Source organism: Myotis lucifugus, unplaced genomic scaffold, assembly GCF_000147115.1.
Source record: "Myotis lucifugus unplaced genomic scaffold, Myoluc2.0 scaffold_138, whole genome shotgun sequence".
Lineage (NCBI taxonomy): Eukaryota > Metazoa > Chordata > Mammalia > Chiroptera > Vespertilionidae > Myotis > Myotis lucifugus.
Window position 1 is genome coordinate 2205380 of NW_005871186.1, and position 56713 is coordinate 2262092.

The 56713-nt window shown below is 36.8% G+C and overlaps 5 protein-coding genes and 1 pseudogene across 5 annotated transcripts; 3 read left to right on the forward strand and 3 right to left on the reverse strand.

Annotated features, from left to right (window-relative positions):
* Positions 1 to 3107: 3107 nt before the first annotated feature.
* Positions 3108 to 4049, reverse strand: LOC102429418 (olfactory receptor 52E2-like). Its single transcript, XM_014460694.2, has one exon. It carries the CDS (start codon positions 4041 to 4043, stop codon positions 3108 to 3110), a length of 936 nt encoding a protein of 311 aa, XP_014316180.1. The 5' UTR covers positions 4044 to 4049.
* An 11792-nt stretch (positions 4050 to 15841) lies between these two features.
* On the forward strand, positions 15842 to 16783 carry LOC102429717 (olfactory receptor 52E2). Its single transcript, XM_014460695.2, has one exon. It carries the CDS (start codon positions 15848 to 15850, stop codon positions 16781 to 16783), a length of 936 nt encoding a protein of 311 aa, XP_014316181.1. The 5' UTR covers positions 15842 to 15847.
* Positions 16784 to 27325: 10542 nt separating this feature from the next.
* Positions 27326 to 28270, forward strand: LOC102430023 (olfactory receptor 52E2-like). The gene has a single exon (XM_014460696.2). The coding sequence runs from the start codon at positions 27332 to 27334 to the stop codon at positions 28268 to 28270; it is 939 nt and encodes a 312-aa protein (XP_014316182.1). The 5' UTR covers positions 27326 to 27331.
* A 5094-nt stretch (positions 28271 to 33364) lies between these two features.
* Positions 33365 to 35084, forward strand: LOC102430331 (annotated as a pseudogene).
* Positions 35085 to 41053: 5969 nt separating this feature from the next.
* Positions 41054 to 42001, reverse strand: LOC102430638 (olfactory receptor 52E4). The gene has a single exon (XM_006094605.1). It carries the CDS (start codon positions 41999 to 42001, stop codon positions 41054 to 41056), a length of 948 nt encoding a protein of 315 aa, XP_006094667.1.
* A 7770-nt stretch (positions 42002 to 49771) lies between these two features.
* On the reverse strand, positions 49772 to 50716 carry LOC102430961 (olfactory receptor 52J3-like). The gene has a single exon (XM_006094606.1). The coding sequence runs from the start codon at positions 50714 to 50716 to the stop codon at positions 49772 to 49774; it is 945 nt and encodes a 314-aa protein (XP_006094668.1).
* Positions 50717 to 56713: the final 5997 nt, after the last annotated feature.

Here is a 56713-nt window from a genome sequence, read left to right on the forward strand (position 1 = left end):
CTTAAAAATAATTTTTAATTGCCTGGTCTTGTTTATACACGTTGGTTGTAAAAGTAATTTGCTTTACAAAAATCAACTGTGTGTTTGTTAAGAAAACATAGAATTTCTGCAATGAAATATGTTGAGAGTAGAACGTATAGATCTACAAAATACTATCAAATTGCTCAATAGGAAGAGCCTATTTCTATTCGGGGAGTGAATACATGCTCAGATAGCATGTATAAATTAACTATTGTTATGGACTCCCAGAACTACTTTTTTATTAGGTACACAAAGGATTTCCAGAACAGAAAACAACATGAAGATGATCAGAAAAATTTGATAAAACCTTATTTTTGCAGATCTATATATAAGGTGGAGCAGTAGTGTTAATACAGAGATTGAAAGGACCAAACAAGTAGGGTAAGATTTACATCAGATCATGTACCACCTGTTTTCTATGTTAAAGAATTTGATGTTTGACTTATAATTACTAGATTTATAACATGAGAGGTTCTCTCATGTATAAGCGAGGGGCAAATTATATTGTTATGAGGAAAAGAGAGAATCTGGACACATAACATGGACTTAAATTGTAAGAGAATATTATTATTTTATTGTTTCACAGATAACTGCTATGTTTGGACCTTATTGAACATTATTGCTTTCACATTATTCTTACATTTAATTATAAATTTTTAAATTAAAACTATAAGTAGATCTTCTAATATACTCAAAGTACAGTGATACACTTTGAACATTATTGGTTAATGGATTTTATTCTAAGATATACATGTATGGATTATAAGACTAAGAAAGAGGTGCCCACAAATTTAGGTACGGGAATCCAACCATAGTATATTTGAAATCAGTACTAGTATGACCTTAAATTTAAAGTAAAAATACACAAATAGATTATTTAAAATCATAAAACAGGTAATACTTCTAAAGCTCTTATTGTGTATTAGGCATAGTTTTATATACTTTATATATATAGTTTGATTTCATTCTAACAGCAATCCCTGGTATAGGTGCCATTTCTGTGCTGTAACAGGTGAGGAAAATGAGAAGTGCAGACTTAGTTTGACCAATGTCACGCAACAGTGAGACATGGAGCCTGGATTCCAAACCAGCCAGTGTGATTCCAGTTCAATTTTTACAACTATACTACAATGTAATGATATGTATAATTTTAATGAAATACTTCTTTTCACAGTGGAACTTTTCATGATTCAGTATTAAGTGAAAAGTTGAAAGTTATAAAATTGTATACAGTATGTGCTGGGGTCCAGCCCCAGCGGGTCCAGGGGTTCCCAAAGGTGTGGAAGGAGTCGGCGAAGAATGAAGAATGAATGACACGGAGGCAGTGTTCAGGTGATCCTCATAGCCAGGTTCCTCTTTTTATTGTCATCTAACATCTGTATATATACTATTTGGTCCCAATCCTATCCATTCTATACAAAAGGCCAAGGGGCTTTCCATCTCCATTCAAAGGTTACTCTATTGTTCCACCAAGCTACAAGGAAGCAACTGAAGGAGGTCACTGCAAGCAAAGATTAAAGCGACCAACCACCCCTCTGACACTCAGTTAAAGGGTTTACTGATAAAAATCCTCACCTGGGGAGACAACCTTTCTTTTCCTAGCCAGGTTCCTCCCCCTCTTGTCCTCTTACACCTGCATTTATCCTATTTGATCTTAATCCCATCTATTCCATCCCAAAGGCTAGGACATTTCTCATCTCCATTTCAAGGTTACTTGAAACATCCCTGCAGAGACTGCCTCAAGCAGCCAGGGTGGATTGGCTTCCAGCAAGTATGCAGAATTTCAAAAAATGTAATTTTTACATATAAATTTATCAGATCTTAAGCAATTTATGCCTAGGCAGTGAGATTTCTTTTTTTGGAAGTTTTGTTAATTACGGAAATGTTTAATGTTGGACATATGTAATTTTATCATCATAAGATACCATGAAACCATGGAAGAAATAAAAGATGATTAAAAGAGAGTAACATTTGGTATCTACTATTTAATCATTTCTTCTATTTCACATTTTTGGTTTACTTTTTAACCTAACTTAAAAATGAAAGCTTTTGCCAATGTTCCTAAATACACATAACACTCCTGTATTTCACATCTTAATTATTGACCATCAGTATCCCATTTCCAACATCTTAAGGAAAATAAAACATGGATTTATCCTTGACACATCTTTCTCTCACAATCCACATACGAATTTTGAGTCAACTGCATTGACTCTGCCTTCAAATTATATGCAAAATCTGAGCATTTGTTGAGATAAAGCCAAGTTGTTAATTTAATTACTAAAATTCAAAATATAAGATCTCTAAAAGAAATAAGATATATATTTGAGATCTTGGGGCAGGAAAATATATCTTAAAAAGGACACAGAAAAGAAGATACCTTGGATTTTATCAACATTAAAATATTTTATTGTTTAAGGAAATAAAAGATGAAAGGGCAAACCACAGACAGGGAGAAAATATTCATAATACATAGTTCTAACAAAGGTTATGTAACCAGACCTCTAGTATTCTATAAGTCCATTATTACGAGATAAAAATATAAGAGTGGGCAAAGAACTTGGACATGTACTCATAAAAAAGATAAGTAATATCAAATTAATACAAGAAAAATGCTTAGAAATTTTAATCATAAAGAAAAATACAAGTTTTCTCTTTAATAAAATGCCCTTTCATGACTCAGTAGATGCAGACAAATGATTGACAACATGAAGTGGTGACAATACAAAATGACAATACAAATAGGGAACAATTATAAATCTCATAAATTGATGGTGGAGGGTGAAAAGTATTATAATGTTAAATGTACATTCTGCTACACCCCTCCTATGATCTAAAAATTTCACTTTGTAAAGCATACAAAAAGGAGAAAATAATACAACCTGCTAAATAAAATTATAAGGGACAGAGAATGCAGCAATGGATATTGAGAACTGGTCTGAAAAGAAGATGGAAATAAGATACTTTCAGAGGAGAGCCAACATAAATACATATTTTGACATAGTTATTGTAAGAAAGTATTTTTCTAACTTAATTTTCATAAAATTTCACAATGAAAATCAGTAGTGTCATTATGTTTCCATTCCTTATTTCTGTAATAATATTTTCTTCACACAATCATAGATCTGCTTAGTTCTGACTCCATATATGACAGGGTTGAGCATTGGTGGCACTATGACATAAAGATTGGCCAGGAGTATGTGGATATAGCGAGGGACATTTCGGCCAAAGCGATGTGTCATGAAGGAAAAGAGGGCTGGTGTGTATAAGGCAAGAATTACACAAACATGAGAACCACATGTGCTGAGGGACTTGAGCCGGGCTTCATTGGAAGGAAGACGGAAAACAGCACGGAGTATCTGAACATAAGAAAGGGCAATGGCTATAATGTCAAACACTAGATTACAAATTGCACATAAACCAGAAATAATATTGATCTTGATGCTGGCACAAGATAGGCGAGCAAGACCCATGTGCTCACAGTAGGTATGAGGAATGACACGATTCCCACAAAAGGGCAATCGCAAAATGAGAAATACAAATGGAGTCACAACAATAAGTGACCGCACTACCACTCCAAGACCAATCACAGACACAATCTTGTCGGTGAGGATGGTGTTATATTGGAGTGGGTTGCATATGGCCACATAACGGTCATAAGCCATTACCAAGAGGACTGATGATTCCATCAGTGTAAAATTGTGAATAAAAAACATCTGGGTGAGGCAGGCATCAAAGATGATCTCCCTGAGATTGAACCAGAAGATCCCAAGCATCTTAGGGATAGTAGCTGTGGAGAGACCCAAGTCAATGGTGGCCAACATGGCCAGGAAGTAGAACATCGGCTGGTGGAGGCTGCTCTCAGCCTGGATCACAAACAGAATAATGAGGTTCCCTATGAGTGCAATCATGTACACAGCACAGAAGGGTAAGCCAATCCAAATGTGTAGCGTCTCCAGTCCTGGAACTCCCAGCAACAAGAAGGAGGAGGGGTGAAACTGAGTGTCATTGGGAAGAGACATCCTGATAGGTAATGCATAAGTCTTCAGAAATTTATGTTCATCCAATATACGAGCCACCAGGGAGTGTTCTGTAGCTTTGAAGACCTAAATATAATTTAAGAACACTTAAGCCAACTTCTCTCATTATTGTTATTATCACCAATGGAGTTATTATCACCAATAGAATCTCCCCTTCAAGTTTGACTAATGTAGGATTCTGCCAGCTTATAAATATAGTGATGACAATTAGTTCCAGTTAATTAAATGACAACACACAGGGATAATAACTATCAACAAAAGAAGGAAGTCATCAACATTTATGACAAAATATAAAATGTACTTTAAAGGGTTAAAATTGGTCCATCTGATAGTATGGAGCCATGTCTTTATTGATTTTTTTTTTAGAGAGAGAGGTTTTTTGATTACCTTGTGAGTCCCTATTAACCTTTTGTTAACTTGATTTGTGTTAGAGCACACAAAGATTGATGGAACACATCCTCTCAGCATCCTGTATCATCATTTAGGGGAACAGTATAATTTTGTGTTCAAGAACAAGGGCTCTAGAGTCAGAACACTTCTATTGTTGCTAAAAACTTCTAAAAGTGACATTAGAAAAGTTATTTTGGCCACTGTGGCTAACTGGTTGAGCGTTGACCAGGAGTTCATGGTTCAATTTGCAGTCAGGGCACATGCCTGGGTTTCGGGCTCAATTCCCAGGAGGTATGCAGGAGGCAGCTGATTGATGATTCTTTCATCATTGATGTTTCTATCTCTCTCTTTCTCTCCCTTCCTCTCTATAAAATCAATTAAAAAATAAAGAAATAAAAGTTATTTGCATTTGTGCATATATATAAGTAAAAGGATGGGAATTGTTCTGTATGTATCTAAATTTAGAAAATACTAACACCATTAACTACATTATGGATAATTATTTTTAAATCTCTTCTGTTTTTAAAGTCCATAAAGGGAACTGTACAAATCTAAGCTTTTCTCTGTCTAATTAACCCTCTCTCTCAATGCACTGCCTTTCAAAATATGAGAAAAGATGAGAGTTATCTTGCACATAACTCAGGGAAAATTAACATTTGTCATCAAATAAAAGCTCTCACAATCTTACAGTATCCTACCCTTAGGTTTATGTATATATACATTGAGCTAAAGCATTTTTTTCATGCTTTCCCTTTTTTTGATCTTAATATAAACCTCTCTTTATTCTATTTTTTTATTTTTAATATATTTTATTGATTTTTTTACAGAGAGGAAGGGAGAGAGATAGAGAGTCAGAAACATCGATGAGAGAGAAACATCGATCAGCTGCCTCCTGCACACTCCCTACTGGGGATGTGCCCGCAACCAAGGTACATGCCCTTGACCGAAATCGAACCCGGGACCCTTCAGTCCGCAGGCAGACGTTCTATCCACTGAGCCAAACCGGCCAGGGCAAACCTCTCTTTATATATTTTATTTATATTTGTGATTCCATAACCATTCTCATAATTCACATAAACTATAATCTTCACTTCTACTTGTTCTATCTTATTACACAATTTAAACACATTTTATCAATAGAAAATTTGTGGACAAATTATGTAGTGAAAACATTCACACTGAAATAAATGTAAAGGTCCAATCACATAAGATAAATCTTGTCCTTATTTGCAATCAGAAATTAAAAATTAAAAATGATTATAATTCATACATTATATTTTTAAACAGAATATGAAGTTTTATGATAATGAGTTAGTCTGTGTTAAAGAGTGACTATTTGCACAACTGATTGGAGAAAATTAACCTAACATTTAGTGAAGATTGTTTAGTAACCATTATTATTAAAGGCAAAAATTTGGGCAGAGCAATTTAACTACTTGCCATAATAGGGACTAATATTCACATATACACATGGATGTACTAGTATATATAGTGACTCTTATTGTAAAAGTGCCTGTAATAAAGTAGAAGTTGAAACATTGAAAGTGTCCATTAATAAAGCAATATTAAACTTAAAAATCTGTGGCATTTTTTAATGTAGTACACAGAAGCACTTAGAATAAAGTATATTTATATAAACTGACAGAAAAACATCTAAATGAAAAAACAAAGTAGAAATTTGATTTTTTTCATTAACATTAAAACACAATAAAAGCAAACTATGCATGTGTATTTATGAATGTGGTCATATAAATATACACATTTATATATAATTATGTATACTATTATATAATTATGTATACTATTACATAATACTTTATATATATGTATATATAACCAAATACACACACATATAAGTATATATATACACTTATAAATACAGAAAAGATCTAAAAAGGATCATATTTAAGTTAGGAGATGTCTAAAATGTGGGATGGTTGGAAAGGTATACAGACAGCATAATTTAGTTGTATTACTATGATTTGATTTTTTTAAGTGCCAATGTATTCTGTATATTCATATATTACCTGTGTATTTTGAAGTAAGTAGATTAATAATGCAGATTTACAATTGTATTCATCAGACAAAAAGGAAATGACAAATAAGATTTAGCCTTCCATGTCGTCTAAAATATTAAGAATTTTTCTAAACTCTTGAAATACAGTTTCCCTTATTTCTCCACATAGAGAACTGTTCACCTATTTAATTCATGGAAGTGATGACATGTGTTTGTTCTTCATGATATATCTTCACACACAAAATCTCTCAGTAACTTGGTTAGAATCGAAGACTACTCACATGTCAGCTCCTTGAGTTTATTTTTCTAGAAACTTTTATCCATCAATCATACCCGTCTTTAGTGTCCCTATGGTCCGTGCTCTTACCTGTCTCCTATCTTGTCACTTTTGTTTTATATTTCTGCATATTTTTCCTTTATTATATTACAAGTTCTTACTTGGCAGAGGACATGCATTTTCACACATTTGCTGTTCCAATGAATGAATAAAGAAAAAGAGAAAGGGAGAAAATAAGAGATTTCTATTCATTTTCTGGTAAATAATTTCAATATAAATTTAAGACAGTGAAATCACAGTGAATCTATTTTAGTCCATACTATTTCTAAACACTGTCCATTAACAGTTTCCTTGATTATAATATTAAATCTTTCAAACACACCCAGGATTATTCTCCAACAAAACTGAATTCTGTCTGCATTTTGTCCCTTGTCTAAATACAGGAGAGAGAAAAAGAGAGAATGGAGTGAAACTCATGTTTGCTTTTGGGGAGGAATAAAGTAAAGTATAATATCTTCTACATAAATTCTATACTGTATTCCTATCCATCTCTTAATAAAAGTAAAATAAGTCTGGGTGAGTTGATTTATACTATGTATTGTATTATTTATACTGAAGACATTACCATTTAAACCTTAAGGGAATTTCTGGTTAATCACAACACAGATTAAAAACAAGCTAAGAAGATTCATTTAAGTTTCCTTAAAATATTCTACAATAAATTCAAGGAGTTGGAATTTGAACCCAAGTATAATTATAATATTTGTAATCTTCACATTATCCCTTAAGAGATGAGTACTCCATAGGATTTTGTAAATGTAAAACAACAATGCATGTAAGGCTGCTTTGAGCAGCATGAAACATTGCTCAAGTATCATAGATTTGCTCAGAATGTATGATTGATGCATCTACACTCCCAGCCTTGCTTCATCAGCCTTCCTCTGATGTACTGAACTAAGCAGAGAAACCCATGCCTGGATTTATTCTCAAAGAAAGTTGGAGTCTAATCCCAATCCATAGCAGAGTGAAACAGAGGCAGTTACTCAGGCGTCACAAACCCAAATGGGTTCAGTTTTCCTAAGAAAACTTACACAAGCCTGTTTCTCACTAGAGTGCTGAAACCACGACACAGTGAGAGTGACTGCACATTGTCATACCTCACCAGGGGTTCTGTGAGGATCAGGATGAGCACCTACCTGGTCTGAGGAAGACATTAGTTCTCACAAGACTTGCAACTTTTCCGAATGGCTCAGTTATAGACTTGTCTCCTAATTTATGAGACTCCCATGGGTATAGAGTGGAGATGGCCTCCCCATGGTGTCAAGGAAAGAAACCATTGGGAGTTGGAGATGTGAGTTCACAACTCAGGTTCTAAGTCTTTAGAGTTCACTTTTTAAAAAAACTTTATTTTTTAGTTGCAATTGACGTACAATGTTATATTAGTTTCAGGTGTAAAATCCAGTTATTAGATATTTTATGACTTACTAATTGCATTTTAGAACTTAATAACTTATCATCCCATTTAATCTAGTACCCAGCTGACACCGTACACAGTTACTAGAATATTATTGACTATACTCCCTATGCTGTACTGTACATCCCCGTGACTGTTCCGTAACTACCAATTTGTACTTGTTATTCCCTTCACCTTTTTCACACATCCCCCTCCATCTGGCAACCATCAAAATGTTTCCTGTATCTGTGAGTTTATTTCTGTTTTGTTTGTTCATTTATTGTTCTTTTAAAGATTAAATTTTTGATAGATATGCATTTATTGCCATTTATTGCCGGGACCCGGTCCATCCTTGCTGCTTGACACAGTCGCTGCAGAGAAGAAACGTCTGCACAGCATATGTTTCAAGGGACCTGGCATATATAGCATACTGTTCTTACTATGTTTGCTCCCCTTAGCACCATGTGTTTTAACCAAGGTCACCTCTCTGAGAAAGGTTGTTTCCCCAGGTAGGGATTTTTCCCTGAAGTTAGGGAGGGGATAAAACCCCTTAACTAAGTGCCAGGGGGTAGTTAATCACTTTAACTACAAACAATCACGCTTAAGCTACATAATCTTTACTTCCTGGAATGGAGATAAGAAACGCCCTAACCTTTGCAATAGAAATTGACAGGATTAAAATCAACTGGTATAAATACAGATGTAACAAGACAATAAACACTAGAACTGGGCCAGAACTTTGCTGGAGATCCTGACCAGAACTTGGCTAGAGATCCTAGCCAGAACTTCGCTGGAGATCCAGACCAGAACTTGGCTGGAGATCCTAGCTTGAGATCCTGGCTAGGCTGCTGATCAACTGAAGGCTGTCTCCGTGTCATTCCTTCTTCACCGACTCCGTCCACACCTTTGGGGACCCCTGGACCTGCTGGGGTTGGACCCCAGCACCACCCAATCTGCTTCCAGTGGCTTTTCTATATGAATGGCCTGTCTTGGCTCATGCTTCACACTTGCTTAAAATTTCTCAAACAAGTATCATCTGGCCTCAGTATGCTCTGTACCTCTCACTAAGTCACACTGTACCTCTCACAAAGCCGCTCTGTACCTCTCACTAAGCTTGACCTCTCCTGGGCACCTCCAAGCCCTGCACTAGTAGCAGCCATCTACAGATCATTTTATAGCTGATGGCTAGTCCCCAGGTAGAATACAGATGGTGGTTGACCTTGGCCTGCATCTTCTAGGAGGTTCCAAAGTCAGTGCATCTAGTGGACAGCTTCAGACCACATTGAAGCACCAACCAACCACCTCCACAATCAATACACTCAAGAAGGAAACTCAATGAGCACCAGAGATCAGCTGCAGTATTCCTGCTCCATGAAGTGCGCCCCTGCACAGCTGATCCTCCATGGTTATAGAAGCTAGTCCTTGCAGTCAATCATCCTGGGGTTAAATCCCTCATATTGACATGCCAACAGCAATCAAAGCTCAACTACAACAGGTGGGTGTACAGAATTCATACAGAGGGTGCACCTGGAGTGTCCAGCTTGGGTAATCAAGAAGCCTGTGCCACTGGACCCTACAGGACACTATTATATAAGGCAACTTTACCAAGCCCAGGAGATGTAGCAGCTCTACCTAATACATGGAAACAAACAGGGAGACTGTCAAAATAAGGAAACAAAGAAACATGCCCCAAACAAAAGAACAGAACAAAACTCCAGAAAAAGAACTAAACAAAATGGAGACAAGCAATCTACCAGATGTAGAATTCAAAATACTGGTTATAAGGATGCTCAATGAACTTGGGGAAGAGTAGTTGAACTTAGAGAGAACTTCAACAGCATAAAAAAGAACCAATCAGAAATGAAGGATATACTAACTGAAAGGAATACATTATAGGAAATCAACAGGAAAGTAGGTGAAGCAGAGGATCAAATTGGAGATTTGGAAGATAAGGAAGCAGAAAACACCCCATCAGAATAGCAAAAAGAAAAAGGAATTTTAAAAAATTAGGATTGTATAAGGAATCTCTAGAACAACTTTAAGCATACCAACATGGGCATCATATAGGTGCCAGGAGGGAGAGCAAGGAATTGAAAAGCTATGTGAAATAATAATAATGAAAAATTTCCTTAACCTGGTGAAAGAAATAGACATACAAGTTCAGGAAGCACAGAAAGTGATGAACTCAAAGAGGCCCTCACCAAGACACATCATAATTATAATGCCAAAGGTTAAAGACAAAGACAGAATCCTAAAAGCAGGCAGAGAAAAGCAGTTAGTTACCTACAAGGGGTCTCCCAGCCTATTTCTCAACAGAAACTTTGCAGACCAGAAAAGGTTGGCTCAAAATATTCAGTGTGATAAAAAGCAAGAATCTACAACCAAGATTACCTAGCAAAACTTTCATTTAGAATCAAAGGACAGATAGAGCTTCCCAGACAAGAAAAGCTGAAGTAGTTCATTACCACCAGACCAGTATTACATAAAATGTTAAAGGATCTTCTTTAAGGAAAAGAAAAATATATAAAAATATGAATAATAAATTGCTGGGGTCCAACCCCAGCAGGTCCAGGGGTCCCCAAAAATGTGGACAGAGTCAGCAAAGAAGGAATGACACGGAGACAGCCTTCAGTTGATCAGCAGCCTAGCCAGGATCTCAAGCTAGGATCTCCAGCCAAGTTCTGGTCTGGATCTCCAGCGAAGTTCTGGCTAGGATCTCTAGCCAAGTTCTGGTCAGGATCTCCAGCAAAGTTCTGGCCAAGTTCTAGTGTTTATTGTCTTGTTACATCTGTATTTATACCAGTTGATTTTAATCCTGTCAATTTCTATTGCAAAGGTTAGGGCGTTTCTTATCTCCATTCCAGGGAGTAAAGATTATGTAGCTTAAGCATGATTGTTTGTAGTTAAAGTGATTAACTACCCCCTGGCACTTAGTTAAGGGGTTTTATCCCCTCCCTAACTTCAGGGAAAAATCCCTACCTGGGGAAACAACCTTTCTCGGAGAGGTGACCTTGGTTAAAACACATGGCGCTAAGGGGAGCAAACATAGTAAGAACAGTATGCTATATATGCCAGGTCCCTTGAAACATATGCTGTGCAGACGTTTCTTCTCTGCAGCGACTGTGTCAAGCAGCAAGGATGGACCGGGTCCCGGCAATAAATGGCAATAAATGCATATCTATCAAAAATTTAATCTTTAAAAGAACAATAAATGAACAAACAAAACAGAAATAAACTCACAGATACAGGAAACATTTTGATGGTTGCCAGATGGAGGGGGATGTGTGAAAAAGGTGAAGGGAATAACAAGTACAAATTGGTAGTTACGGAACAGTCACGGGATGTACAGTACAGCATAGGGAGTATAGTCAATAATATTCTAGTAACTGTGTACGGTGTCAGCTGGGTACTAGATTAAATGGGATGATAAGTTATTAAGTTCTAAAATGCAATTAGTAAGTCATAAAATATCTAATAACTGGATTTTACACCTGAAACTAATATAACATTGTACGTCAATTGCAACTAAAAAATAAAGTTTTTTTAAAAAGTGAACTCTAAAGACTTAGAACCTGAGTTGTGAACTCACATCTCCAACTCCCAATGGTTTCTTTCCTTGACACCATGGGGAGGCCATCTCCACTCTATACCCATGGGAGTCTCATAAATTAGGAGACAAGTCTATAACTGAGCCATTCGGAAAAGTTGCAAGTCTTGTGAGAACTAATGTCTTCCTCAGACCAGGTAGGTGCTCATCCTGATCCTCACAGAACCCCTGGTGAGGTATGACAATGTGCAGTCACTCTCACTGTGTCGTGGTTTCAGCACTCTAGTGAGAAACAGGCTTGTGTAAGTTTTCTTAGGAAAACTGAACCCATTTGGGTTTGTGACGCCTGAGTAACTGCCTCTGTTTTACTCTGCTATGGATTGGGATTAGACTCCAACTTTCTTTGAGAATAAATCCAGGCATGGGTTTCTCTGCTTAGTTCAGTACATCAGAGGAAGGCTGATGAAGCAAGGCTGGGAGTGTAGATGCATCAATCATACATTCTGAGCAAATCTATGATACTTGAGCAATGTTTCATGCTGCTCAAAGCAGCCTTACATGCATTGTTGTTTTACATTTACAAAATCCTATGGAGTACTCATCTCTTAAGGGATAATGTGAAGATTACAAATATTATAATTATACTTGGGTTCAAATTCCAACTCCTTGAATTTATTGTAGAATATTTTAAGGAAACTTAAATGAATCTTCTTAGCTTGTTTTTAATCTGTGTTGTGATTAACCAGAAATTCCCTTAAGGTTTAAATGGTAATGTCTTCAATATAAATAATACAATACATAGTATAAATCAACTCACCCAGACTTATTTTACTTTTATTAAGAGATGGATAGGAATACAATATAGAATTTATGTAGAAGATATTATACTTTACTTTATTCCTCCCCAAAAGCAAACATGAGTTTCACTCCATTCTCTCTTTTTCTCTATCCTGTATTTAGACAAGGGACAAAATGCAGACAGAATTCAGTTTTGTTGGAGAATGATCCTGGGTGTGTTTGAAAGATTTAATATTATAATCAAGGAAACTGTTAATGGACAGTGTTTAGAAATAGTATGGACTAAAATAGATTCACTGTGATTTCACTGTCTTAAATTTATATTGAAATTATTTACCAGAAAATGAATAGAAATCTCTTATTTTCTCCCTTTCTCTTTTTCTTTATTCATTCATTGGAACAGCAAATGTGTGAAAATGCATGTCCTCTGCCAAGTAAGAACTTGTAATATAGTAAAGGAAAAATATGCAGAAATATAAAACAAAAGTGACAAGATAGGAGACAGGTAAGAGCACGGACCATAGGGACACTAAAGACGGGCATGATTGATGGATAAAAGTTTCTAGAAAAGTAAACTCAAGGAGCTGACATGTGAGTAGTCTTCGATTCTAACCAAGTTACTGAGAGGTTTTGTGTGTGAAGATATATCATGAAGAACAAACACATGTCATCACTTCCATGAATTAAATAGGTGAACAGTTCTCTATGTGGAGAAATAAGGGAAACTGTATTTCAAGAGTTTAGAAAAATTCTTAATATTTTAGACAACATGGAAGGCTAAATCTTATTTGTAATTTCCTTTTTGTCTGATGAATACAGTTGTAACTCTGCATTATTAATCTACTTACTTCAAAATACACAGGTAATATATGAATATATAGAATACATTGGCACTGTTAAAAAAATCAAATCATAGTAATACAACTAAATTATGCTGTCTGTATACCTTTCCATCCATCCCACATTTTAGACATCTCCTAACTTAAATATGATCCTTTTTAGATCGTTTCTGTATTTATAAGTGTATATATATATTTATATGTGTGTGTATTTGGTTATATATACATATATATAAAGTATTATGTAATAGTATACATAATTATATAATAGTATACATAATTATATATAAATGTGTATATTTATATGACCACATTCATAAATACACATGCATATGTTTGCTTTTATTGTGTTTTAATGTTAATGAAAAAAATCAAATTTCTACTTTGTTTTTTCAGTTAGATGTTTTTCTGTCAGTTTATATAAATATACTTTATTCTAAGTGCTTCTGCGTACTACATTAAAAAATGCCACAGATTTTTAAGTTTAATATTGCTTTATTAATGGACACTTTCAATGTTGCAACTTCTATTTTATTACAGGCACTTTTACAATAAGAGTCACTATATATACTAGTACATCCATGTGTATATGTGAATATTAGTTCCTATTATGGCAAGTAGTTAAATTGCTCTGCCCAAATTTTTGCCTTTAATAATAATGGTTACTAAACAATCTTCACTAAATGTTAGGTTAATTTTCTCCAATCAGTTGTGCAAGTAGTCACTCTTTAACACAGACTAACTCATTATCATAAATCTTCATATTCTGTTTAAAAATATAATGTATGAATTATAATCATTTTTAATTTTTAATTTCTGATTGCAAATAAGGACAAGATTTATCTTATGTGATTGGACCTTTACATTTATTTCAGTGTGAATGTTTTCACTACATAATTTGTCCACAAATTTTCTATTGATAAAATGTGTTTAAATTGTGTAATAAGATAGAACAAGTAGAAGTGAAGATTATAGTTTATGTGAATTATGAGAATGATTATGGAATCACAAATATAAATAAAATATATAAAGAGAGGTTTGCCCTGGCCCGTTTGGCTCAGTGGATAGAACGTCTGCCTGAGGACTGAAGGGTCCCGGGTTTGATTTCGGTCAAGGGCATGTACCTTGGTTGCGGGCACATCCCCAGTAGGGAGTGTGCAGGAGGCAGCTGATCGATGTTTCTCTCTCATCGATGTTTCTGACTCTCTATCTCTCTCCCTTCCTCTCTGTAAAAAAATCAATAAAATATATTAAAAATAAAAAAATAGAATAAAGAAAGGTTTATAGTAAGATCAAAAAAAGGGAAAGCATGAAAAAAATGCTTTAGCTCAATGTATATATACATAAACCTAAGGGTAGAATACTGTAAGATTGCGAGAGCTTTTATTTGATGACAAATGTTAATTTTCCCTGAGTTATGTGCAAGATAACTCTCATCTTTTCTCATATTTTGAAAGGCAGTGCATTGAGAGAGAGGGTTAATTAGACAGAGAAAAGCTTAGATTTGTACAGTTCCCTTTATGGACTTTAAAAACAGAAGAGATTTAAAAATAATTATCCATAATGTAGTTAATGGTGTTAGTATTTTCTAAATTTAGATACATACAGAACAATTCCCATCCTTTTACTTATATATATGCACAAATGCAAATAACTTTTATTTCTTTATTTTTAATTGATTTTATAGAGAGGAAGGGAGAGAAAGAGAGAGATAGAAACATCAATGATGAAAGAGAATCATCAATCAGCTGCCTCCTGCATACCTCCTGGGAATTGAGCCCGAAACCCAGGCATGTGCCCTGACTGCAAAGTGAACCATGAACTCCTGGTCAACGCTCAACCAGTTAGCCACAGTGGCTGGGCCAAATAACTTTTCTAATGTCACTTTTAGAAGTTTTTAGCAACAATAGAAGTGTTCTGACTCTAGAGCCCTTGTTCTTGAACACAAAATTATACTGTTCCCCTAAATGATGATACAGGATGCTGAGAGGATGTGTTCCATCAATCTTTGTGTGCTCTAACACAAATCAAGTTAACAAAAGGTTAATAGGGACTCACAAGGTAATCAAAAAACCTCTCTCTCTAAAAAAAAATCAATAAAAACATGGCTCCATACTATCAGATGGACCAATTTTAACCCTTTAAAGTACATTTTATATTTTGTCATAAATGTTGATGACTTCCTTCTTTTGTTGATAGTTATTATCCTTGTGTGTTGTCATTTAATTAATTGGAACTAATTGTCATCACTATATTTATAAGCTGGCAGAATCTTACATTAGTCAAACTTGAAGGGGAGATTCTATTGGTGATAATAACTCCATTGGTGATAATAACAATAATGAGAGAAGTTGGCTTAAGTGTTCTTAAATTATATTTAGGTCTTCAAAGCTACAGAACACTCCCTGGTGACTCGTATATTGGATGAACATAAATTTCTGAAGACTTATGCATTACCTATCAGGATGTCTCTTCCCAATGACACTCAGTTTCACCCCTCCTCCTTCTTGTTGCTGGGAGTTCCAGGACTGGAGACGCTCCACATTTGGATTGGCTTACCCTTCTGTGCTGTGTACATGATTGCACTCATAGGGAACCTCATTATTCTGTTTGTGATTCAGGCTGAGAGCAGCCTCCACCAGCCGATGTTCTACTTCCTGGCCATGTTGGCCACCATTGACTTGGGTCTCTCCACAGCTACTATCCCTAAGATGCTTGGGATCTTCTGGTTCAATTTCAGGGAGATCATCTTTGATGCCTGCCTCACCCAGATGTTTTTTATTCACAAGTTTACACTGATGGAATCATCAGTCCTCTTGGCCATGGCTTATGACCGTTATGTGGCCATCTGCAATCCACTCCAATATAGTACCATCCTCACCAACAAGATTGTGTCTGTGATTGGTCTTGGAGTGGTAGTGCGGTCCCTTATTTTTGTGATTCCATTTGTCTTTCTCATTTTTCGATTGCCCTTTTGTGGGAATCGTGTCATTCCTCATACCTACTGTGAGCACATGGGTCTTGCTCGCCTATCTTGTGCCAGCATCAAAATCAATATTATTTATGGTTTATGTGCAATTTGTAATCTAGTGTTTGACATTATATCCATTGCCCTTTCTTATGTTCAGATACTCCGTGCTGTTTTCCGTCTTCCTTCCAATGAAGCCCGCCTCAAGTCTCTTAGCACATGTGGTTCTCATGTTTGTGTAATTCTTGCCTTCTATACACCCGCCCTCTTTTCCTTCATGACACATCGCTTTGGCCGAAATGTCCCTCGCTATATCCACATACTCCTGGCCAATCTTTATGTCATAGTGCCACCAATGCTCAACCCTGTCATATATGGAGTCAGAACTAAGCAGATCTATGATTGTGTGAAGAAAATATTATTACAGAAATAAGGAATGGAAACATAATGACACTACTGATTTTCATTGTGAAATTTTATGAAATTTAAGTTAGAAAAATACTTTCTTACAATAACTATGTCAAAATATGTATTTATGTTGGCTCTCCTCTGAAAGTATCTTATTTCCATCTTCTTTTCAGACCACTTCTCAATATCCATTGCTGCATTCTCTGTCTCTTATAATTTTATTTAGCAGGTTGTATTATTTTCTCCTTTTTGTATGCTTTACAAAGTGAAGTTTTTAGGTCATAGGAGGGGTGTAGCAGAATGAACATTTAACATTATAATACTTTTCACCCTCCACCATCAATTTATGAGATTTATAATTGTTCCTTATTTGTATTGTCATTTTGTATTGTCACCACTTCATGTTGTCAATCATTTGTCTGCATCTACTGAGTCATGAAAGGGCATTTTATTAAAGAGAAAACTTGTATTTTTCTTTATGATTAAAGTTTCTAGGCATTTTTCTTGTATTAATTTGATATTACTTATCTTTTTTATGAGTGCATGTCCAAGTTCTTTGCCCACTCTTATATTTTTACCTCTTAATATTGGACTTATAGAATACTAGAGGCCCGGTGCACAAAAATTTGTGCACTGGGGGGGAGGGGAAGAAGGTCCCTCAGCCCGGCCTGTGCCCTCTCACAGTCTGGGACCCCTCGGGGGATGACCATCTGCTGGCTGAGGCCTGCTCCCCAGGGGATTGGGCCTAAGCTGGCAATCAGACATCCCTCTGGCAGCCTGGCAGCCCTCAGGGGATGTCCACTTGCCAGCGGGGAGCAGACCTAAGCTGCAGTCAGACATTCCTTAGCACTGCTGAGGAGGCAGGAGAGGCTCCCACCACAAATGCTGTACTGGCAGCCATCAGCCTGGCTTGTGGCTGAGCAGAGCTCCTCCATGTGGGAGCGCACTGACCACCAGAGGGCAGCTCCTTCATTGAGCGTCTGCCCCCTGGTGTTCAGTGTGTGTCATAGTGACCAGATATTCCCAGTCTTTCTGCTGTTAGGGTCAGTTTACATATTACCCTTTTACTATATAGGATAGAGGCCTGGTGCACGGGTGGGGGCCGGTTGGTTTGCCTGAATGGTGTCCCGGATCAGGGTGGGGGTCCTGCTTGGGTGCCTGGTCAGCCTGGATGAGGGGCTGATGGCTGTTTTCCGGCTGCCCGCACCCCCTTCAGGGTGGGGGTCCCCACTGGGGTGCCTGGCCAGCCTGGATGAGGGGCTGAGGGCTGTTTTCAGGCGGGCCAAGCCTGCAACTGAAGCTCCCAGTGTCTCCTTTTTTTCTTTTTCTTTTTTTTTTATTCTGGGATTTATTTACCTTTTGTAATTGAAACTTTGTTGCGGCTCCAGCTCTGAGGCCGGTTGGCTGAAAACAGGTTTCTGGGTTTGTTTAGCTTCTATAATTGCAACACTGTTGCTTAGAGTGCAGCTCAGAGCTGGGCTGCGGCAGGCTGGGAACCTTGGCTTCCTCCATCACTGTAGCAAGCAGCCTCCTGTTCGCTTCAGCTGTGTGGCTGCTGGCCACCATCTTGGTTGGCAGTTAATTTGCATATCCTGCTGATTAGCCAATGGGAAGAGTAGCGGAGGTATGGTTAATTACCATGTTTGTCCATTATTAGATAGGATCTTTATGTGTCTGGTTATATAACCTTTGTTAGAACTATGTATTATAAATATTTTCTCCCTGTCTGTGGTTTGCCCTTTCATCTTTTGTTTCCTTAAACAATAAAATATTTTAATGTTGATAAAATCCAAGGTATCTTCTGTGTCCTTTTTAAGATATATTTTCCTGCCCCACAATCTCAAATATATATCTTATGTAGATTATGTAGCTTAAGCGTGATTGTTTGTAGTTAAAGTGATTAACTACCTGCCTGGCACTTAGTTAAGGGGTTTTATCCCCTCCCTAACCTCAGGGAAAAATCCCTACCTGGGGAAACAACCTTTCTCGGAGAGGTGACCTTGGTTAAAACACATAGCGCTAAGGGGAGCAAACATATTAAGAACAGTATGCCATATACGCCAGGTCCCTTGAAACATATGTTGTGCAGATGTTTCTTTCCTGCAGCTACTGTGTCAAGCAGCAAGGATGGACCGGCTCCCAGCAGGGTGGGCCCACAATTTAGGTGGGCTGGGGTCTTAGGGAATTATCAGGGCAGAGCTCCTGCCTGCTCTTTGGGGGAAAGGCTCAGAAAAGGAACAATGGCCTCTGCCAGCCATTCTGTCTGGGAGAAAGCTGCCCCTAAAGATCTCATCTTGATACTTTAGTTCCTCCCCTTAGTTCCCTGGTTCCTTTCGATCTGTTGTTCTAGCACTAGAGCTCAGAGTGATGAGTCCAAGAAAGTGTGTGTATGGGCCCTTTAAGAGAAATGGCTGGGACTCCATCAGTCCTCTGTCTCACTCAGCTACAATCCTTACTGGTTTTTACAGCCAGGAATTATGGGGACCTCTCTTTCTGGCACTGGGACTCAGGGTGTTCTGGTGGCGGGGGGGGGGGGGGCGGTGCTGGGACTCCTCTCTCCTCAAGGGGGACCTCTGCAACTGAGATACCCTCCCTATTATTTATTTATTTATCCTCACCCTAGGATATGTTTCCACTGATTTTAGAGTGAGTGGAAAGAGAGAGAGAGATTGGTATGATAGAGAAACATCGATCAGTTGCCTCCTGTATGCACCTTAACAGGTGATTGAACCTGCAGACTAGTAAGTGCCCTGATCAGGAACTGAGCCCACAACCTTTTGTTATACAGGACTTTGCTCCAACCAACTGAGCCACCTGGCCAGGGCCCTCCTATCTTTTATCTGCCACATGTGAGTGTGGGACCAGCCTATTCCACACTTCTACTTCTCCTACCAGTCTCCAAGTGGCTTGTTATTTATATCTTTAGTTGTAGGACATCTCTTCAATTAGCTTTCAGTCAGTTCTGAATGATGGTTGTTCTGTAGTTAGTTGCAATATTTTTAAAAAATATTTTTTATTGATTTTTTACAGAGAGGAAGGGAGAGGGATAGAGTTAGAAACATTGATGAGAGAGAAACATTGATCAGCTGCCTTCTGCACACCTCCTGCTGGATATGTGCCTGCAACCAAGGTACATGCACTTGACCGGAATCGAACCTGGGACCTTTCAGTCCGCAGGCTGATGCTATATCACTGAGCCAAACAGGTTAGGGCATTAGTTGTAATTCTGATGTAGTTGTAAGAAGATTCAAGTACTGCATTTATATATGCTGCCATCTTGACCAGAAGCCCTAGAGTTAACATCTTCATACCAGGGGAATCCAAGAAGGGTTGGGGGAGAGAAGGTGAGTCTTTCTTTATATTTCTCTGAAATCATATGTATGTATCAAGGAAGGAAATCTAGTGTATAATCCCTTCATTTAAAATAATGCCTTTTTATTTCTATTATAGAAAGACAGAAAGGAAAACGAACATTAACCATAATGTAATCTTGATATTCCATTTAACATTATTCCATGATTTTCATATTTATATGATTTTGAATATTTCAATCATGTTCGACTTTAAATTTTTATATTGTGTTGTGATATACATCTTAATTCTTTTCATAGTTCATCAGAATAAATTAAAGTAAAATATTTAATTTTATTATATCATGTTGTGATATACATCTTAATTCTTTTCATAGTTCATCAGAATAAATTTCAAGTAAAATATTTAATTATATGAAATAAAATTGAATTTTGATGAACATTTAATTGCACCTACACATCAATGTGGAAAATTTGGTATCTTTAAGCATGCAATCCTCTCAGCAATCTAGATTTAGTGTGCTTTCACATGTACTCCAAGCTCCTTTAAGATATCTGAACAATTAACATTTCTCTAACTCCTGTGAAAATCTGTTTTTCTCTTTCTGCCATTTCGGCATTTCTCTATCTTCTGTGAAAGTTTGTTTCCCCCCCACCCCCCAACCCCCCATACCCTTGGCTTTTCCTTATCTTCCTTGTCTTCCTCTCCCCTTATCCTGTGGCACCACTTTTTTTTTCTGTGAATGTATGCCTTCTGGTGGCTCCAAGCCCTCACCTATGCATTCCTCCCCCATGCATTCCTCCTCCTTATTCCTAAAACTCTCTAAACCTGCTTATTTAAGCCCTAATCGGTTTGGCTCAGTGGATAGAGCGTCAGCCTGCGGACTCAAGGGTCCCAGGTTCGATTCCGGTCAAGGGCATGTACCTTGGTTGTGGGCACATCCCCAGTAGGGAATTTGCAGGAGGCAGCTGATCGATGTTTATCTCTCATTGATGTTTCTAACTCTCTATCCCTCTCCCTTCCTCTCTGTAAAAAATCAATAAAATATATTAAAAAATAAATAAAAATAAATTAAAAAAAAGATATCTGAACAATTTTTTTAAAATGTTATTAAATTTATTGGGATGGCATTGGTTTATAAAATTACATAAGTTTGAAGCTTACAGTTCTGTAATATATCATCTGTATATTGAATTATGTATGACCACATAAATTCAAATCTCTTTCTGTCACCATATATTTGATCCCCTGTACTCTCCACTATCTACCCCTCCCACCCTCCTTCTCCTCTATTAACCACCATAGTATTGTCTGTAGAGTTTTTGTTTGTCTTATTTGAACAATTTTTAAGTCTTTTTTTAATGTCAATGCTACCAAATTTTAAAATGCAGAACTTGAAATTATATCATTTTATTTTTACACTTAATTGTATTCTTTATGTATATCTTAAGTATGAGACTTCTATAAATCACAATGCAAATTTGCCTACTCCCTAAAATTTATGTGTAAACCTAAATAAATACCTGTGTCACTTTAACAGTTATTTGAAGATATGCAAAGAGGTGGGAAAAATTTTTTTTAAATATATTTTATTGATTTTTTACAGAGAGGAAGGGAGAGGGATAGAGAGTTAGAAACATCGATGAGAGAGAAACATTGATCAGCTGCCTCCTGCACATCTCCCAGTGGGGATGTGCCCGCAACCCAGGTACATGCCCTTGATCGGAATCGAACCTGGGACCCTTCAGTCCGCAGGCCGACGCTCTATCCACCGAGCCAAACTGGTTTCGGCAAGGTGGGAAAAATTTTGAGTTGCCTGACAAGCACATCCCCAGCTGAGTTTGAACAAGGTGAGAGTCTAGCTTCTGATTTTTAGCTGTAAACAAGTGTCATTTTTGTATTCTATTCAGTGCCATGTTTTTTAATGTTTTTTTGACAACTCCACTGTTTAAAATGGCCTCAAGGACAGCTCTGAAGTGTAATGGACTAAATATTTTATTTATTTATTTATTTATGAAATGCACTGGAATAAAATAATACTTTTCTAGTGTTCTTAAGTGCAAGAAGGTTGTAATGTACTTTATGGAGAAAATACCTGTGTTATATAGGCTTCTTTCAAGTATGAGTTATAACACTGTTGGTTGTGAGTTCAAAGTTAATGAATGAAAAATATGGTACACCCAGGCAAAGGGAGAGGGAATTTTTCTATCTGTATATGAAGCCATGCTGGAATGTACTAAAGAAAATTCTGTTGTGTGTGGTAAAGGGATGAAAAAGAGGCTAAATTTGTGGGTTCATGAGATAACAACTTATTTTAAAAAAAGGTGAAGTGGACGGTACTGTTACAAGGTCAAAGATATCACCATCATCCAGAATCAGAAAAACGTCACGTTCTTATTGACTGTGCTGGCTAGCTAGCACATTTCAAAAGGCATCAAGGCATGAAAAGCAATCAACCTACTGCTGAGGCAGGTTCTGCTTATCAGGAGGCCAGAGGAAAAATTTAAAATGTCTGCTAAGTGTACAGGAGAAGGATTCTGTGAAAGAGCAGGTTTTCAACACTGATGAGACTGGCTTGTTGTGTAAGATGTTGTGAATGAAAGTATATAATACAAGTGGATGCCTAAGCTCCTGGCTTTTAACCATTTAAAGACTATGCAATTAATAATTTGTAAGAACTATGTATTAAATGAGGTGTCTTTAAGGAGAAACACACTTAAAACAAGATTGCATATTTATTGATTGACAAAATGTGACAAGAGGCTACAGGAAGCTAATTCTGCATTTCCCTTAGGAGCAATAGTTCTATTTTTTAAATTTAGTGTTCAGAATGACTTTATAGAACACTAAATGGGAATAATGAGAATCGACTATGTGTTCCTGTGAATACATATATATGTGTGAACACACACATCCGCACATACACACTGTCCGGGGGTGGGCTTGCTCTCTTTCCCCCATGGGAGAACTCATGGGCTGAGGGAATCTCTCCTGAGCAGAGCAGTGCTAGGTGGGAGGAGGGGTGATGTTGGTAAAGTAAAACTTTACTTCATATTCTTTCAATCTGTCTTTTCTCCTTCTATGCTCCACCGGGGTCATATAACCTCTCCTCTGGATTCTGGAACTCTCACAAAGGTCTTTTCATAGATTTATGGTTGTTATCTTGGTGTTTCCATGGGGGGTGGCTGGAGGGGAGGGGAAGAGGGATACTACCTCCTATTCTGTCATCATATTACCCTAAATTTCACTTTTCTGCCTTCATTTTCTTAGAAGCCAGAGCTCCTTATTTCTCTCTCTTATTGAGTTAAAGCCAGATTAGACACTAGATCCTCAGAGACCTGTGTCCTTTACAAAATGCCTCTAGGGGATTTTTTCCATTGGAAGCTCCTCCCAGGCAAAGAGCAGTGCTCTCATAAAAACTGAGCAGGTTGAGACAAGATAGAGACAGGATTCCTGGTGCTCAGCCGGGTGAGTCTTCCCCATGTCGCAGCTCTCAGAGCATCCTTACTTCACAGTGATGGATGAAGGAAGAATGAAGCGTAGGAGAGGAAGAGAAGAGACACAGGATACGCTTTGGGGAAAGAAGACTAAGGCTGAAACTTAGGAAACGAATAGGATCATATTTTAAAAGGGCCACATAACACTAGATTTCAGCCTGAATCCTTTTGTTGTGCGTTTTAGAGAAATCAATTTCTTGATATCTAAAGAATGACAGATAACATAGTATTTTTTGGAATAGGTTCAAAAATATTTTAAATGAATTACTTGTTTAAAACTATGAACACATTTATCTTATCTGTATTTTATAGGTAAAAATGCTCGTTGTTTGCTTTCTTTTCATTACAGAGTGAATGTTTTAAAGTTAGTTTCAACGCAATTAGTCTGATGGTGGAGCTCATGCTTTTAAGCATTGCAAAGTTCTGTGCTATAATAAACCCTCGGAATGAAGAGGATTCAAACCAGCTCTATCAGCATAGAACAAATGTACTGATTTTAAAGATATTGAAGAAGTAGAATCAGTTGTGTTTTTAAATGCTTGGGAAGGGAGGAAGATGCTATTCAGATTTTTTGATCTAGCCAGTTCACGGAATAATAATGATGCAGGACAAACAAGTACAAAAGTTCATTTTTCTGTATGTCTTCAAATTATTGCTACACTGTCTTTTTACTTAACCAGCTAATAAGGCTCTTTTGCAGAATACAATTATCTGAGTTGAGAGATATAATTTCCTCATTATTTTATTTTTGTCCACAGAATATAATACCATCCTTCCTTCTAAAAACAACTAAAAAAACCTCACAAAACTCAGAAAGGCAGCTTATTCTCTTCTTTAATTATGAGTTCTGCCCCTACTAGCTAAAGTAGTTCTTATTTCTTGAGAATCTAGTGCACATAGGAATGATGAAAAAAGGAAAACATTGTTTTCTTACTTTTCTGAGACTATTTGCCTACATTTCTGATCTTCTGAGATGTTATTTATGAATAAAAGGGCTTTATTTAATACAATAAATTGCCATTGGAACTTACACTGATAAATCACAGAAAATTTTGCTTTCATAATTGGATCCTACTTTCATTCCTTATGTTGTCCATGTCACACCTTTTCGCTGTTCCATGGCCAGGCCAGAACATCATAGTAGGAAGACTTTATTCCTTTGGACATTTCACGGAGTGTCTCACTCAAATGACATCTAATGCTCTTAGATCCCTTTCCAATATTTAACATTTACTCCTAGGACAGGGGTGGGCAACCCCTGGCACGTGTGCCAAACATGGCAAGCCAGTAACTTTTGCTGGCACGCGAAACCCTCTCTTATAATCTTCCATTTACAATTTTTTTCTTAATATCGACTTTTTTATTTTTCAGATAAATTCAGTGTAGGTGCATCTTAGATAAATAAATAATTTTACATAACAAGTTATCTTAAAGACCATAGACATGGCTGACTTTGAAATGCAGTTGATTGAATTTCAGAGTAGCTCAATTTGGAAGCAGAAATTTATTGACCGTAGAGTTGACTTGGAAAACATTGAAAAAAAAGCGATTAGAGACAGGAGTACCAGAGAGAAGTGTTGAAAACGAACTATTGAGGACTTGGAATGCCATTCCAGAAAATTTTTTCTGTTTAAAAAACTTTGCAACAGCGTTACTCTCCATGTTTTCATCCACATACGCTTGTGAATCTTTGTTCTCGGTGATGAATTTTGTTAAGTCTCGTAATAGGAGTAGCCTGATGGATGAAAGTAGTAGCTCGTGCATATCTCTGAAGGTCACGAAATATAAACCTGATGTAAAATCTCTGTCATCAGTGATGCAGCAGCAAAAGTCCCACTGATAATGTCAAACGGAGTCATAAAGTTTTTTGTTGGACTATCAGTGTACATGTATACATTAAAAATAAATGTATTTTTCATCATCATATACTGTGTTTTTGTCGCTCGAAGGAATTTTATTATTATTTTTTTTTTAAATATATTTTTTATTGATTTTTTACAGAGAGGAAGGGAGAGTGATAGAGAGTTAGAAACATCGATGAGAGAGAAACATCGATTAGTTGCTTCCTGCACACCCCCTACTGGGGATGTGCCTGCAACCAAGGTACATGCCCTTGACTGGAATCGAACCCTGGACCCCTCAGTCCGCAGGCCGACGCTCTATCCACTGAGCCAAACCGGTCAGGGTGAATTTTATTATTTCTTCAAGGTTCTTCACATACGTACACCTTAAGAGATATCAAGTAGGTGTAACATGTTCTCAAAAAATTAGGGTTGGCACACAGAAGAATTTTGAGTCAGAGTATTTGCTGGGTTTGGCATGTACTCACAAAAAGGTTGCCCACCCCTGTCCTAGGAGTTCTTTGTTTCCTCACCCATATTGTACTTTCCTTTTATTACGTATTTATCATGAACAGGAAGGGCACTCTTCTTGGCTTTGTTTCCCAGGTATCAGTGTCTTCATAATATCACAATTGTCTTAATGAAACTGTCATCATAATTAGTATTGTTCTTTGGAATCCTCCAGTGATGCTAAATCATGAAAAGGCACTTTTTACTATAAAACAGTTACACATAATGAATGGTCAAATGCTTTGAAAATACACATTCTAAGGTACATGAAATTACATAAGAACAGTGTAAGTATCATTGAAAATGATTGATTCAATTTGTTCAGAATATGTTTTCTATCTAGTTTCTTCTTCAAAATATTTGCCATGTATCTTAAACACTTAAAGTACAATTGCTTCAGATTTATAGTGAGGATACTGATATCTCTTTTTTAGACATATGTGAGCTTAAAAGAGACTGTGTTTGAGTAACTGTGTGTGAAAGAGGGGGCTGTGTATATATGACTGTGAGGCATGGATTATATTTTTCTTATGTCCATTATCTTTCCATTTCAACTGAATTATATTCTCTCCACTTGCTACTTACTTTTTATACACCTTTATTAATTATAAGCATTTTAAACATTTGGCAAGTCATTTAAGCTATTTCAGGTTCAAATCCATATGTAAAAATTCAAGTTAAGTGTGTTTATAAAGATTAAGGTTGATATTTGCAAAGGTTCTGACAGCATTGAAAGTGGTAGGCAATACCTCAATAAATGGTCATTGATAATGTTGTTTTCACTACATTTACTTCATATTTTGTAATAATAAGAAGTAAATATTAACAAATGGGTTGATTTTAACCTTTTAGATTTATTTTTAGTATTTGAGAACACATCTTAACGAATCTGGGTGTTTATCAGCACTTACTGCCCATCTTGTATGTTAACTTGAGTGTTACTATTCAACCAACCAAATGGAATTAATAGAAATAACCATTTATAGAGGCTGATAGAGCCCTTTGAATGTTAAAATTGAAAGTAAATTATGTTGGTGATGATAAGAAAAGGTAATTAATGAAGCATGTATTAAAGCAAAATCTTAGCATATTACCAATGAGGTAACCATTGCAAAGGAGACCATTCTTCTAACAGAGAGAAAACGGTGCCAAGAAGGATGAATATATTATGTAGTATTTTTTATTACAATCTACATGTAACTTCTTTCAAAGCCTTCTTATTGATAATTCACATCTTCACTTTGCTTTTTACATAGTACATTTCTAATTGTGTGAATTAACTAAAAAAGAGAATATTCACAACTGTCATTTTTCTTTAGGTTTAAAACATTGCAGAGTTTTACCTGGTAACCTGCATATAGGTTGGCAGAAGCACATTTGGAAGGAACATGGACTTATGCATTACCTATCAGGATGTCCCTTCTCAATGACACTCAGTATCATCCTGCCTCCTTCCTGTTGCTGGGAGTTCCAGGACTGGAGACGCTCCACATTTGGATTGGCTTTCCCTTCTGTGCTGTGTACATGATTGCACTCATAGGGAACCTCACTATTCTGTTTGTGATCCAGGCTGAGAGCAGCCTCCACCAGCCGATGTTCTACTTCCTAGCCATGTTGGCCACCATTGACTTGGGTCTCTCCACAGCTACTATCCCTAAGATGCTTGGGATCTTCTGGTTCAATCTCAGGGAGATCATCTTTGATGCCTGCCTCACCCAGATGTTTTTCATTCACAACTTCACTGGCATGGAATCTGCAGTCCTCTTGGCCATGGCTTATGACCGTTATGTGGCCATCTGCAACCCACTCAGATATAGCACCATCCTCACCAATAAGGTCGTTTCAATGATTGGTCTTGGTGTGGTGGTGCGGTCATTTCTTTCTGTGATTCCATTTGTATTTCTCATTTTGCGATTGCCCTTCTGTGGGAATCATGTCATTCCTCATACCTACTGTGAGCACATGGGTCTTGCTCGTCTGTCTTGTGCCAGCATCAAGATCAATATCATCTATGGCTTGGGTGCTATTTCAATCCTAGTGTTTGACATTGTAGCCATTGCCCTTTCTTACGTTCAGATACTCCGTGCTGTTTTCCGCCTTCCTTCCCGTGAAGCCCGGCTCAAGTCCCTCAGCACATGTGGTTCTCATGTTTGTGTAATTCTTGCCTTCTATACACCCGCCCTCTTTTCCTTCATGACACATCGCTTTGGCCGAAATGTCCCTCGCTATATCCACATACTTCTAGCGAATCTTTACGTTATAGTACCACCAATGCTCAACCCTGTCATATATGGAGTCAGAACCAAGCAGATATATAACCATGTGAAAAAAATATTATTTAAAAATAAGTAATTAAAAAGAAATAGTGCCTAATATATATGAGATGAGATGCCTTGTTATATTAAATTCAGTAAATTTAAATGTGCTTGACATAAATGTTTCTTTATTTTGGCTCCTTTCTGTAAGCATTTTAATGAGTTCAGACAGTCAAAAGTCTAAGCTTTGTTGTCCAATTCATATGGCAGAATATGGCTCATCAGTCTTTATATGTAATTATTTTTATCAATGGTATCAGTAAATATTAAGTAGGATTTACAGAATGTGCCTTATTTCTGTGCACTAGCTACTCTATATCATTCTTATGGAATATATATAAATATATATATATATATATATATATATGATTTCAGAGAGGAAGGGAGAGGGAGAGAAAGGTAGAAACATCGATGATGAGAGAGAATCATTGATCAACTGCCTCCTGCTCGCCCCCTACTGGGGATCAAACCCACAACCTGGGCATGTGCCCTGACTGGTAATTGAACCTGTGACCTCTTGGTTCATAGGTTGAGGCTCAACCACTGAGCCACAATAGCCGGGTACAGTATTCTAGCTTTATTCCAGCTGTGATTGATAAAATTTAAATGTATTAATCTGTAAATAGTTATGTTTTCTATTAAAATTTTAAAGGCTACCTTATATGCCCCTTTTTAACAGTGTTTTATATGTCTCTGAGCATTAACTTTTCTTTATATTTTCATGGCCTAAAAGATAAGTTGAAATCAGCGGCAAAAGCACTGAAACTATCTTTAAGTCCAGTTTCTCCTCAGATATATTTATAATATAATGCCCATAAATATAGATATATGTAAATTTCCATATAAAGAAACTTATAGTTCTAAATACCTAAATGTCTCTATATTAATTAATGAATTGCATCACTAATTAGTAACCTTCTGGCCAAAATCAGGTTTTGATGGTTTCACCAGTGAATTCAACCAAATATTAAAGGAAAAGAAAATTACAGCAATTACCTAAAATCACATCCAGAAAAAAATCACTTCATTTTATGAAGCTGGAAATACCCCGACACCAAAGCCACCTAAAGATATTATCCAAAAAATAAACAATTTTTAAAATGCTGACTATGTCTCAAAAATATTTCTCATGAACAGATGCAAAGATATTTGATAAAATATTAGGAAATTGAAGCTAATAATTTATAAAAATAACTATATAGCACAACCAAGTGGTGTTTATTCCTGATTTGCAAAGCTGGTTCAACATTCAAAAAACAATCAACAAAAACAACCTAGAACATCATCTTAAAGGAGAAAAATTCTATTCATCATATGAATGATTAAAGAAAAATTTTTAAAATATGTTTTTATTGATTTCAAGAGAGTGTTTGAGAGAGGGATAGAGAGATAGAAACAGCGATGAGAGAGAAACATTCATCAGCTGCCTCTTACACGCCCACCACTGGGGATCAAGCCTGAAACCTGGTCATATGCCCTGACTGGGAATCAAACCAGTGATTTCTTGGTTCATGGGTGTATGCTCAACCACTGACCTATCCTGGTTGGGCAAGAAACATCTTTAAAGAAAACGCGGCACATATTTATAACAATACTTGCAAACAAGGAATAGAGAACTTTCTCAAGTTGATTTAAAAATAATCAAATCTACAACTAAATATCTATATATATAAAAGCCTAAGCAACCGTTTGACCATTCGACCAGTAGCTATGACACACACTGACCACTGGGGGGAGGGACTCAACTCACAGGCATGAAAACATGGAACAGACTGATTAATCTCAGAGGGAAGCGGGAAGGGGGAGGGCAGGAAGAGAGTAACCAAAGATGTTATATGCATACTAGAGGCCCGGTGCATGGATTCGTACACCAGTGGGGCCCCTAGGCCTGGCCTGCAGGGATGGGGCTGAAACCAGCTCTCCGACATCCCCCGAGAGGTCCTGGATTGCTAGAGGGAGCAGGCCAGGCCAAGGGACCCCACCAGTGCACGAATCTGTGCACTGAGCCTCTAGTATGCATAATAAAAATAACCCAATTAAAATTTGAGCAAAATATTTGTCTATACACCTCATAAATATAAAGATAGAAAATAAACAGATAAAAAGATACTCAACATATATTTCTATAAAGAATTGCAAATTTTAAAAGTGCAGTAAGATTTCACTACCTACCACTAAAAATGGTGAAAATTAAAAAGAAGTAAAGCAATACCAAGAATAGGTGAGTATGTAAAGCAATAGAACCTTTCATCATTTTTGGTGGGAATGTAAAATGGCACAGCAACTTTGGAATAAAGTTTGGAAGTCTCCTACAAAGCTAAAGATAGTCTTGCCATAAAATCCAGCAATCACACTCCAAGGAATTTACCCAACTAGTTTGAAAACTACATTCACACAAAAACTTGCACATATACATTAATAGTATTTTTTCATAATTGCCAAGAATTAGATGCAGTGAAGATGCCCTTCAACAGATAAATGATAAAAGACTATTCAAATTGTGCTATACCAATTGTATATAACACATTGGTTACTATTCTGCATCAACAATAAATGAGATATCATGCTATATAAAGATGTAAGTGAATTTCAAATGCACATTGCTGAGTGATTTAATTTAGAAAAAGCTAATCTGAAGAAGATTCATATTATATTATTCTAGTGATATTATATTCTGAAAAGAGCAAAATTAAAGAGACAGTAAACATATTCATGTTTACCAGAGGAAAAGGAGTGAGGGTTGTTAAATACGGGGGGAACATGGGAATTTTTAAGTTGGTGAAATATTCTGTATGATACTATAAGGGTGGGTGCATGATACTATACATTTGACAAAACCCATAGAATTATACAACTTAATGTATGTAATTTTAAATACACCATTTACTAGTAGGAGGATCCCAAAATGAAATGCAGATTTTGACAAGTACAGTGCATTGTAAATATAGGGGGGAAAGAACAACCTAATTAAAGTGGATGGGGGAAAATGTATTAACCTAAGTAACTTTGGGAATGAGTGGAATCTGAGAGACAAAAGGCAAAAAATAACCATGCATAAGCACTGTACTCCAGTGAATAAGTTTTTCCCATGGGGATTATAGGTTTACACTGCTAATACATATGCATACTGTTATTAAACAGTTATGCAAATGGATGGCATATAGTGGTGGCCGGATTTATTTTTTGGGAGGTGGGGGAGGGTAAGATTAAATCTTTTTACAATTGCCAAAACTGGTTTGGCTCAGTGGATAGAGCATCGGCTTGCGGACTGAAAGGTCCCGGGTTCGATTCCGGTCAAGGGCATGTACCTGGGTTGCGGGCACATCCCCGGCGGGAGATGTGCAGGAGGCAGCTGATCGATGTTTCTCTCTCATCGATGTTTCTAACTCTCTATCTCTCTCCCTTCCTCTCTGTAAAAAATCAATAAAATATATTTTTAAAAAATCTTTATACAATTAAAAAATTCTTAAAGAGATTTATTTTTACAATCTTTTGGAGATTTTCAGATCAGTGCCAACTAGAAATTAGGAAAAATCTCCATATATGTCAAAAAGACCAAATATAATTTTTTAAAAAATATATTTCTATTGAATTCAGAGAGGAATGGAGAGAGAGATAGAAACAACAATGATGAGAGAGAATCATGGATTGGCTGCCTTCTGCATGCCCACTACTAAGGACTGAGCCCAAAACCCAGGCATGTGCCCTGACCGGGAATCGAACCGTGGCCTCCTGGTTCATAAGTCAATGCTCAACTATGAGCCATGCTGGCTGGGCCGAGTATAAATTTTAGTAGTTAATTTAAAATGCAATTAAACTGCATTTCATAGATTCTGTGCAAGATGTGGTTAAGCTTAATTTATACTGAAACGCTTCTCTTCTATAATTATGAAACTTTCTCTAATTTTAACTAAAACTGAAGCCAAAAGGTAGAAATACTTGGTTCCCATCCTGGAAGCATTTGTAAGTTAGAAATATTTGAAGCATGCCCTTGGGATGATCATCATTGATCCCGGGTATCTACATTGTTATAAAACAACTCAGAGATTCAGCTCTGTTCCAATCAAGGAAGTCTCTGAAGGTTATTTCAAATTTAGACTCAACAAAGGTAAATGAGCAATTGACCCTGAACTTATGTTCAATTATACCCGATATCATTGTTAGAAATGGCTTTTCTATCTTCATTGAATTGCTGCATTGGTCACTTTATGTAATTGAATTTAGGACATGAAATGTGCCTAATTCTGTCTTTTTTTCTATTATGCTCTACTTATCTATCACTATGCAATTGCCACACTCTCTTAATTACTATAGTTTTATAAATTTGAAGTTCTTTATTTTAAGTCCCACAGTTTTGATATTCTTTTTCCAATGAATTTAGGATATTTCTATAGTTATTTTAGAATAAGCTTACATTTTTTGGTATTGATTGAAGCTGTTTTAAATTTATTGATAAATTTAGGAAGAATTGACATCTTAACATATTTGTCATCCAAACCATGAATGTTATATAATTTTTATAAATTGTCTCCTTAAATTCTTTCATGTTTTATAATTTAAATGTTTATTACTAAGTACCCCATGTTTTCATGCCATTGTAAGTGGTATTTCAAAATTTTACAAAATTATAATTTAAAATTTTAATTTGTAATTGTTTGCTAATAATATTGATGCTTATACCTGAGCAATTAATAACTGAAATGATTGCTTCTAATTTTTTTTATTTCTCTGTAACTGTTCAGGTAATTTCTAAATAGGAACATTTACTTTTTCATTTCAGTATTACTTTTTTTTTCTTGACATATTTAGCTTGTTAGACCCTCTAGCAAAATTGATGCTAGTTGATGTTTTTGCCTTTTTTAAACCCAAGGGACAAACCTTCCAGTGTTTCACCATTCAAAATGATATTAGCTATAGGTTTTTCATGGATTCCTTTCACCAAATGAGTAACATTTATTTTTTTGCCTAATTGGTTAAAAGGGTTTTGTTTTTTACTCTCATATATGAATGCTGAATTTAATAACTACTTTTTCTAATTCTATTATGATAATCTTTTTTTACATTATTTGTTTATATAATGAATTACAACTTTTTGACTAAAAATTCTAATAATCGCTTCTTCAATCACAGCATGGAAGCACCCATTTCATCAAAAGATGGCTATAACCACAGTCTTATTAAAGTAAAAAAGGGGAAAAGTAACACCTACAGAATGGGACTATGCTGCACAGATGAGCTTCATAAGTGGATATCCTCTTGACCATCATATCTAAAGTTTCTTACATTTCAATTTCTTGCCCTTTATTAAAATAACATTTTGAGGGTTTCTCTTATGTACCTGATCAACTCAGGTACCAAGGTAACTTGAAAATGTTACACAAGTTATGGTTACTGGGAGGGTAACCAGATGATCATTTCACAAAAGAGCGAGCTAAAGATGACCATGAACCACTTTACCAGCAGAATAAATTGTTTCTAACTTCCACAATCCCCATGGAATATTAAATGGGATAGGGAATAATTTTAATATCTCTGGTAGTTAATTAGCCTCAAATTTCTTTCATTATGTTGTTAAGAGTTTTACTGGTATGCTATTATACATAGTGGTATTCAGCAATCCCTTATATTTCCCCAGAAATACCAAAGAAGACAGTAGAGCATTTTCCAAGAGTTCTCAGGAAGATGTCCTGTCAATGACACTGCCTCACATCCCTCTGCCTTCCTTCTGGGGGGATACAAAGTCTAGAAGATTTCCATATTTGGATTGCCTTCCCTTTCTTTGTTGTTTATTTGATAGCACTTGTGGGAAATATCACAATCCTACTTGTGATCAAGACTGAGCAGAGTTTTCATCAACCCATGTTCTACTACCTGGCTCTTATTTCCTTTATTGATCTAGGCCAGTGATAGCGAACCTATGACACGCGTGTCAGAGGTGACACGCAAACTCATTTTTTTGGTTGATTTTTCTTTGATAAATGGCATTTAAATATATAAAATAAATATCAAAAATATAAGTCTTTGTTTTACTATGGTTGCAAATATCAAAAAATTTCTATATGTGACATGGCACCAGAGTTAAGTTAGGGTTTTTCAAAATGCTGACACGCCGAGCTCAAAAGGTTCGCCATCACTGCTCTAGGCCTTTCCACTTCAACCATCCCCAAGATGTTGGCCATCTTCTGGTTTAAGAAGATAGGCTTTAAAGGTTGCCTCATCCATATCTTCTTTATCCATACCTGCACTGGTATGGAATCTGTTGTACTCTTGGCCATGGCAATTAACCACTTTGTCACCATCTGTGATCCACTGAGATGTACTACTATTCTCACCAACAAAATGATAGTCACCATGGCCTCATTTGTAGTGAGGAGGTCAGTACTGTACTCCTTGTCATTCCCCTCTACCCTCCTCTTAAATGATTATCCTTCTGTAGGTACTATGTTATCCCTCATACCTACTGTGAACATGTGGGAATTGCCTGTGTTAATGTAAGAGTCTACATCATCTATGGCTCATTTTCCATTGCTGCCCTCATCTTTAACTTAATCCTTTTTGTCCTCTACTATGTTCAGATCCTATGAGCTGTTTTCTGTCTTCCTTCCAGAGATGCCTGACACAAAGCACTTGGTACATGTGGTTCACATGTATGTATCATTTTAGCCTTTTACACTCCAGCATTTTTCTCCTTTATGACTCACTGGTTTGGTAGAAATGTCCCTAGCTATATTCACATACTCCTGGCCAGTCTATGTGTGGTTGTTCCTCCTTGTTTCAATCCAGTCATTTATGGGGTCAGGACAAAGCAAATTTAGAACAGAGTTGTAAGAATATTTGTAAAGAATGTGTGACCCAAATGTATTTGGAAATTGATATTCTTTCCAGGTAATATTTAGCTTATACATCTCTCAGGGTACCCCAAAATGAGACTATGTAAAAGTCACTCAGGCATTACATCAGCCTTTATTAGAATCTCTTAAACTCAGACTCAATGATTCCTTTATATAATTTGACTTTCAAATGATTATACAGCTTTTTCTCACTGAAAATGACTGAGGGCAGTAAGGCTAAGTAAAATATGTAATGAGATTCTTTTTTAAAAAAAATATATTTTATTGATTTTTTACAGAAAGGAAGGGAGAGAGATAGAGAGTTAGAACATCGATGAGAGAGAAACATCGATCAGCTGCCTCCTGCACATCTCCTACTGGGGATGTGCCCGCAACCCAGGTACATGCCCTTGACCGGAATCAAACCTGGGACCTTTCAGTCCATAGGCCGACGCTCTATCCACTGAGCCAAACCGGTTTCGGCATGAGATTCTTGAATGTGTGTGGGTTAATGATTTTCTCCATGTCAGTAGTATTTGTCTATTCTTTTGCCACTTCCATGCTCTCTTAATTATTGTGGTTTCTTAGTAAGTCTTGAAGTCCAGTTATGTCAGTTCTCCAACTGTATTCTTTTCCTTCAATATTGTGTTTGCCAAATTCATTTTTTTACTCTTCACATAAATTATAAAATCAGTTTTTCAATATTCAAAAATAATTTGCTGGGATTTTGATTGGGATTGTATTGAATCTACAGACTGATTTGAGAACTGACATATTGACAATATTGTCTTCCTAACTATGAACATGTGGTATTTCTCCATTTGCTTATTTCTTTGATATATTTCCCTCACATTTGTATAATTTTCCACATATTGATACTGTACATATTTTAAAGATTTTATACCTAAATATTTAATTTTTAGATGCTAATATAAATTGTATTATGTTTATAATTTCAAATTCTACTTCTTCGTTGTTGTTGTATAGGTAAAAGTTTATTAAAAGTGTAAAAACTATATTAACCTTGTATCCTGAAACCTTGCTAACATTGCTCACTACTCCTAGGTAATTTTACTTATGATAAATGTAAGCCCATGTTCACACCAAGTCTTATACACAGATATTTATAGTTGATTTATTCATAATATCTAAAAAACAGAAACCAAAAAAAATAAATAGCATGATGACTTGATGGACAAATTGAGACACATCCACATAATATAATACTATTCAGCGTTATAAAGAAATAAACCAAGAATACACAACATATATGAATGATTCTTAAAATAATTATGCTTAGTGAAAGAAGTATATACCAGAAGAAAAGAGACATATTATTTTATTACATCTACATAAAATTGTAAAAAAATTAACCTAGTAGATATAAGCTGTAATTGCTAAGAAAAGTAGGATGGGTTTAGGGAATGATAATAGGTATGCATTTCATAGGCACATGAGGAAATTTGAGAGAATAAAAGATATGCTTGTTATGTTTATTATGACAATTGTTTCATAGTTGAAAACATGTGGCAAAATACATTAAACTATTCAATTTAAATGTGGTCACTTTGTTGTATGTCAGATATTAATAAAGTTATGAAAACATATTTTTTAAAAAATCCTCAATGAATGCCATACTTATTCACAGTATAAGCCAAAGGTATTAGTGTTTCCTAGCTATTCTATATGTTGGGTGCCTGAAAATTCCTTGAACTTTTTGTCATATTATTCTCTTTGTACATTATTCACAAACTATATTGCCTTCTCTCTCTGTAACAGCCATGCAGGCCTAACAGCTAAGTGCCAGCTCCAAGCAGGAGCCTGGGTACTGAAATGTAGTGTCAGGTGGAGTGCAAAGACAAAGCTAGCTGGACAGGGACAGAGGCTGAATTGGACTTAGCTTTGGCATGGCAAAGAATCTCTGAACACTGGCTCTATTTCTGATAAAGACAATGCTGGACTTTTTCCAAAGTGGAACTGACAGAGATGAGACACCAGGAACCGGAGGGCAGCCTTCTATTTTTATTACAATAAATCTTGCAACTCTGTGAAAGGACCCATTTTCATCAGCCACACCTTCCACCACCTACACAGCACTCCCCTCATTCCCTTTCCTTTGTTTTTTAAACATAGCACTTATTTTTAACTGTTATACTATATTTATGCTTAAAACTTTGTGTATTAAGGTAGTCCAGTGTGGTTAAAATGCAATGACTCTACTACAACTAATCTCTTCCACAGATTAAGACTAAAATCTGGACAAAATACAAAGAAGTTACCTATAAAATTAGAAAATCATGCAAGTTGAAACAGGGAGTCAAAATTTGAAGAGCTGACTGGTATCATGTATATTTTTTTTTTAAAAAAAGTTCCCCCATGTTCTTTCCTTCCACTGGTTAAAGAACAAGCACCCAGAGGGAAATAGCAGGTTACACAAGCAACAAAAGGAAGGAAGGAAGGAAGGGAGGGAGGAAGAGAGGGAAGGAGGAAAAAGGATTTGGATTTAGAGATTAAATGTGAAATCCCTATTTTTTCCCTGCTTTCCTTTCATTTTACTAACTATATCAAGTAGAAATAGTCTAAACATATTGATCTATGATGGAGCTAGTGAGATCAGATAAAAGAGCAAAATCCAGCTATAGGTTGTGTACAAAACCCCACTTAATATATAAATATAATAAAAGCATAATATACTAATTAGACCAGACATCCTTCTGGACGACCTTCCAGATAAAGCCGGGGCTGCAAGGGAAGCCTGGGTTCTGGGTGCCAGAGGAAAGCTGGTGCTAGCAGCAGGGGAAGGAAGGCCTACTCTTGCACAAATTTCGTGCATCAGACCTCTAGTATATAAATATGTAGTTAAGTTAATTTGTCAGGCAAACAGTATTTAAAAGAAACCAAAGTGGCTACATTAATATCAAACAGAAATCAGAATAAGAAATATTGTAAAAAATAAAGATGGATGTTATCTATCCTATCTAATAATAGACAAACATGGTAATTAACCATACCTCCGCTATGCTTCCCATTGGCTAATCAGGGCGATATGCAAATTAACTGCCAACAAAGATGGCGGCCGGCAGCCACGCAGCTGAAGCGAACATGAGGCTTGCTTGCTCCAGTGATGGAGGAAGCCAAGGTTTCCTGCCTGCCGTAGCTGGGCTCTGAGCTCCAGTCTAAGCAACAATGTTGCAATTATAGAAGCTAAACAAACCCCAGATACCTGCTTTCAGCCAGCCACCCTCGGAGCTGGAGCAGCAACAAAGTTTCAATTACAGAAGGTAAATAAATCCCAGAATAAAAAGAAAAAAAGGAGAGACTGGGAGCTTCGGTTTCAGGCTTGGCCTACCTGAAAACAGCCCTCAGCCCCTCATCCAGGTTGGCCAGGCACCACAGTGGGGACCCCCACCCTGAAGGGGGTGCAGACAGCCTGAAAACAGCCATAAGCCCCTCATCCAGGCTGACCAGGCCCCCCAGTGGGGACCCCCACTCTGATCCGGGACACCATTCAGGGCAAACCAGCCAGCCCCGACCCATGCACCAGGCCTCTATCCTATATAGTAAAAGGGTAATATGCAAACTGACCCTAACAGCAGAAAGACTGGAAATGACTGGTCACTATGACACACACTCACCACCAGGGGGCAGACGCTTAATGCAGGAGCTGCCCTCTGGAGGTCAGTGTGCTCCCACATGGGGGAGCTCTGCTCAGCCACAAGCAAGGCTTATGGTGGGAGCCTCTCCTGACTCCTCAGCAGCACTAAGGATGTCCGACTGCAGCTTAGGTCTGCTCCCCGCTGGCAAGTGGACATCCCCCGAGGGCTCCTGGGCTGCCAGAGAAATGTCTGATTGCCATCTTAGGCTCAATCCCCCAGGGAGCAGGTCTCAGCCAGCAGGTGGTCATCCCTCGAGGGGTCCCAGACTGATAGAGGGCACAGGCTGGGCTGAGGGACCCTCCCCCCAGTACACAAATTTTTGTGCACCGGGCCTCTAGTCTATATATAAAAGCCTATGTGACCATTATGACTGAATGACTGGAAGATCAACCAGCCAGTCACTATGATGCACACTTGCCACCAGGGGGCAGATGTTCAATGCAGGAGCTGCTCCCTAGTGGTCAGTGCGCTCCCATAGCCAACCTCCCATGGCCCCTCCCTCTGGCTGGCTGGACTCCCCCATCAGCCCTGGCTGGCCCCCCAATAGGCCTAATTGCCAGCCAGGCTGAGGGACCCCGCCTGTGCACAAATTTGTGCACTGGGCTTCTAGTATAATGATAAAAGAATCACTTCTTCAGGAAGACATAACAATACTAAATGCACATGTACCTACCTGCAGAGCTCCAATTACATGAAGGTAAACAGATGGAATTAAAAGGAAATGCAGCCAAACCCACAGATTTATTTGGAGAATTCAAGATTCCTTTTTCAGTATTCAATAGAATAAGTAGAGAGAAAACGAACAATCAAAAGGTATAGGATGTAACTGAAAAATGAATTAGACTAAAATTCATAGCATTAAGTACTATTTAAAAGGTTATCTATCTATATCTATCTATCTATCTATCTATCTATCTATCTATCTATCTAAGCCCAGCAACCAGAATGGCAGAATGACTAGAATGACCGATGGCTATGACGTGCACTGTGGCAGCCAACCAACCTGATCTGGGCCCCAATCAGCCTCTTTCCCCCACTGGCTAGCCCGGCCCCCAATTTGTCCCCAAAACCCTGATCAGGTGTTGGGGACCAACCACCTGTGGCCCCACCCCCCTCCAGCCAAACCGGTCCGATGGGACCCCATTGAGGTGGGCAGGCCAGACCCCACCTTTGCAAGAATTCGTGCACTGGGTCTCTAGTATGATAATAAGTGTACATTACTTTTACTTACCATCTTTTAAAAATTAAAAAAAATCAGTTATAAACTCCACTAGAGGAAGTAATCTTTCTTCTTTTGTTTATTATCATATCCTTTAGGACCAGGTAAGTGCCTAGTACATAACTATGATTGCCAAAATCAATGCCATCATTTTATTTTACTTATTTCAGGAATAGCAGTTTTGATTCTTCAAATTTCCACAAGTTTGAATGATACCTAATGTTCACACCAGCAGTGTGAGTAACTCATGTTACAATCAATATTCATTCTCAAGGGAGTCTCTAAAATGCACCCTTCTCATCAATTGCTAGGTGGAAAGAATATGGCTTACCACACATTTTTCTCTTTTGCTCACTTTTCTTTAGCTTTCCCTATGGTTATAATGAGAGTACAAATTAACCAAATCTTGATTGACATCTGAATTATCTATTTTTAATTTTTTTGGTTAATCCCCACCTGATAATATATTTTCCATTGATTTTAGAGAGAGTGGAAGAAGAGAGGTAGGGAGGGAGAGAGAGGAAAAAAAAACATTAATGTGAGGTATCTCCATTAGTTGCCTCTGCACATACCTCAACAGGAGCTGGTTATTGAACCTGCAACCCAGGTAGATACCCTTGACTGGGAATCAAACCCTTGACCTTTTAGTGTGCAGGCTGATGCTCTAACCACTGAACACACTGGCCATGGTGAATTATCTACTTGTAGATTCCTCCAGTTAACAAAGCAAATAAAAAATACCAGCCACAGTCAGAAGGATGCTTTTATTTAATTAACCTTATAAGATAAACTAATGTGCATGCTTTGAAAAGACATTGAACAAATACATATTCAGGGAAGGAATGATATTGAAATAATCTTACCTTTATTAAGTGTTGAAATATGCTAGAAAAGTGCTAAACACTTTGCAATCATTAACATTGCACAATTATTACTTTTTTCTCTTTTATAGGTGTTTAGATAGATTAAATTAAATATAACTTTAACATACAGAGGTAGTAAGTGGAAGAATTAAGATTATAATTCCTGGTCTTGCTAATCCTAGAATCCAAGAAATTTATATTAAAGAAATTATTGGAGGAGGTAAATAAGTTGGAAACTAGGGCCTATAAGTTTCAGTTGATTTTAGTCATGAATAATTGTAGGACGGATTTTCGGATCTGTTTGGTCCTTACTCCATAGATAACAGGGTTCAGCATAGGGGGTACCAACAAGTACATGTTGGCCAGTAGGATGTGGGAGTGGCCTGGTACATGCTTGCTAAATCGGTGGGTGAGGAAAGAGAAAAGAGCAGGGATATAGAAAGTAAGGATGACACAAACATGAGACCCACAAGTACTGAGAGTCTTCAACCTGGCATCTTTAGAAGGGAGCTTGAAAACAGTACGGAGGATCTGTATATAAGACAGAGAGATGCATGCGACATCGGTCCCAACAATTAAGATAATGACTGCCAAACTATAAAGACTATTGATGGAAATGTCAGCACAAGCCAACTTCACCACAGCCATATGCTCACAGTATGTATGGGGGACGATATTGGTCCTGCAATATGGCCACCTCTTTACCAGAAAGGGATGTGGTGTCATCAGCACTAACCCACGCAGAAGTGCCACTATGCCCACCTGAACCACCACAGAATTTGTCAGAATGGATGAGTGTCTCAGAGGATTACAGATGGCCACGTACCGGTCAAGTGCCATGGCCACGAGAAGCCCTGACTCCACCCCAGAGAAAGCATGGATGAAAAACATCTGAGTGAGGCAGGCATGGAAGTTGATTTCATGGTAATTGAACCAGAACACAACCAACATCTTGGGAAGAGTGGAGGTTGACAAGATGAGGTCTGTGATGGCCAACATGGAAAGAAAATAAAACATGGGTTCGTGAAGAGCAATCTCAGTTTTGATGATAAAAAGGGTGAGTATGTTTCCCACGAGGGCAATGACATACATCGAGCAGAAAGGGATAGATATCCACATATGCATGTCTTCTAGACCAGGTATGCCCATCAGGATGAAGACACTGGGATTGGTGAAGGCCGTGGAGTTCAAGTCAGGCATAATGATTCTGACTAAATGAAGACATCTCTTTCCCTCTTTTGTCCCTGGAGTAATTAAAGGCACATGTATTCTGGTAAATACACAATATAGAATTATTCAGTGTAAAAATACAACCAAACAAATTTTAATTGCTCCTTGGTAAGCGTCTCTGAAATTAGAATTATTTCATCCCTCATTCCCAGATATTAAGAACTAGTTTGAGTAGAAACTATCTTCTCTAACTGCTTTGCCTTTGGCGCAGCACCTGATACAAGGTGTTCCCCTTCTGTCTATGAAAGCCAGGCTAAGTGAACATCCTGAAAAATAACACCAGGCAGTGGGGAAAAACTTTCATATCACCTTCATTGAAAAGTACTCCTCCAAAATAATTATGGACTTTGAGACTTTTGCATGAGTTATACTCTAAATCAATGATTTTCAACCGGTGTGCCACAAGAATTTTTAAAGCATGCAATACATGACTATGTAGTTAGGGGTTCTGACAGCTTTTCCTTACATTGTCAAATAAAAGAATGATAACAGCCAAAATGATGATAGCCTTCCATGTGAGTGAATCAAAATTATATTTATATATATTTTGTCAGACAGGCAATAGATACATTTTTTGATGTTTCACAGATTTTTCATAATTAATTTATGTGTGCCATGAGTTGAAAAAGGTATAAAATCACTATTCTAAGTAGATATTTATGAAAGCAACATATAAAGGAATAATAAGCTTTCCATATTTACAATATTTTTAATGACAAAACTTTTTGAAATGTTCCTCTCTAATGAATTTTGGCCATAAAACAAACAGCATCTAATCACCTAAATAGCTCTAAAACAGGAGAAAAGCCATTAACACACCCAAAATGTATGCTGCCTGGATTTTCTGGTATCCCTAGAAAAATGTGACTTGAAAAAATATCTATATTTTATAGTAATTAGATATATAATTTAATATATATATATATATATATATATATATATATATATATATATTCTTCTGGAAGAGTGTCTCAGAAGATTGCAATATATCTATATCTATATATATCTATATATCTATATATATATATATCCTAAATATATATATATATATACATATCCTAAATATATATGTCCTAAATATATATATCCTCAAAAGAGTAATCATTAAATATTTCTTTTTACCAAATTTATATTGAAATGCTAACTACAGTACAGGAGCTTCTCATAATACCTAAGAATTTGGAATACACTATACACTTTGGGGAAGAAAGACTGGTGAGCTCTAAATCAATCAAGTAATCAAAAATGGGGTTTTTCCCACACCAACAAGTGATTACAGGACACCAGCTGGCTCAGTCATTTGCTACTTTTTGTGTTATAATATGTACCACAAAAATGTTAAGTGTTCAGTTGCTGATTTATATAAAATATTATCAGGTCACCTTTATCATTTTTAATTTATAAAATAAGAAACATACACTTTATATAAGCTAAATTTCTCCTAAGTCACATAATCAGCATGTGTTAGAAGGATATAATACATCCTGATTCACTCTAAAACTTCAGCATTGTTCCTCTACCATATGTAATCAAAATAAAGGGACAACTGATGGTAATGTTTTTCCCAGGTCTTATCCTGAATGATTCTCATAGGACATTGGGAAGCAATAAGGACATATGTTCTTACTTATTGTTTTATAAATGTGGTGTTATGGATTAAGATGGTTTATAGAAAATCCATAAAATAATCCTAAAATCTTTCTATTCCAACATCTCAGTTGATTTCATTGTGATGGTCATTGTGAAACTAGTGGTAAGCATTTTATTTCTGAATGAATTATTCTTAACCCCAGAGGACACATTTGCACCACTTCCTTTTCCAAAGTTGGTACCAGTTGACTGGTGCAATGACACATCCTAGAGGATGGTTAAGGAAAAACTCAAGAGCATCCTGACCTAACCTTACAAGTGGCTTGTTCCAAGTGGCAGGACTACACTGATTTACCTGTCAACACGAGACAGTCCAGAGAAGTCTCTAACTTTTCTTCAGAGGCACCACACCGTCAGCCTCTGCTGCATGTTCTCAGTCTATTTTCAGCACAGCCGAGTCTCAAGAATCCACAGTAACTTTAAATATTTATTCCTCGTCTCTATGAAGCTTTTCCTCATACCAGGATGCTGCAGTCTCCTCATTATTGCCTCTCATTTCTTTGGCTAGTTGCTAATACATGAGTTGTTAATGCCTCCAGATTAATTGTGTTGTGTTGAATCAAAGCCAGGAACTAGTTTTTGAACCATTCCCTGTATGGAAGGCTCATGCAGGTTTTATAGTCCCACTTGGGGGGAAGCCCCAGGGGCTCAAACTCTGAAACAGATGCTTCTTCACCTTCTGGGAAGTGTGATACCTGCGGGAGAACACATTTTCTCTATCCCATGACATCAGTTGGTAATGAAATTTGATGTGAGTGAGATTAAAGGAGATTTTTAAAGAAACAGGTTATTTACACAAGTGCCTCTGACCCCACTAGTTAGTTAAAATTAGTTCAATTAAACCTAGTTCAGTTAAAATGAAGGTTGTAGTCATATAGGGGACTTAGCTAAGAAGGCAACACAGAAAGAAAGTAGTAAACTAGATTCCTGTGATACTGTCAGACTTAACATGCATGGTTCTCTCTTTCTGTGTATAAAATAATCATGTATATTCAGATATATGTAGTTCTATACACATATGTAAACACATTCATTCACACATATATGCATATAAATATACACACATACATACTCATAAAAATTATTGCACCTATACAAAGCATGGTGATATAATATATATACACAAAATAGATATACACACCTATATGTATTTGTGTATGTGTGTGATTATAAAAATTTGATGTTCAGTAAATATTTATTTAATGCCTAATATGTACCTGAGTATATGTTAAATGCTTTGGAAAACAGCCCCCAATTTGGTTACTGTTATAATCCATTTTAGTTAAGGGTTTTTGAGAAACTAATGATAATGGTCCATGAAAGGAGATAATTCTTTCATACCATAACCCTTGATTTATGTAGTTTCTTGGTTTTACTCTCCTCCTGCGTCTCTTACCCTCTGGTGACCAGAGGTCTTACAGGTGCTTTCTGCTGCCCATGCATAATTGTCCCCTTTGGTGGCTTTGAAGCCAGTGGCCTAAGCTCAGATTTACACAAATTAATTTTGGTTTAGCATCAAGGCCCAACCCAGAACTTTCTTTTACTTCAAAAAAATTCAGTCAAACTGGATCATACACTTACATGTAAAATTCAAAACTAAAAAACAAAAATACAACATAGGAGAAAAAGTAAATGAACTTGGGATTAGCAATGCTATTTATTTATTTATTTATTTGAGAGAGAGAGAGAGAGAGAGAGAGAGAGAGAGAGAGAGAGAAATGGAGATAATGAGAGAGGGAGAGAGAAACAGTAATTTATTGCTCCACTTATTTTATTCACGCATGGGTTGTTTCCTTTATGTGCCCTGACTGGGGATCGAACCTGAAACCTTGGCTTATCCAGAGGATACTCTAACCAACTGAGCCACTCAGTCAGGGTGGCAATGATTTTTTTAATACAACACCAAATACATTACATGAGAAAAAAATAATGATAAGTGGGACTTCATTAACATCTGCTTTGTGCAAGAAACTATTGAAAGGATATGATGATTAGTCACACTCTGGGAGAAAATATTTACAAGGACATATCTGATAAACAACCCATAAAAATATAAAAATCTTTTAAATACAACAAAATAAAGAACCCACTTTAACAAGCAAACGATCTAAACAAACAACTCACCAAAGAAGACATACAGATGGCAAATAACATATGAAAATATGCTCAGTACCATATTTTATTAGAGAATTGCAAATTAAAACAACAGTGAGATACCACAACACCTCTATCAGGATTATCCAAGACAATGTCAACACCAAATACGGACGAGGATGTGGAACAACAGGAAATCTCATTCATTGCTTGTGGGAATGCAGAATCATACAGCTACTTTGAAGGACAGTTTGACAGTTTCTTACAAAACTAAACAAACTCTTACTATACAACCCAGCAATCACTCTCCTTGATACCCAAAGTGTTAAAAACTAGTGCCCACACGAAAATCTGCACATGAATGTGTATAGCAGCTTTATTCGTAATTACCAAAACTTGAAAGCAACCAAGGTGTCCTTGGATGTACTGCAGTATAGCCAGATAATAAAATATTATTCAGCCCTAAAAATAAATGTGCTATCAAGTAATGAAAAGATATAAAGGAATCTTAAATGCATGTTATTAAATAAAAGAAGTTAATCTGAAAAGACTACATACTGTTTGTTTTCCAACTTAGTGACATTCCAGAAAAGCCAAAACTATGGAGACAGAAAAAGAAATCAGTGGTTTCAGGGACTGGGGGGAAGAAATAATGAATAGATGTAGCACAGAAGATTTTTACTGCAATGAACCTCTTCTGTATGACACTACAATATGTTATGATATATTTGTCAAAACCCACAGAATGTACAATACCAAGAATTAACCCTAAGTAAACTATGGACTTTGAGTGATATTGATGTACCAACATAGATTGATTGTAACAAATGTGACATCTTCCATTTTCATGTGGGATGTTGATAGCAGGGGAGGCAGTGTATGTGGGGTCAAAGAGTATACAGGAACTCTGTATCTTCTTCTCAACTTTACTATGAGCCTAAAACTGTTCAAAAAATAAAGTTCATGTAAGTAAATGCATACATAGATATATACATACTTACATAGATAATTAAAAATTTTACAGAATGAATGGAATGTTTAGTAAAAGAGAATATGTTGAATAAGTTTTAATATATCTATATCATGTAATAGTTTTTGAAAGTGAATAAAGATTGGATGTTGGAGTTATCCTTAACATTTTCAAAATTATAAAGTAAAATTTAAGTGTAGAGTACATAAGTTCATTTAAATATATATTTCAGTTTCTAAAAATTTCAAAACCACTTACATTTGCCTGATCCTAAGATTTCCTTTCAAATACAAGTAAAGGAAGGATGAAAGGTATAAAAAGATAGACAACTTGGTCACACTGGTGAACCTGAGAGAGATCTTTGATAGTATATAAGGAATGGAAGAAGCAAATAAAAGTTAGGTAAGTATCTAGTGTCAAAAAGTAAATATGAACTGTCCACATTATGGAAAATTATATAATTCATATATACTCAAACCATAGTTTCATGAAAAGAAGACTACAAAATTCCCACTGTGATTTTGGTAAGTATATTCAATTTACATTAAAAAAAATTTTCCTTTACCTTTTCAGTGCTGTTCAAATTTTACAAAAACAAAATAAAAATTCAACAGCATAATCAGAGAAAATTTATAGTCACTGTCATTATGAATAAATTGAGATGCTCTATATCATATAAAGCCAAGTTAATAACAGATGCTGCAGAAGGTGGGGAGCGAATTGGAGGAGGCGGTTATAAGATAAATAAGTTCTAGGGATATAATGTATAACATGAAGACTATAGTTAACATTGCTGCATGGTATATCTGAAAGCTGTTACAAGAGTAGATCATAAAAATAAATTATTTCTCATCACAAGGAGAAATTACTTTTATTTTTTATTATTATCTATAGAGACTAACTAAACCTTTTGTGGTGATCGTTTCACAATCATGTAAATCAAACTATCATGCTGTACACCTTAACTCACACAGTGATGTATGTGGATTATTTCTTAATATAACTGAAAAAAAAATAACATGCTGCATTTATCTGCAAAAGTAATCCTAGTTGTTCTTACAAAGTTTGGAAAAGAAAACTTATAATAGGTTTGTGTTCTGGTGAAGGATGTAGTTCTCCTGTTTTACAAAAGAATCTACTCCCCTGGAGGTCTAGGAGAGCTTTGACAATCCCCAAGGGGCAGTTTGTCACTCTACTGCTTCTCAGAAGGGAGAATAAAGTTTTTCATATATTGTTCCTATATGTGTTTCCTTATGAGCATTCTGAATTGGGAACTTTGTCTTACAGTTATTTCAGTAGTAATGTTAGACTTGGAGAACAAAAACATGTTTGTGGTTTTATGTTTACTTTTATGTAAGTATTTGGTATGTGAATTACACAATTTTAATAAAACCATAGCTTTCATTATATCTAATTTGAGCTTTCAACTTCATGTTACAGAATGCTTCTTTAAAGATATTTCAATGAAAAGCATTATAAAAATATACAGATTTGTATGTCAATTTATACTTCAGAAATCCATGTATTTGTCATATTTATTTTTTAAAAACTTCTTAATTGTCTGAATGACTAAACGGTATTTAAAATGTCTGGTACTTTTGTCCAAAATTTTATCTATTGGAAACTGTCAGCCATCCATGTTAAGAGTTCATAAGAAAGTAATTTAAAATTTTTTTAAAAATATATTTTATTGATTTTTTACAGAGAGGAAGGGAGAGAGATAGAGAGCCAGAAACATCGATGAGAGAGAAACATCGATCAGCTGCCTCCTGCACATCTCCACTGGGGATGTGCCCGCAACCCAGGTACATGCCCTTGACCGGAATCGAACCTGGGACCCTTCAGTCCGCAGGCCGACGCTCCATCCACTGAGCCAAACCGGCTTCGGCTGTAATTTAAAATTTTATATTACTATGGTGTTTGTGTGTACCATATTTCTAAATATTCAGTATTAAGTTGATACTTTTTTTAAAAAGTATCTTTAAAAAAAGTGACTTTATTGCAGAATATTCTTGTTGGATGGGAAAGCTTATGCAGATTTCCATCTGACCACTATAACTTTCCATTTCTTTTTCTTTTCTTTTGTTTTATATTTTTTCCAAACTAAGATTTATTAAGACATATGCTATTATTAAGACAAAACATCTCCTAAAGTCTAGCTGTGGCACATACTAAGTCAGTGATGGTGAACCTTTTGAGCTCGCCGTGTCAGCATTTTGAAAAACCCTAACTTAACTCTGGTGCTGTGTCACATATAGAAATTTTTTGATATTTGCAACCATAGTAAAACAAAGATTTATATTTTTGATATTTATTTTATACATTTAAATGCCATTTAACAAAAAAAAATCAATCCAAAAAATGAGTTCGCGTGTCACCTCTGACACGCGTGTCATAGGTTCGCCATCACTGTACTAAGTTATATAAAACCTCTACATTACTTAGAAAACTCAAAGACTTCGTTACAAGCTAAAGTATTTTTAAACACCAAAGAATATTTGATAATCTAAGTCTCAATCATAGTCCCAATTTCTTTAAAATGAAAAGAGATTTAAAATTTTCAGATACATACTTTGCCCATGATTATTATTCTACTTTTAGTTCTTAGATCATTAACTGTTACAAGCAAGAAAAAAAATGCTGTCTCTCTATAAATTTGTACTGACACCTATATATCAGTTATTTAAGGTCAACGTACATATCTTAGCTAGTAAATAATAGAATGAGCAAGCACTTGCCATTAATATATATTCTAGGTTTGATTCTAGGTTTCTAGGTACTGGGCAGACATGAATTAAGAAATGACCCTATACTGAATATAGACATGTCTTTCACAAAATAGCACACAATTGCCAGGACTACTTTATTTCATATATTAACCATAGTCTTTAAAATAAATATGACACAATTTTTACCTGGAAAGTTTCTGTCTTCTCAGATAATATAGATTTACTTGAATATAAACAAGACCACAGTTCCATGGTAACACCTGTCTTGCTGATTAATTTTTAAAAAATCTTACAAACTCAAACATACATATTTGTGAGTACTTTTAGAATACTTTCCCGAATAATTTTGGTTTTAACACCATAGATGATAGGATTCATCATAGGAGGAATCAGAAGATAAATGTTGGCTATAAGGATGTGGATGTGTGGAGCTATGTTATGACCAAATCTGTGGGTGATAAAGGAGAAAAAGGCAGGTATATAAAACACTAAGATGACCCAAACATGTGAGCCACATGTGCTCAAGGTCTTGAGTCTGGCCTCCTTTGATGGAAGACGAAACACAGCATGAAAAATGAGAATGTAAGAGCAGATTATCATTATGAAGTCCAGCCCACCAGTAAGGAAGGCAAGAATTAAGCCATATAATCTGTGGACCCTAGTATTAGCACAGGCTAGTTTGATCAGGGCCATAAATTCACAGTAGGTGTGGGCAATGATGTTGGTTTTGCAATAGGGAAGCCTCATCAGTAAGAAAGGATGTGGAGTCAGCAGGATAACGCCACGTAGGACAATGGCCAGACTCAAAGCCATGATCACTCCATGTGTCAGGATGGTGGAATGCCTCAGAGGGTTGCAGATGGCCACATATCGGTCAAAGGCCATAGCCAACAGGAATCCCGACTCCATGGTGGACAAAGAGTGGATGAAAAATATCTGGATGAGGCAGGCTTTAAAGTTGATTTCTCTGTCATCGAACCAGAAGAGACTGAGAATCTTGGGAACCACAGTGGTGCAAAGCATCAGGTCATTCACAGAGAGCATGCAGAGGAAGAGATACATGGGTTCATGAAGACTGGGCTGTGTCTTGATGATGAATACAAGGACACAATTTCCCATCACAGCCAGGAGATAGACCAGGCAAAAAGGGATGGAGATCCAGACATGAGCAGCCTCCAGCCCTGGGATTCCAAGGAGGAGGAAAGTAGCTGGGTGGACATTGGTTCTATTTGGAAATAACATTTCAGAGTCGCTAAACCTGCTCTAGCCTAAGTGTTGTGAAATTATTTTCAGTAGATTGAGCAAAACATATATTCTCTGTTTATACCTAAAATATGTGATACCTATTCTGACAATCAGTGGTAGGAAATTTTGCACCTGTTTCAAGTATGTGGTGAAGAGATGTGGAATTAGCCAGTAATATTTGCTTTAAACTCAAAATCCAAAAGATAAAAGAAAGAGTAGACTCTGTCTTAGGGAAAAGAAAGAGCAGGTCATATATCTCATTTCTGCTCCACTATATAAATTCCACCTAGTAAGTGCTGCAAATATAACATGTGCTTATTTAAATGGCTTATAATTTTATTAAACATATAAATTAATAAGAACAAAAGAGGCTGATTTTCAAATGAGAATTAGAAAGTTATTGCTCCAATTATGTCTCTAAAGCATATTTTCACCTATGAGGCCCATTTATTTAACTTCATTAGAAAATTATTTATATATAAGCCCATCATAATATAAAGCGCATTGCTATTTTAGGTTAAAAACACTTATTAAACCTAGTATAAGTCAATTTATGTGAATATGATCAGATTGATAAGCAAAGACAAATTTGAATATATGGACCATTTAAAGAGAGCATGATTTTTAGTTTTACTTGATCTCTATGTTACTATCACATTATAAAGTATAAACTAAGCATCCAGCCATATTTCCCAGACACATCTCCATAGTGGTGTCCTAATGTGCACTATCTCAGTATGACTAATTTCATTCATCATTATTCTGTCTTAAATATCTTTACATCTCCAAAATATTTTGTTCAGCTGTTTATACTAGTAAGTCCATAACAAGTTACTGAATGGCTGCCTTTCTTTTACCCACCCTGTGTCGGATACCCTGTAAATGGCCTTACAAGTAGCCACTAAAATATTCAAGGCTGGCCCTGCAAGAGAAGTGTCTGAGCCTGTTTCAGCCCTATGGCTGGAGTCCATTTGTTGCTCATTATCTATGCTGCATAGAGTGTTGAATATTTTTAGTTCCTCTCCTGTTTTTCTTTCCACTAGCAATGCTGCTGTCTCATGTAGTCCTGCTACCTCTTCATCTGGCTGGTCTTTTTGCCTGGGTTGCACACTTCTCTCAGAAGGCTATAAGACAAATCAGCTGCCTCCCACTTCTTCCTCCGGTGCCTACAGGTCTTTCAAGAGGGTTATACAAAATGAATGCCTCATGTGAATGCCTGTCAATGGTCATAAATGAGAGTACCTTTTTTTGTTGAGGATTCTCACTGATTGGGCAGATGATGGTCCTTTGAGGGTTTTGCAGCCACCAGAGGACTAGCCTCAGGAACTAATAATTAAAAAGTCCCTGGGAAGGCATTAGGGTCATAATGGTGATTATTTACTTGTATTTTGGTGAGAGTAAACATATACTGATTATATAGGCAAAAAGTTCTCTTTGCAGCATGAAACTGATTTAGCTTTCCATAGTCCCACATTTTTCAACAGTAGAATTGTGAGTCAGTATGGTTTAGAGCAGTGATTTTTTAACATTTTTCATTTCATGACACACATAAACAAATGACAAAAACATATTTTTTTACTAACCAGACAAAAATAGGTGTGATTGCGATTGATTTGCAAAAAATAAAAATAAAAATAATTACCTACCCTTTTTGATCAAAAGTGATTTTTTAAAAAAATCAGGTGTCTCTATTTATACATTGGGATATCAGGTACCAAATATCAACAAATCAGACACAACTTTCTTCTGCAAAGTGACCAATAAGAGACATCTCTATTTTATGATCTATGTATTTATGGTTCAAGACAGGGTATTCACACCAGAAGGCTATTGTTGTGTTGGCTCTTGTCATTTTTTATTTGACATTCTTAAGGAAAAGAGGTCAGTTCCCTGACTAAATAGTCAGGTATTGCATATTTTAAAAATTCTTGCAGCACACTGGTTGAAAATTACTGGTTTAGAGCAATGCTAATAAAATATTATCCATGCAATACCTGCCTCAAAATCACCTGATTGATCGTATTTCCCCCCAGATATTTTCTAAAATTTCATATTTCTAGATATTGTCTATTATATCAATTATCTGATATTATTTTCTTTAAAAGGTGGATAATAATATCTACTTTTCAGGAGTAGATTATTGTGTAACTGCCTACTTGTACTTCTTAATCCCGTTGAAATAAGTGGGAAATTATTTACACAGACAGAGCTCACTGCGCCAAGTGTCCTGACAGACTTAATCTGACCACACAAAAGGAGCAGAGACTCCATCACTGTTGCAGGTCTTAAGCCTGCTACCTGCTACCTACTTTTCTTCCTCCCCTGAGGAACAAATTGAGACTTGCATTTGATACTTCAGAGAATATAATGGGAAATTTTGGAATTTTATTTGAGAGTTAAATTTCTTTTTCTTTATCTTTTCTAAAAAATGAAAACTGTGCCCTGTCTGTGTGGCTCAGTAGTTGAGCACTGACCCATGAACCAAGAGGTCACTGGTTCCATTCCTGCTCAGGGCACATGCCCAGGTTGTGGGCTTGATCCTCAGTAGCGGGTGTGCAGGAGGCAGCCAATTGATGTTGCTTCTCTCTCATAGAGGTTTCTATCTCCCTATCCATCTCCCTTACTCTCTCTCTAAAAATCAATAAAAACATTCTAAAAAACTGAAACCTGCCCTTTTAACATCTACTTAAAGATATAATGAACAACATAAACTGATGAACAAAAGATAGATCTAGAGACATAGAATCATAGAACAGACTTGTCAAACCTCAGAGGGAAGGCAGGGGAGGGTGGGTGGAGTTAGGGGGTTATTGAGGGGGTAAGACATCAACCAAACAACTTGTATGCATATAAGCATAACCAATGGACACAGACAATAGGGTGGGGGGTGGGATGAAGGCTGGGGCTGGGAGGCAGGGGCAGGCTGGGAGAGAACAATGGAGGAAAGGGGGACATATGTAATACTTTCAACAATCTATATATATAAAGAGCCAGGGTCTGTAACATCCAAAACGACCAAAGGCTCAACCGAACACTGGAAGTTAGTTCTGCAGTAAGTGCTGTGGGCGCCGCAGTGACCCAGCACTGACTGCCGAGGGGGCTGTGGATCAGGCCCCGAGAGAGGCCCAGAGAGAGAAGCAGTGTCTGATCCGCAGCCCCATGGCAGTCAGTGATGGGTCTCTGCGGTGGAAGTCAGCACTGATTGCTGCTGCTGTGGGCGCGGCTACACAGCACTGACTGCTGAGGGGGCTGTGGATCAGGCCCAGAGAGAGGCCTGGAGAGAGAAGCAGGGTCTAATCTGCAGCCTTGGTGGCAGCTGTTGATCAGCTCTTGCTTCTCTTTCTCTCTGGGCCTCACCAGCAGCCTTGCTGATCAGCCCCGCTTCTCTGATCAGCCCGGAAATAGGCCCAGAGACTCTGACTGGCATAGAAACTGACCAATCAGAACCAAATCTGGGTGAAGTGCGAGGAGCTAATGGCTGCCTAGGAGGCGGAGCTTTTGACTCTGACTGGCATAGAAACTGACCAATCAGAACCTAATCTGAGTGAACTACAAAGGCAGACCTAAGGTGGGGGCTGAGGAGGAGTTTTAAGGGCAACAGCTGTTTGGTGTAAGGAGTTAGAAAGCGGTTCAATTTTTTAATGACCGGTTTCGAACTATAGTGCATATGGCTGGTTATTAGTCCAGATATAGGATATGTGTTTTTGTCTGCCAAGAGCATCTCCTCCTGCTGAAAAGGATTTTCCCCTCCTTTTAAGCAATCCTATCCTATATAATCTATCTATACTAATAAAAGGGTAATATGCTAATTAGACCAGGTTGACTGGCCATTTTCCGGATGTCCGACTTCCTTCTGGACAAAGCCATGGTGGTGGGGGCCGAGGTAGAGGCAGTTAGGGGCGATCAGGCTGGCAGGGGAGGGTAGTTGGGGGCAAGATTAGGCCGGTAGGGGAGGGCAATTGGGGGTGAGATCAGGCCAGCAGGGGAGGGCAGTTAAGTGCAATCAGGCAGGTAGAGGCAATTAGGGCCGATCAGGTCACCAGGGGAGATCAGGCCGAAAGGGGAGGACAGTTAGGGGCGATCAGGCAGAGGAGTTAGGGGCAATCAGGCAGGCAAGCAGAGGGCACTTAGGTGCGATAGGCAGGCAGGCAAGTGAGCGGTTAGGAGCCAGTGGTCCCAGATTGCGAGAGGAATGTTCGGCTATTGGTTTAGGACATCCCACAAGGGTCCCTGATTGGAGAGGGTGCAGGCTGGGCTGAGGGACAGCCCCCTTCCCCCGCATGAATTTCGTGCACCGGGCCTCTAGTAAAGAATAATAATTTTTTTAAAAAAGATATGCTGCTTCCTTTTGGAGCTATACAGAAAAAGGTATATCTACTTCTTATCATGGTCCTTTAAAAATGTGAAAACATCTATAAATGTCCTTAGGCTATTCTGTGTTTTTATTTTAAAGAGATGATGTGTATATCCCTAACCATCTCCTTTTCCTTGATATTTTCCAATTTTTTCATGTTCTTAAAAGAAGGGTGCTTTAGCAGAATATGATGGATCACAGACAGGGAAGCAATTTACATTCCTGTGATCCTGACTTGAGATATGTTGCTTCACAAAAATTGTAGAGACTTTCTCCAACATTTATTATCATATCGGAAGTCTTTGTGATATACCTATGGTAAATATTTCCAACTGTCTTATCCTAGAACATAGTTGCTGAATGATTTCACCTTAATCATGAGAGGTAGGTATAAAACTGGTAAATATTAAACTGCTTTATGAGGGTGATTCTAAAAAGCCCTAATGCTTTTAATAGGAAATACAGGTTATAATAATAGAGGAAAACATTGTCATTTACACCTGAGAGCTAATTTTTTATTGCATCTTGAATTTCATGGCCTATATACAGAGAAAATAAAATCAAAACAAGAATTTGTCAGTAAACTGCAACTCAAAATAGGCATTGTTGTGTGCCTAGAAGATTCGTGGTGTAATTATTTGTAATCCATGTTAGACTTAGACTAAAAGAGACCTTACAGTTAACACATACATGCAATTGCAGTTAAATTTCTTAACAGTATCATTCCTCAGTTTAATCAGAAATCAGGTATTAAGGTCAGAACTATTTCTAAAATTATTTTTCTTAATCCTAGAAGCTATCCAATGTAGTCTTAATCCAAATACACAAAGAAAAGTCAAATGTCTAGTCACCCAGAGAACATGGCATTTCAACTACTTCAGCTAACTCCATGGGTTTTTTGTTTGTTTTTTTTTTTTTGGTTTGTTATTGAATGATTCAGACTCAGATTTGTAATTTAATGTTTTCATTGTATTATCATAAATTCCCACATGAACACACTTTTTTTTTAAAAGAAAGCTTAATTTCACAACATATTTGGCATTCTCTTACTAACTTTACTCTCTATTTTCAATCATAATAAAAACAATAAGAGTAGACAATATTTATGATATGTTTACTATGAATCAGATATTCTGATTAGTGCTGTAATTGTATCAGTGGTTCCTAACAGAGTTGATGAACTTTAAGGAGCATTTTAGAAATTTCTTGGTGTGGTTTTGTCATTGTCACAGTTTGAGAAGCACTATTAAATTTAGTAAATGTAAACCAGAGAGAATCCTCATGCAATACATAATTCCTCCATACTTACAACCCTCCACAAATGTTCTGTATCTGAGAGAAATTTCAGATATGCAACTGAACATTGTGTAGTTAAAAAATACTTTGTATTATGCTAAGGGAAATAAGCCAGTCAGAGAAAAACAAAAACCATGTGATTTCACTCATATGTGGAATCTAATGAACAAACTGAACTAACAAGCAAAATAGAGACAGATTCATAGATTGAGAGTGGGCTGACAGCTCTGAGAGATGGGCAGGCAGAGGGAATGGGGGGATTGAGCAACAAAAGGGGGGAAAAAAGAATAAAACCAGAGTGTAGAGATTGTGGTGGGGAGGGGAGTGGGTGAGGTGGAAGAGGG

Excerpts from the sequence above, each read along its gene's own strand:
- LOC102429418 (XM_014460694.2), bottom strand. The coding sequence starts at position 4,043 with ATGTCTCTTCCCAATGACACTCAGTTTCACCCCTCCTCCTTCTTGTTG.
- LOC102429717 (XM_014460695.2), top strand. The coding sequence starts at position 15,848 with ATGTCTCTTCCCAATGACACTCAGTTTCACCCCTCCTCCTTCTTGTTG.
- LOC102430023 (XM_014460696.2), top strand. The coding sequence starts at position 27,332 with ATGTCCCTTCTCAATGACACTCAGTATCATCCTGCCTCCTTCCTGTTG.
- LOC102430638 (XM_006094605.1), bottom strand. The coding sequence starts at position 42,001 with ATGCCTGACTTGAACTCCACGGCCTTCACCAATCCCAGTGTCTTCATC.
- LOC102430961 (XM_006094606.1), bottom strand. The coding sequence starts at position 50,716 with ATGTTATTTCCAAATAGAACCAATGTCCACCCAGCTACTTTCCTCCTC.